The 72089-nt window shown below is 43.2% G+C and overlaps 1 protein-coding gene across 1 annotated transcript; it reads right to left on the reverse strand.

Moving 5' to 3' along the window:
- Window positions 1-28840: 28840 nt before the first annotated feature.
- On the reverse strand, window positions 28841-56107 carry PRDX1 (peroxiredoxin 1). The gene is made up of 6 exons (XM_044085916.1): window positions 56010-56107; window positions 48490-48613; window positions 47975-48128; window positions 43990-44112; window positions 30112-30242; window positions 28841-29054 (listed from the first exon to the last, which is right to left on the reverse strand). The coding sequence occupies exons 2-6, from the start codon at window positions 48593-48595 to the stop codon at window positions 28972-28974; spliced, it is 597 nt and encodes a 198-aa protein (XP_043941851.1). The 5' UTR covers window positions 48596-48613; window positions 56010-56107; the 3' UTR covers window positions 28841-28971.
- Window positions 56108-72089: the final 15982 nt, after the last annotated feature.

Below are 72089 nucleotides of genomic sequence, written 5' to 3' on the forward strand. Positions count from 1 at the left end.
CGCCGGAGCGAGGAAGCCACAGAAACTGTGGACTGAGACTTATCGGCTCCAGCCGAGCCGATAAAGGCAAAGGTTGAACAACCTGAGGTCTCGGCTCAGAAGCCGGAGCCGAAGACCTCGATGCCTTAGAGGGCTTCCCTGTTGAAACTGACAGGGAATCCTCTGGCTTCAACAAGCCTCTGAGAATCAACTTGTTTTTTATTTCCTGCAGGACCCTGGGGCTGAAGCCATGGCACACAGCACAGGAGTCCTGCAGGTGCAAAGGCCCCAGACAATAGACACAAGAAGTGTGAGCGTCTGTCAGAGACATTTTCTGACAGCACGCATCACACTTCTTGAATCCGGAGACCTTTGCTTCTTTTGACATTTTCCTAACTGACAGGTGTACACAAACACACACCCAAACACACAAGTTATACCCTGTCAGCAAAATAATAATAATAATTTTAGTAGAAATACTAAAAATTAAGTACAAAAACTTAATGTAAACTACACAAACACTCCCTAGGGAAGGGAAGGCCAAAGGCCCAAAGGAAGAACCAACGGTTCTTTTAGTAAAGAAACGGGAAAATAGGGTCGGGGATAAAGTTCTATGATCTACACTAGTTTTAGAAAGAATTTAAGTTAAAAAGGGGAAAAAAGAGTAACTTTTAGAAGAAAAAGCTAACACTCACCAGGAACCGGTAGAAGCAACCAACCTCGAAGCTGTAGCGGCAAACGAGATCTGAGGTAACTCTCGCCTAGCATTGTGGGATATAAGGGGAGCCTCGAGCCGGTGGAACCAACTCTCGAGCTTTTAGAGTGGCCGAGTCGGAGCCGAGGTCGGCTCCGAACCCATCCAGCAAGAATGAAGGCGAGATAGACAACTTAACATCAAAAATTTCAGGAGTCGGCCGACCGTGAACTGCTTGTGTTTCGGGCACGGCAAGAAAGACTGATGTAATGGCATTGGCTGCATGTTTTATACCCCTGATGACCTGACGTCAAGGAAGAAGCGACAGCACTCGATGCAGAAATCCAAATACTCTGGTACTCAGGCTGGCTGAGGGCTACCTGCAGGCAGATAACCCAAATGTGATGACTGCAACAGTGAAACACGAAGAACATCAGCCAATGCCAGCCTGCTCCTCATGAGAGAAGAGAGTCAGTCTGATCAACGTTAATGCTGGCATTCACTACAGCACAGATGCACAACACATTATATAGGCTAGGGGCATTTGGTTGGCTCTACCCAGCTGCATTTTCACACAGTTGCCTTTATTACCAATGTGAGAAAGCATGCATATCCTATAAGCAAAGCATAATTTATCTTCGCTTCCAAAGCCACACAAGTCAGACACTTAGGCCATAAATAAAAAGTCCTCTGAAGGCTGTCAGGATGATGGCCATGCTATGTTCCTCTCTTTTGAATGTGCATTTCCAAATTTTGTTTTACATGCAAACACTGTTTAGCAGGTTGATCTTTTATGCAGTTGCTTCTTCTCATCTCCATACAAACTGTCACATTTTAAGACTTTTTGCTTTAATGAAAACTCTCAAACAAAAAAAGAAATATATTTTCAGAACACTTCCATCCCTAATAACTTAAAACAAACACACGGAACTATGTCCATTTTTAACAAAGGAAGTTTAACCCTTTAAATAGGAACAACTGTCCCAAATTGAAAGCTGCACCCACAGGCATAACTGAAACTAAAAAGGTTACCCATGCATGTTGCAGTCTGTTTTCCCCACTCACACTAATTGCTGTCTGTTCTTTTATCTCTTTTCCCATTCCAGATGTGAAAAACAGCTTGCATGCTTTCAGAAAACAAACTTTTAGCCCTAAGAAAAAGTGTACTGGCTAACTTTAAAACTAAATTGTGCATTGCTCTATTAAATGCACTAAGCTGTCAAGACTGCTGGAGAGGCTACTATCTCTTATTCAGTTCCCATAATTTCAAACATCTGATATCAATCTTTAATTATCCTTGACGTGTGAGACTCTGATGGGCATTCATCTTGTGTCTACTGCTTGGGCCCAGTGGAATGCACTATTTGTCAAGCCTTTAGTCACTGGGCCCTCATAAAATGGAAGAACAAACTTATTTTGAAAGGAATGATTAAGACATCTTATAGTTTAGCACTAGGATAACTGCTCATGTGAGCCATAAGCCTAGCCAATTATCCCATCCAAGAATCAAACCCTGAACCTTGTGTTTGTGAAGCCAGCACCCGAGCCATTCTGTCAACCCATGTTATTGAAATTGTTAAGGTAGCATTAAGGTTAGGGTTAGTGAAGCCTTCCCCTGTACCACTTACTCATGTATGCTAATGCAAACCCTTCACTTATTTCCTGTCCCTAACTTGGCCTCCTCGATGGAAAAACGACTGGTCTGTCTTCCGAATGTCCTTAGTTTTATCCAAATAAAATCTGAACTGACTGTGCACATCTTTCACCTTTGTTTTGCTGGTCTGGAAAGAAGGTGGAAAGATTAATGGGCTGGTTGAGGGACAACTCCTTGACCTCTTTAGGCATGAAGGACATAGTTTCTCAGAAACCCAGTCTTCATGGAAAATACAGAAGGGTGGAGAAGTCATAAGGGCTTTACTCAGATACCCTCCTAGCAGAAGGGCCATTAGTAGTAAGGTTTTCCATGTATAAAATTTTAGAGAAGCTGAAACTTGCTGGCTCAAAAGGTAGCTGGGTAAGTTTTTTTCCTAAGCAAAGTTATGGTCCCGCAAAAAGGAAGAGGTCTATGTGGGCTCAAATGAAGGACACCCTTGAGAAACTTTGGCTTCAATTTTAGAGAAATGGAGGTTCCAGAGGGATACATGCAGAAATGACAGATGATATCTTGATATACGTTAGACGGACTCTCACAAATATTAGTAATCACACTTTGAATAAAATTCTGTTTGCATTTATGACATCCTACAGAAGACATTTTCTACAAAGGACTTTCTAGTAGTAAGTTATATTGACTCCTGAAGAACTTGCAGCACATCCTGAGAAAATTGGTGTCTGAAAGGCATCAGAATTCCTTCAACACTGTCAAGTTCAGACACAGGAGGGTGGGGAAGTAGTAAGGATATTCTATGTGAGCAGGTTAAGGCAACTTGTGATAACCCCTAGCCACATAATTGAGAAGGGGGAACTTAACAGAACTTGTGGGATTAGAGGTTAAATCAATGAAACTTCCCTTCAAGAAAAGGACAGCATCCATCCTCCAGAACTGGGGGCAAAGAGTCCTGGAGCAGCCTGAGCTGCTTGTGTATGAAGGCAAATTGAGTGAGGAATATCCATTTGTGGAGTATGTCTAGGAAGACCGCCCCTATTAAACATAGTTGCAAATGTCTTGCACAGATCTGCTTAAAGAATCTGATAAGACATGGTCCTTGGAGGAAATGAAAACTGCTTTTCAGGATAATTTGCTTTTACAGCCTAGCCCTATGCTAGAAGAGTCAGTCTACATAGCAAGCAAGATTCTACCCCCCCCCCCCAGCTTATTTACATACATACCTGTTGAACTTGTCTGAAGATCATGAGGGAGCCTAGATTCCATGACTGGAAGAAATCTGCAGGATGAGAATGAATGCCCTTATTTCATTCACAGTGATTTGTTCCTTTAAGGGTCCACTGACCCTAGACTCCTACGGAGCCTGTCCATGTACCCCAAGCTACATCTGATGCATGTATCTGGAATTCCTGAAATCCTGGCTCGAGTTGTACCAGACAGATACACCACTGCGAATTTCTTTTCTCGAAAACAAGTAGTGGGATCAGTGTCTCCAAAGGGTACCAGTGTTGAGACCAGAGATATTTTAGGTACCATTGGACCCTTCTCAATTTTCAAAAGGTACCATGGGGATAGATACAACCATGAACTCAAGAGCTCTGAGAATCTCCCATGCTGGATAACATGGCAAAGGAAATAGGACCCAAGTAAACAGACTGTACCTTCTCGTGGGAGAAAAACCAGCATAAGGTGTGCTTAGCCTGCAGTCTAGAAAGACCAGGTCCTAAATAGATATCAATGCAACCTTTAGATTTATTGCAAACCCAGACTTTTAGAAGGGAGATAGTGTAGCAGAGATGCTTTAACAGGTAGTCCTGAGAGGATGCTTATACTAGCAGGTTGTTGAGGTTTCGTAATATTAGAATTCCCAGGGTCCTGCAAGACATTAGCAGGGACAAAGCATTTTGTGAAAACTGGGGTTGTGGACAACACAAAGGGCAGAGCAAAAACTGAAAGTAATGAAGCAGAGGATCTGAAAAAATATACATAACAGATATGCAAAATAATTTTATTCTAGAATGGCAATGTTTACATGCTAGCCTACATTTCAAAAACAGCTGTAAACTAATGCTCTTCTTGGTCACTTCAAAATAAAATTTTTCACCTGGCAAGCTTTTAAGGCAGTCCAGTGAAATGGAATGGAGGAAATAACAGAACCAAAACAAATAAAACCTTAAACGTGAAATTAAGAAAAATTATAGCTGTGAGGGCACTGTGTAGTTATGCACAAATTCATTACTGAATAAATGTCTGTATCATTACTCTTGAATGAATTAGATAAATGGAAAAATGTGCCAATTTACTTTTTAACTATATCCCTTGGAACACCTTCAATGCAATTTACTATTCCAGCCATTAAGCCACCCTACCTACCAAAGACAGTGCATCATGTACTCCACTACCTTATACTGTTTAATGGTTAGTTTTGGAGCCCAAACTAAACCAGAGCTAGCTTAACTTTTAGTTATGTACTCACCATAACTTCAGATGTTTGGGATCCATCTCGCCTACATTCTGACTGATGGGCTCGGAGCCGATCCCTCGGCTCCGACTCGGCACGCTTATGCTATAGAGCGAGGCCTCTAATTGGCTGAGCTATCTTTATCCCAGGATGCACCACCACTAATCCCCCAGATCTTGTTTGTCCGCATTCATGCACACATGCACAGCTTGTTTATATAACATTGTTAGATGTTTCAAGATGAAACAGGATTCGGACCTTCTGATATCCTCTGATCTCCAAGGAAGGGGGAAGGAGGGTGGGTTATTAGGAATGTAGGCGAGATGGATCCCAAACATCTGAAGTTATGGTGAGTACATAACTAAAAGATGTTATGTGATCCTATCTCGCCTACATTCTGACTGATGGGACAGCGTCCCTAGCACCTAAATCCCGGGTGGCTCATTGGAAAACACTCCTGAGCACTGTGGAACCAAATGAAGCTCGCCCTCTAGATGCCACATCTAATTTGTAGTGAGAAATGAAGGTGTGCGGGGAAGACCATGTAGCCGCAGCACAAATGTCACCATAGCCCTTGTAGAATGAGCCTTGACAGAGGTGGTAAGCTCTTTGTTAGAATAAATATAAGCTTGAGTAATACAGTCCCTGATCCATTTGACAATAGTGACCTTTGTGACAGCGTTGCCCAATTTGTTTTCTGCAAAGGATACAAACAACTGATCTGTTTTCCTTGATTGTTTGGTCCTATCTAAATAAAAACGTAACTGCCTGTGGACATCTAGTGTGTGGAAAATAAACTCCGCTTTATTGGAGTATTTTGGGGAAAAAAACTGGGAGCTCTAACGACTGTTGCAAGCATAAAGTAGAACAGACTTTAGGAACAAAAGAAGGATTTGGTCTGAGGGATACCCTGTCTGTATGAAAAACCAAGTACGGGGGTTTCACTGAAAGCTTGAAGTTCTGAAACCCTTCTGGCTGAAGTAATCGCCACTAGAAAGGCTGTCTTCCATGATAGAAACTTTAGATCACAGGTAGCTGCCGGTTCAAAGGGAAAGAAGTCAAGGCACGTAATACTATATCGAGATCCCATGGAGGTGCAGGATGAGAAATCGGAGGTCTTAATAGAGCAGCACCTTTCAAGAAGGTCTTACACAACCTGTTGCTCATTAAAGGTGGGTCTATGGATTCATGAAAATTAGAAATCGCTGCCAATTGTACTTTGATGGTAGAAACTGAAGAGCCTTGATTGAAAAGAGAGGTCAGGAATTTGAGTACTTCTGCCACGGGAGTAGAAATGGGGTCCAGGCCCCGGAGTTGAGCCCAAATAGCAAACCTTTTCCATTTGCTAGAATACAGTTTCTTCGTAGCAGACTTGTGGGCTGAAGATAATATGTGCACCACATCTGGATCCAGTGCATGTCTCCTGACTATAGTCGGAAGAGGAGGAGCCAGACCGTCAATTTTAATGTGTGTAGGGACTGGTGTAGTAGTCCCGACTGATGAATCAGTAGGTCTGGGACCTGGTCCAGGAACCATGGACCCTCCAAAGCATGTTTCCGAAGATAGGGAAACCACACTTGACGAGGCCAGTAAGGAGCAATTAAGATCATCTTGCTCCCTAAGAGCGATGCCTTTTGAATCACCCTGGGGAGGAGAGGAACTGGAGGGAAGGCATAATGCAGGCCGGTGGGCCAAGGATGGACTAATGCGTCCATAGGGCTCTTCCCCGGAGCAGAGGAGTCGCGAAGAGGTCGCAACACGGAACTCCCCATTCGCTGAAAATCTGCCTTGTAACTGTCATATTCAGAGACCATTCGTGAGGAGAGAGGATGGTTCTGCTCAACCTGTCGGCTATGACATTGGACTTGCCCGGTATGTGAGTAGCCACTAGGAAGCGTTTGGTCGAGACTGCCCATTCCCAAACTCTCATCGCTTCTCTGCAAAGAGGATAGGGATCTGGTCCCTCCCTGTTTGTTCAGGTACCAGACAACTGACATGTTGTCTGAGTGAACAGCAATTACGCCCAGAGGGAGGTAATTGTGAAGGGCTTGAAGGGACAGGAGTACTGCCCTCATTTCTAGGATGTTGATGTGGAGAGGGGTCTCTTCCGGGTGCCATTTGCCTTGGACTGACCTGCCCAGGGAATGCCCCCCCCCCACCCCGTCTGGGAGGTGTCCGTGGTCAAAGTGGCCGCCTGAGGAGGAAGAACAAAGGGTCGTCCCTGATCCAAATTGGAGGACACTAGCCACCAGCGAAGGTCCCGTTTGCAAGATTATGTGATCCATATTAGGTGATTGAGAGGGAGTTCCTGAAAGGACCACTGAGTTGAAAGAAGCCACTGGAGGATTCGCATGTGTAACCTTGCCAAGGGAACTAGCAGAACTGTGGCAGACATCGATCCCAATAGCTGTAGGACCATTCTGGCTGGGGCTTTGGACCTGGGGAGTAAGGCTCGAACCTGATTTTGAATGGTCTGAATTCTGTCTGCAGGTAGATAGACCCGCATCTGGTTTGAATCTATCTCTACCCCTATGAATCTTATTCTTTGAGATGGCCGTAACACAGACTTTGGCCAATTGAAGGTGATTCCAAGGGAATTGCCCAGTGATATTGTGGCTTGCAGGCTCCGTAGAAGTAGATGCTTGGAGGTGGCAGTTAGGAGCCAGTCTAGGTACGGAAACACCTGGAATCCTAGACTTCTCAAGTGAGCAGTCACTACTGCCAAGCATTTGGTGAACACCCTGGGGGCTGTGGTGAGACCAAAGGGCAGCGCACGGAACTGAAAATGACTGCCTCCTAGGCTGAAGCGCAAGTGTCTCCTGGACGTTTGATGTATTTTGATATGGTAATATGCGTCCTTGAGGTCTATGGAGCACATCCAAACACCTTTCTCCAACAATGGGAGAATGGTTTGTAAAGTGACCATTCGGAACTTGGACTGCTTGACTGAACGGTTTAGGTTGCTTAGGTCCAAAATGGGCCTCAAGTCCCCGGTCTTTTTTGGCACCAAAAAGAATCCTGAGTAAGTCCCTAATCCGATCTGGTCTGCGGGGACCAGTTGGATGACTCCTTTTTGCAGCAGCTTTGAAATTTCTGAGGCTGCGGTATCCCGTTGACTGGGTGGCGGGTCCGGGATTTTTTTGGACTAGGGGGGGGGAGGCAACAGAATGGGATGGAGTAACCTCCGGCGATAATTCGAAGCACCCATCGGTCCTGAGTGATCCCTTCCCAGGCCTTCAGGTGCTTGAAATCGACCCCGACTGGCTCCGGAGCAGCACAGTCGGGCAATCCCTCAAGGACTATGAAAAGCTGAAGAGCCACGAAAGGACTCGCGGTCTACAGTGTTGCGAGGGCCTCTGCTGCCTCTGGGACGGCGTCTTCCTGATGAATTTCCCCCTCCTCTGCCTCTGGAGGGGGAACCTTCCTGCTGAGAGGGGTAAGACTTCTGAGATCTACGGAACCACATCTTCCCTCCTCTTTTAGCCTTGGGATAAGGCCGAAAGGGAGTGGAAAATCGTGCCCCTACGGCAGTCAGAGTCTTACCCTCCTGTTCACAGCGGGTAAGTGTGTCTTTACCTTGGGCCCAAACAGGAGGACCCATCAAAGGCGTCGGCAAATGAAGACTTGAAGGCCTCCTTGAAATGACACAGGCGGAGCCAGGCTTGTCTCCGAGAGCAATGCCTGTACTGCCGCTCTACTCGACCCTTCGCCGCATACAAAATGAGCCTCATGGACGAGTTCGAAATGGACGACATTGTAGCCAGCTGAGATCCAACCGTCTGGGCCAGCTCCTCAGGCAGGTTACCTAAGAGGGTATTGGATAGCTCCTTAATCAGATCCCTCTGAAATCTCGTAAAGTGCGTCAGGTAGTTCAAAGACCTCAGAGTAAAGGCCGCTGAACTAAGGGTGCGCTTACCGTACCGATCCATGCTCCTAGACTCCTTATTAGGAGGATGGACGGACGTAGAAGCCTCTGCTACATCTTGCTGGGTAGCAGATGCCACCACCATAGCATCCACAGCCACACCTTTCGTAAGGAACTCTCTATCTGGGGGCGCAGAGAGAAATTTGTTTGGACGAGCGGGCACCGGTTCCACAGTCTGGGTGTTCCCACACCCTTCGACAGATCAAGTCCAAGAGCTCGTCGAAGGGCGGAGACACCCAGGAGGCGGAGGGCTGAGCCCAGAAGGCCTTCAGGAACACCGACTCATCAGCAGAGGGAGGTTTGGACTGCCAGCCGCCTCGTTGTTTTAGGGCTTCCAGGATGTCTGCAAAGGAGACATCATCCGAGGACGACTTGGGGGACCCCTCTGCATCATCGAGATTGGTGTCAGATGTCAGACTCGTCAGGGGAGTCAACGTCCTTCCTCTTGCACGTTCTCTTCCTGGGAGGTTCTTCCGAAGAGGCTTCAGAAGGACCTCCAGGAGAGGGAGAAACCCCAGCGGGGGTAACCTGAGGCCCAGGGGCTCCGCTGTCTACGGACAGGGGGACTGCCAACGACCCAGTCTCCAAATGTAGGGAAGGAGCTGGGGAAACTGTGGAGGTAGCCAATGAAGATTTGGCTAGAGCACTCCTCATAGCCCTGAAGGCGGGACCACCAGAATCCTGGGAAGGTCCCCCCTCCGTGGCCACGACAGTGGACAGTACTCCCGCCGACGCACCAAGAGGGAGACTTGGGACCGAAAGCATCAATCCCGAAGCCTCCCCCCCCAGGGCCGAAGGAAGAAGTCCGTGCACTGAACTCCGACCCAAGAGCCGGAGTCGGAGCAAGGGTCGGGCCTGACCCTAACACCTCCACTGGTTCCACCAACACCTGCTCCAACGGTGCCGAAGCTGTTGGAGGAGGAAGTACAGTAGGGGAGTGGACCATCGGCTCCAAAACCAAATGGGCTGGAGCCGAAACCATCTTTTGGAACACCGGAGACTGGAAGAGTCGAAGGAGCACCCTGTTGATGTCCGAATCAGACATCTTGGATGATCGAGGATACCGATCGGGCCCGAACCGATTTCTCCATCGGCTCCGAAGGGCTCGGGGACCGGCTCCGAAAAGACTCAACAATTACCGGCTCCGAGGAAACCTTCAAGGAAATTTCCCTCGGTGCCGATAAGGACTTCGGCTCCGAGGGGGAAGTGTCTGAGCCGATGACCCTTATCGGCTCCAATATCAGTGGAGCCGATGAGGGTGACCCGCCTCGATGCCCCAGACCTCGGCTCCGAAACCAGAGGGGTCGAGGCTGGAGGCATCGAGGCAGACCGTTCCGACCTCGGCTCTGAAGTCCGTGGAGCCGATGGAGAAGTCTGCTTAGTTTTCTTAGCCGTCAGTTCCGACTGACTGGTCGGAGCCGGCGCTTTCCTCTTTTTAGAAGGAGACTGAGAGGAAGATAAAGCCTCCTCGAAGGAAGGCTTGATTAATCCTTTGAGGATTAATTTGTTTTTCCTCTCCTGGAGGACTCTGGAGGAAAACGCATGGCATACACTGCACGATTCCTGCAGATGTTTAGCGCCAAGACAATAGACGCACGAGGAGTGGTAGTCTGTTATGGACATTTTGAACCCACACCTCGTGCACTTTTTAAACCCAGAGGGTTTATGTTCTTTAGACATAATCCTACAAAAACAGACAACAACAGTAAAAAGTGTTTGACACACAGGAACAAAATATGTATGCCACCAACTCAGAAAAATATTTAAACTAAAGAACTTTTTTACACAAGAATGTGAGAAAGAGAAAGGGGAAACAAGGAGGGTCAAGACCCTCTAACTCAAACGGGTACTTGACCCACACACAACCACTAAAGTAGTAGTTAGCACAGGGGAAGGCCCCTCTAACTTAAACGGAACCTTCTCTGACAGGAAAATATACGAAAAACTCAAACTGTTAGAAACACACTCGTACACAAAAAATAGCCGTTAAAACAGCTTTTGGGTTTAAATGAAGCAAATACTGACAGGAAAAAAGCCTAATATAGTACTTAGCCCAGCCAATGTTGAGACTACGTCCAAGCTCCGTAAGCGGCAAACGAGATCTGGGGGATTAGTGGTGGTGCATCCTGGGATAAAGATAGCTCAGCCAATTAGAGGCCTCGCTCTATAGCATAAGCGTGCCGTGTTGGAGCCGAGGGATCGGCTCCGAGCCCATCAGTCAGAATGTAGGCGAGATAGGATCACAACATCAAATGCTCTTCAGGAAGGCTGGAGGAGACAAGAAAACAAAACTTTTGTAAAGCACAAAATAATGGAAAGGGTGAAGACTGGTGAGGAAGGGTAATAAATACCCTACACTATGGGTTATGATGCAATACAACAAAAACTGGCAAGCCTGTACTGGACAGTGCTAGCCATGTACAAAAAGCAAAGGCAATTTATGCACCAGATGAGGGGTGGGAGAAGCACGACCTGAAGCAAGATCCTAAAATTATAACAGTTCTGATGAGCAAACTCAAATGGCTGTACTATATTAAACTGCTTACTACGACAGGAATTATATGCAAGAGAAAGAGCAAAGCAGTGCATCTCCTACAATGGGGAGATTGTGTACAAGAAACTGTTGGAGAGCGAAAGCAAATAGTGCTCAGCCTCTGCAATGCACATCCTCTAATAAATGGAAATGTGTAGCCACCCAAAGAATTTTGGAAGTGTTACAATTGCAACAGTTTACCTGACCAAGTTTATTTTGCATTTTTCATGAGATAATGCAGTTAAACCAACCACATGGAAAGGATCCGTTTCATAACTAGCCAAACCCATTTGCTTTCTATAAAAGAAATAAGCTGATCAGACTGTCTTAATGACCAAGTTAATTCACAGAGTACTTAAGCTATTTGTACATATCTAGTGCTCAATTTTTTTTAAAATTGTCCTTTAGAAAATAACTGAACTAGTTTCAATGAGCACAAACCTGTGAGATAGAGGTAATTTTTCTGAAAAGCAACCATCTCCCTTCTGAAAAATGTATATACTCCTTTGCTGATCTGAATGCAACTAAAATAATGTGCTCTAAGAATGAGAACTAGTCTGTTGAATAGGTCCCACAAGGAAGTCAGAATTTTATACAATTAGCAAGCCTCAAGAAAAATACATCATGCCTTGGAGGTACAAAATGAAGGACCCAATTCAAAAACTCTTGCATAGTAACCGAGAAAAATAAGAACATAGGCATGCAGACAAATGCATGCAATGAAACAGTAGGCAAGGTCAAATATTGAAGCATAAGTACTGAACTGGAAACTAGAGCTATTACTTTGCTTTTCTACAAACAATCTTACCTATTTGAACAGGCATGATTATCTTGGCAACAGGTATTTCAGCTGCTTTATCAGTAACACCCAATATTAGAATAGTCTTAGATGCTTCCAAGGTTGTCAGGCTGACAGATGCAAGAAGCAGTGAAAGTTTCTGGCCAAACAGCAGTCATCTGTTAAAAAGGGGTGAACCAGAACTCATGGTACTTTTGACTCCATTACCTTTTAGAATAAGGCTGGACGTTTTCCCCTTCATTCTTTCTGGCTACCCTCATTGCCTCCCATGCATAATGGGGCCATCTGTCCCCAAACTCACTGTTCTGGCACAGGTGTAGAACTCAAGGGCATTCTAGGGGGTTAAAATCTTAGTGCTTCAATGATTTTTTTATTCATGCCCTACCCCTGGATATCCACCTCCCCTGCATTCACCTATTACAGCAAAGGCTACTCCCCTTTATGGAGCACTCCCCACAGAAAACACTGAAGAATGCCATCACCTCATGGGATGGCCACACCCACCCTTCCTGCCATTATCTCAAATGCATGAGCTGCTGGCCCAGGTCAGCTTATCCTATGCCATAGCAATGCCCCCCCCCCCTTTGTAAACATTAAAAGCAGGTTTTGGATAAAATGTGAATGTGGCCCAGACCCCAGCTGACAGTAAAGGTCTGGCTTATACATACCAGGTTATGGGGAAGCCTATAATAGAGTAAGAGGAGAAGCAAACCGATCCACTTCTGACTCCATCTTACTCTACATTTTATAGCCTCTTGGCTTATTCAAGCTTAGTTGGAGGGGATAGAAAAGGTACCCTAGTATTTACTGATGTGCCATTTCACTGTAGTATGGTTATTACAGACGTCACACCCAACAGACCCTAGAAATCTGTCAGGAAAGGGAGTAGATGTAACTGGAGAACAGAAATTCCCAGAGTCTGAAAATGAGATGAGCTGCAAGTATGTAAAATATGAACAGACTGCCTGAATTAAGTCACCTATACAGGTGTAAACATGAACACCCATACTTCTGTGGTGAATAAAAATTGCAGCAAGGGATTTGTTGAATAGTCTAAAACACAACAGAAAGGCCAAATACTAGAGGTAATGGGAATCCCTCCAAGTCAAGAAAGAGGACTTATGACATGCAGCCACAGTACATTGGGCAACAATAGATGGAGTAATGATTTCTAGCTGGAGCAAGATTAAGTAGCTACCCACTTCAATGTGCCCTTACCCTCCTGAAATCCACTACTGCACTCCCAGAAATCAAATTTAACATTTGGCATTAGAAGAGCCCCTTGGATAACTAGACATTCCAGGTCCAAGGAGAGAGAGAGGGGGGGGGGGGAGACAACTTGTAACCATGCAGAGTGGTCCAGTGGGACTCTCCACTTCCTGAGATGGACTCCATAATGGTTTCATCACAAGCTTCAATAAGGAGGATCACTGTTTTGACTTTATGGAAGAGCTTCAAAAAAAAAAAATCTACATTAGATATTGTGATCTCACAGCAGGACTAAGGAAACTGAGTTGGTGCACTCTGACTATTCTGTTCATCTCAACATGACTGCAATATACTGCATCTACAGCAAAGACGTCAGGGTGCCAAAGCCAGGTTGAGATGGGAGAGTTAAGTGGTGGAGGAGTAAAGTGGTGGATCTGAAGGTTAGGAGTTACTGCAAAAAACCTTATTAGCCAAGTTGAGTCTCCTACAGACCAGCTTGTACCAGAGCAGGCCCATCAAATGCATCCATCCCAGAGTGCATCAGATCACTTCCCTAGAAGTGCTTTTTAGCTTAAACATGAACCACTGTGGAGGTTCAAGGATCATAAGCTATTTGTACAGATAGATCTGCATGAGGCTCAGTAGGCATAGTTTCACCTAGTTATGAGTTTGTTAGTTCAGTGGCTAGATATACAAGCTGTTCTACCCAGCTACTCTTCAGTAGCACTCCCTGGGGGCTTGGTGCCATTTATCTCTGGAGATAAGGGGAACTTTCATATCCCTCCACCTTGTCAGCAATAACCTATGGGAAGGGAACCCCCACTAGGATCTCTCTACTAGTATTTCAGACAGATAAGCAGAAAGCAGCAAACCGTAGCACTGGTGGTACAAGCAAAGCAAGTTAACAATGATGGCAAGAGTAGGCATTTTATTTTACATGCCAGTTAAATGCAATCATTCTGAAAACTTATGCATATTTTGGGTGTTTAAAGGGTGACTAGATTTGTACAGGGATCACTAAACTATAAAACAGGAGATGTAGCCAAACTGAATTTTGGAAGCGTTCAACTCCTCTCCATAAAGCAGCTCATTGTTGAATCCTGCAAAAGGTTGCTATTCAGTGCATTTTCTTGTACAGGTTCATGCTCCCATATATTTTGCCAATTTATAGTCACCATCTCTAGCGCTTCTTAGAGGTAGTTATAGGGATGAGGATTAATGCTGCTTGGAAGGCCATTGCTCAACTATATTACACTGTTGTCTGCGGCACTGAGAGATTCTTAAATTATGGAATACAAGTAGTGTCACTGGTCAAACAGATGAAGGTATCTGCCTCTACTGCTACAGCCTGTTACTGCTTCTGCAAGAAGCATTTGGCAGATCAAAACTATGCAGAGATAATACAAGGCATATATTCAAGGGGATATTTTTTCTTCCTTACCTATGGGAAGACCAAGGAGTCCCAGCCTTATGCACGAAGACTCTTGCTTTTGTTCTTTTTGGATACATTAGCTGATTGAAGGGATTACGACATTTAACATTACCACTTAAATCAATTCATGTTGATCATGAGGGGGACAAATATGGAAAGTGCTGGTTATGGCACCAATATTACTCCCTGATCAATCATGCATCTTAGATTTCCAGAAAGTGAGGATCATGGAAAAGCTTTGCAAGATGTTCTTCATCTCACATTGCTGCAGTCCTTACACTTGGGTAGTCCGCTGTCCTCGGTCGGCCCGACTATCAAAGTATAAGGCTGACGTCGGTCAAGGCGCATTTGACTGACATCAGGATGTCAGGGTACAAATGCGCATGACCGACATCATATCCTCAGTCTTTTTTGCCGCATGGTCCGATGCAGAAGCAGCTTTGCAAGTGCCGGTTGGCGTTCTGAAATTTTTCGATTCTGGAGTTTCAGACCGACTCAAAGTTGGCTAAGTACCCCGTTGGGGAATATTTTAGTTTTTTCTTGCCTCAGTGGTTTACCGGATGTCAGAAAAAGTGAATAATTGTATTTCTTGTGGGAAACAGATACTGCATAGAGATTATCATACTTTGTGTATTCCTTGTTTAGGGCCTGAGCACGACGTTGTTGGGTGCCGCTCTTGTGCTAGATTCAATAAGCGCACTATAAAGAGACGGTTAGATTGTGCCAGGTTAGTCTTCGGGAAGCGGTGCAATTATAAAATGCCGTCGGATGCTCCGACGCCCGCTTCCTCGAAGAAGCGCAAGGACAAAGCAGTTAAGCCTAGGCTAGAAGAACCGTCCGTACCAGACGCCGGTTCTTTAGAGGTGTCGGTGGAGCCGGTGGTTCCACCGGAGGTTTCTTTGGGTTCCCAGGGAGAGACTTTGTTGTTGCAGGATGTGGCCTCAGGAGGCAGGTCAGGCTGAAGGGGCTTCTCAGGTTACTATACTACCCTCTCTTCCTAAGGTGGTTAGGCCTTCTTCTGTTTCTAAGGCTTCTCCCAGAGGCAGGCCAGGTTTAGCTTCAGCTGGTGTCACCCATAGTTCTTCTGGAACTGTGCCCAAGAAATATATGCTTAAAATGGCAGAAGATTTGATTACTTTGATTAGGGGTTCCTTGCCCCCTCCTGATAAGAGGCCTAGGGTGGAGCCTGAGTTAGGGAGTTTTGAGCAGGCTTCGGATGTTTCAGAGTCTTCGGCTGAAGACTTGCAGGAGTATTCTCCTTATTCTGATTCTGAGGGGGATGATTCTACTCCTTCTGCTTCTCCTCCTGAGGATTTTTCATTTTCAGAAACTCTTCATTCCATGAGGGAACATTTTAAGTGGGAAGGTCAGGACTTCTCTGATTCCAGGAAAAGGCTTAGGGAATTTGTTTTTACCCCAGCATAGGCCTTTGGCTATACCTCCTGTTTTGGATGTGGTGGAAGATGTTTTTTCAGAGGCTTCTCTTAATCCTGATTCTTTGCCTCCTGCTCCTGTTAAACCGGATAGGTATTACAGGGTGCCTGAAGCGCATAAGTATCTTTTAAGAGTCCTAGGGCGGACCCAGAAACTGTTAGTCAGGGGCCTAAAGGTGTTAAGGCTTCTGTTGTCAAGAATCCGGTTCCTTCTGATAAAGAGGCCAGGGCTTTGGATAGATGGGGAAAGAAAGTTTATACTTCCTCCACTCTAGCTATGAGGGCTTTGAATTGCCAGTTTCACATGTTGAAATACCAAAATTATCTCCTTTCACAATTGAAGTCTAAGGTTGATGTTCTGGCGGAAGGTATTGATTGTAAAGAGTTGCAAGATTTAGTGCATGTTTCTGAACAGGTGGGTAAGCATTCTTTGCAATGTGGTTTTGATGCTGTACAGGCCTCGTCTAGGGTGGCTGCCACTGGATCAATTATTCGCAGGCACGCCTGGCTGAGGGATCAGAATTTATCTGACCATGTTAAAAAGGATTTTAGATGCTCCCTTACAATCTGATGTGTTGTTTGGTTCTCCTGTTGAGTCAGTTTTAAAGAAGATGGAGGACAAGGCTAAGTCTATGCAGACTGTTAAAGATTTTTTGCAGGTTCAGCCTCCAAAGTTTAGTAGAAATTGGCCTGCTAAGGGGTGGACGTATCCTTCTTATGATTCCCAGTCTAGGGGAATAGCTAGACGTGGTAGAGGCAGAGCTCAGGGCTCTTACAGGCCTAGAACAGGGAGTTCTCCTGCACAGTCTTCGGGTGAGGGCAGGGGTCAGTCCTTTCATAAACAGGCCCAATGACCTACCTTTTCAGCTGCCAGAGCCTTCTCGTCTGGCAGCACCTTTGGGAGGAAGGTTGACACTTTTCAAAGAAAATTGGAGTTTAATTACCCAAGACAGATGGGTATTGGATATCATACACCACGGTTACAGGTTTTATTTCCATACCTTGCCTCCTTTCAAAGGCATGCCAGACGTTCCTCCTCCACAAAGAATAGAGGCTCACAAGCAAATTTCTCTGTTACTCCAAATAGGGGCCATTCAGCCGGTCCCTATGCCAGAGGTGGGCCTAGGATTTTATTCTCGCCTGTTCCTTGTACCAAAGAAAGGGAACACGTGGAGACCAATTTTGGACTTCTCTATCCTCAACACTTATCTGGACATTCCCAAGTTCAAAATGTTGATGTTACAGCAGCTTTTGCCTCTGCTGGGCAAAGATCATTGGATGGTAACTTTAGATCTCAAGGAGGCTTATCTTCATGTTCCTATCAGACTGAGTTGCAGGAAGTATCTGCGTTTGAGCTGGGAATTCTCATTATCAGTTCTCTGCATTGCCCTTTGGCTTATCTACTGCGCCCAGAGTGTTCACGAAAGTTCTGGCTCCAGTGATAGCTTTCCTCAGGTTGAAAGGAATACAGATTTATCCTTACTTGGACGATTGCCTGATTCTGGCTCAAGGAAAGGACGAACTTCTTCATCATCTACACTATGTGATAGCAGTGCTAAGATGCCTGGGGTATTCTGTGAACGAAATAAAGTCCAGTCTAGTACCCTCTCAGGACATGTGCTTTCTGGGTGTGAGACTGAATACAGCATCCCAGATGGCCTTTTTGACCCCGGACAAACAAAAGAATCTTTCCCTTTACTTTCATCAGTTGTCTCATCTGTCCAGGCCGACTGCAAGGACAGTCCTTCAAGCCTTGGGGTTCATGGCATCTTGTATTCTGGTGCTTCCCAATGCCAAACTGCATATGAGGAAGCTGCAATGGTATCTCAAAAATGTATGGACACAGCACTGCCAGGATTTGGACACTGTCATTCAAATACCTTGCATTCAAAAGGAATTTTTGTGGTGGGCTCAGGAATGTCACCTAAACAAGGGACTGACCCAGCCAGAGGAGAGTCAGATTCTAACGACAGATGCCTCAGACATAGCTTGGGGAGCTCATCTGAATGGAAAGTGGATACAAGACAAGTGGCCTGCCAGACTACAGCATCTACATATCAACTTGAAAGATGTTAGCAGTCCAGTTTGCATTAATAGCTTTCAAGGATTTACTTCTTCCAGGGCAGGTGTTGATTCTAACAGACAACACAACTGTCATGTGGTACATCAACAAGCAAGGCGGAACACACTCTTATCCCCTCTGCAGGCAAGCAATGATTTTGTGGGGGACTGCTCTCAGTTTACAGCTAAATCTTCAGGCAAGGTTTCTGCCAGGAGCACAGAACTCCTTAGCAGATGTGTTGAGCAGACAAATTATGGATCCCCACGAGTGGAAATTGGATCCTCATGTATTTCAGAAATTGACAGTGTCTTGGGGGGAACTGTTCGCTTCTCCACTAAACCACCAGCTGCCAAAGTTTTGCACAAAAAGGTTTCATCCCACAGCTTGGAAAGTGGATGCTCTTTCTTTCAATTGGAGCAATCTTCATGTGTATGCCTTTCCACCTCTGCCTCTCCTCCCAAAGGTACTACTAAAGGCCAGACAAGACAAGCCAAGGATGATTTGGATAGCTCCAGATTGGCCTCAACAGCATTGGTACCCATTACTGAGAAGCCTGGTACGGAAGCCTCCATGGCCTTTACCTTCGATTCCACACCTGTTGTCTCAGGAGGACAGTCATTTGCTCAATGTAAAGCTTCACTCTCTGCACCTAACAGCCTGGCATATTCTGTTTTGAACCGTGGTGGCCCTCCACTTCCACAGCAAGTTCTGAATGTTATTTTGGAAGCTAGAAGGCCTAGTACAAGGAAAGTGTACGCAGATAAATGGAAGAGATTTTTATTGGAGTGCAGCGAAAGATTTTGATGTTTGAGCCTAATTTAAGTGTGGCTCTTCAATATCTTACTGAGTTACTGGACAAAGGTTTGTCCTTCTCTTCCATTAAGGTTCATGCTGCAGCAATTTCAGCTCACTATGATCGTGACCCACCATTGTTTTCTCATCCTTTGTTCAAGCAATTTCTTAGAGGGGCAAAGAATATAAGACCCCCACGAAGAGCTCCTACGCCTGCTTGGGATCTCAATTTTGTGTTGGAGAAACTCACTCTACAACCTTTTGAGCCTGCAGCTACTGCTGAGTTAAAGTTTTTATCATGGAAGACTGCTTTTTTGTTGGCTATTACCTCTGCAAGAAGGGTTTGAGTTACAGGCCCTTATGGCAGTTGAGCCTCTTAATTTTCCATAAGGATAGGGTATCTTTACGTACTAATCCTTCCTTTATGCCTAAAGTGGTTTCTAGTGTGGCTTTAAACCAAACTATTCATTTGCCTACTTTTTATGCAAATCCCCAAAATAAAGGGGAAAAGATTTTGCACAATTTAGATGTACACAGGCAGTTGCGATATTATTTGGACAGAACTAAGGGGTTCAGGCAGTCTCAGCAGTTTTGTTTCTTTTGCTTTGAGTTCTCAGGGCAAGCCTGTGTCAAAACAAACTATTTCTAAGTGGATTGGGTTTTGCATTGCTTTGTTATTCCCATCATGGCAAGGAAATTCCAGCTGGGATTAGGCCTCATTCCACTAGGGCTACTGCCACTTCGACAGCTTTTTTGAGGGGGGTGGCAACTAAGGATATTTTGGAGGCAGCTACTTTGAGTTCAGTGCATACTTTCTCTAGGCATTATCACCTTCCACTTTACTCTAAATCCAGGGCTGGTTTTGCCACTGCTGTTTTGCAGGGCATTTTGGCAGCTCCCGCTTCCTTATAGTTTAGCCATCCTCCCTTACCTCTGCTTTGGGATTCTACCCAAGTGTAAGGACTGCAGCAATGTGAGATGAAGAACATAGTACAGTTTTGTACCTACCATAAATGTAGATGTTCGAAGATCCACATTGCTGCAGCCCAATTTACCCTCCCTCCTTCCCCTCTTGGAGGCGGTTGTGTGGGTTGGGTTGTTAATAGGGTGTATATTGTACATATTAGTGCCAGGATGGTTGGTTGTTGGTTTGCTGTCTTTTGGTTTTGACCTTTATTTCTAGGGTCTTCTGACATCTGGGGCAAGAAAAGACTGAGGATATGACGTCAGTCATGCGCATTTGTACCCTGACGTCCTGATGTCAGTCAAATGCGCCTTGACCGACGTCAGCCTTATACTTTGATAGTCGGGCCGACTGAGGACAGCGGACTACCCAAGTGTAAGGACTGCAGCAATGTGGATCTTCGAACATCTACATTTATGGTAGGTATAAAACTGTACTTTTAATTATACCAAATAGCAATTTTGTGCATTGGGAGGGGCACACTGACAATTCCATTGTATTCCTTTGACTGAAAATTACACTTGCATCATACTAGCTCAACATAAATCCAAGCTAAAGTGTCAAGAGCTTTTAAAGTTGGTCTCCAGGATAGCCCCCCCAACATATCAGAAACTAGGGAGAAGACAGAGTTGCTTATGGGCAGTGAGCTCCTAAACAAAAGGATTTTATTTTGTTAAAGTAGCTAGCTTTTCATCCCAAGAACTAAGGTTTTATTACCAAGCTGAAGGACCCAAGGTTGGATAGGGGGTTTTACATCCTGGGGAAATAAAGCTTTACTTTAGCAGGTAAAGCTTTTTCTTCCTGAGGTGGCATATAGGCAGAATTTGGATACAGATCAAGAGTCAGAGCTCAGTCTCTAATTAAATCCATGTCCCTAGGGAAAGCTCAGGGTAGCAACAGCTTGCCAGTGGAGATTTATACAGGTGGGGTGAAACTTTATTGGCTAATAAGCAATATACAGAAAAGTGACCCTCCATGGAAATGGGCTGTAGTGGTTCATATGCAAACATGGGAAGGATCCCAGTTTGCCAGCTTACCTCCCAGCCCAGTTTCAATTTTAAAATTAATGGCAAAGAGGCTTTATGTTCACTGGACTCCCACCTCTCGATCAGACAGGTTTTAGTTGGGGGGGGGTAGAACCAATTTTAATACCAGAATTTTCTCTAGTTGAGAATGCATCAATATCCCCATCAGACAGTTACGAGTTCCCCACAGGAAATATTCAGCCAACAGCCCAGCTTCTCTAGTTCCAGTGCAAGATTAAGAGTGAATGTAAACTTGTACCTCAATTTTAGGGAACTAGAACATACTCTGCCCATTACTTGGAACCTTTAGTTCAGTTAAGGGTGGCTTTTAAGCAAGTATCAATCCTCATGAAGATAGATTCCCAGTTTTTAGTTTACTTTGACCTCAGGGTTACCAATTTCAAGAATTTTGGAACCCCCTCCAATTAAAGCCAATCCCACCTAAACTAGCTGAACCTTGACCAAGATGGATGCTGGAGGTGTACACATTGTGGTACGCTTACCCCTATGCATAATGGGTACTTTAGATGCCTCTGAATGCTAGCCAAGAATATCCCTGTAAAAAATGTGTACATACATGAAGATTAAGTACCAAGTGCAGTTCAGGCTCTTGGTAGTTTGCCACTAATCTACACAGCCCAGGCTACATACATGAATCTGGCTTCTTAATCTTGATTTAAACTTTGATATTAGGGGTCATGGAGAAGCCCAGTGAGTTGGGATTATCTTAGTCTCCACTCTGAGGGATGTCTTGGATTTCCACTAATGACAAGTGTGGACTGATGGACCAGCAGTTTGGACAAACCTGATGCATCAAATGATATTTTATCATTGAAGAGCTACTTCACAAAAAGCTCTTCACCATGACCTTGAAATGGTAGTTTGCCAGTTGTGGCAGCCTGAATAAGTTTCAAGCTAAATCAGATACGTGGGATAGTCAATAGACTTGCTCGCCATAGATTCGCCAATCTTTGGAGGTCTGCTAATGAACAAACAGGAGTACAGAGGGCCTGCAGTGATCTGAACAGTATATAAATTCAGAAATTCTGAAATTGACAATTTAAAAAAATGACCATAGCCGACACTGAAAGATTGAAGTTACAGGCTCTCATAGGTGAGAAAGTGGATAAATACAGGAAAGAACACTCCTAGGACTACATGGTCATAAATGGTTCCCAAGGGAACCTGTTCCCATATTTTTGGATATTAAATGCTTCTCTACCAGCACCACTTGGCAAGATTTTCCCAGGGAAAGTGCGGTTTCACTTGAGTGTTGGGAGGCTTAAAGTAAAAATTTAACATACCTGACATTTGGCCTGAGAATAGGCCAATAGAAAAAGGACACTCAGGACATGTTAATATTGCCCCATTAGAAGCTAATTAAGCTTATTGAAGTGCACTATTAAATAAAAATGGAAAACTAATTCATCCTCTAAACGGTTCCACTTCAATGGAGAAACCTCACTTAAGCCTACTCTGGTACCTTTGAGAGGAAAGGTAAAGCAGGAAATGTTCCCCTTTGAATGGCTCTGTTGCTGTGTAGACATTTAATGTTTGTACTCACAGCATTGTCTTTTTGGAATAGTTTCCCCAGGGGAGTTAAATTTGTTGAACTTGCACTTGGAACATGCTGTTTGGTTAATAGTTGTACTGCAAAAAGAGCAATGCCTGCAAGAATAAGTTTGTATGCTTGAAATAGTGTTCAGTAACCTTCCTTTGTGCCAAAGATTTCATTGCTGTATTATAGTCAAGTAACATTAGTGGTAATTCATCTACTAGTGGCCAACAGGCCTATTATAAAGGCTGCACACACTAGCCATGGAGCACCCTCCCAAAAGTCAGTTACCAAGTGACTTAAAGCATCAGCCAGCAAAGGTTTCAAAGCTGAAGGGAAAGTGATTGGATGCATTTGCTCTTGTGGGTGCACAAAGTTGAGAAAAGTTGTGACTGGTCTTAAGCTGCATGAGTGTGCATCTAACCAAGTGGTCTCACTAGGGGGTTAAATTCCAGGGATAGTACTTTGCTTTCAAAAGCTATGACATGTGTAACTGACGTGTGCAATTATGTGCATGTAACAGTGTAATCACACTAACCTGGGATTTAGTTCTACTGGAACAAAAAAGGGACAAATGAAACCATAAAATGGAGATCCATTCAGCTGAAGGACAGTGAATATTTGCAAAAGCTTTATGTACAAATTACATGTCAGTGGAGAGAACTGCTGCCTAAAGTGAAAAAAGGGTTCCTATGCAGAGACCAGAAACACTAAACCACCTTACCAGCCATGGTAAACAAAATACTAGCATGGTGATGCATCCTTATCTATGGCAGCAAGCTGTAGTGTTAATAGGAGAGAAGAGGTCACCCACCCAGTTTAGACTGCCTACTAAACTGCAGAAAGTAGGCCAACAAGGAAATTCCAAAGTGACATTGGGAACTGGACCACACTTGATAAAGTACTCAGGCAGGTCAAGTGCTGCCAGCCCTGATCATATGTAAAGAGCAAGTTTAGGGAAGTTTCCAGGTTTGAATTTTGGCACTCTGAAGAGCAACATATGAAGGGCTGACCGGTACCAGGTGGTAGTGTAGTGCTAGCATTTGGAAATGAAATGCCAACACCAAGTTTGTTAAAGTGGGTGTGCCACAATTTGTCTTAAAAGTTCTTTTTGCTACAGAGATGAAAGGTTTCTAGATTGGGGTTAATGCACTGGGTGTGCAACTAGTTATCTAGGTTGCTGACAGTATCAGGTTTGAATGTTTTATTCCTAGTAAGCACCTAAATCAGATCAGCAGACTTAAACGAAAAACCTTACAAGATTATGGAAGGAGCTTCCCCTTACAATCAGCAGGTCATTGACCTCCTTCAACACAGGGAAGTTGAAGGGGTGAATGGGAGGGGAGTAGAATTAAAATTGAGCATGCTGACAATTTCATATTTCAGTTTTAGTTTGCTTAACAGCAGACCACTAATCAATTATGGCAAATGCCAGGTCCAGTCCTGGATATAGTGAAGTAAAAAGTTTCCATAATAAAAAGCTAAACACGTTTTCCAAAATTCTTTGGAGTTCAACCCCCCCACCCCCAAACATTGTTGCCAGTTTGTTTAAAGCAAAAATGGTCAGGACTTCAATTTCTAGAGCACTTGTGTGCATAAGTGGATGCCTCCTGAAGATTGTAATGCCTTCTGGAAGAGAATGCTTAAACACAAGACAGTACAGTTGTGTAATCTTACCATACCCTTGCTTTCACTACAGTATTCACTCCCTCTAGTCCCCCATACTCTTCCTTCCTGGATGTGCAGGTTCTCTACTTCTGTTCCTAGTGGAGCTATCAGTTCTGAGGATGGTACACCTGAAAGTCACCTTTATGCCCTACGCTATGGAAGATGTGTAGGCAAGGTTCTGTGTACCTTAAAGCAATGGTAGGCTTTGGTAAATTGGCCTGACAATTTGCTTCACAGCAGTGTTGGGGGCATTATAGTATGCAAGGACACCCTTTCCTCGTGAAATATCAAAAGGTGGAAAAGCCATAATGGCTCGACAACCAACTATAGCAGAAGAGCCAACAAAAAACCCTCTCTCCAAGAACAATGTTGCAAGGAACCTGAAACAGTAGGCTCAAGAAACAAAACAAAAAGATCCCAGGAGGAGGAACAGGCTTTCCTGGGAGGTCTAATATTCAGGACCTTTAAGAAATTGCTTAGACAAGCAGAAAGATAAGTGGGCTTTAACAGAATAGGCCAAACCAGCAGCATTGAGCAACTCGAGAACTACAGGAAAGCAGGTCCAGGTCAGACAAATAGAAAACTTCTACCATTTAGACAAGTAGGATTTCCCAAAAGGCTCCCTGGCCTCCTGCAGCACATCCCTAATGTGTGTATGACAGCTCATCCCATCCCCACTGGACCACGCTTGATAAAGTACTCAGGCAGGTAAAGTGCTGCCAGCCCTGATCATATACAAATCCAATCTCAACTGAAGGTTACATCCACCTGTACTGCTAATGCATTCAAAGTTGTTCAGACCCAAAACATGTAGCACTACAATACCAGTCCCCCAAAACTCTACATACAGCATATTAAAGCAAAGACTTCCAAGGTAAACAATGCCTGCTAACAAGGCTCACTTTGCAATATTCTCTACCTTCCAGAAATTCAAGACATTGCTTAAGCAATTTGTTGAATACTGGTGCTTTTACAGCAGATTAAAACTAGACAAGTTGAGCTGAGCCTTAAGGGCTTTGACAAGACTGGCAGGCTGTGCTTTCCTAAGCAGTACAGTAACTCCATTTCAATGGACTGATTTGACAGCTATACTAAATTTGTCAAAAGAATTTACCATATTGTTCAGGTTAGCTCACCACAGGCAAAAGCCCAGCATTTAGCTAGTCTTCCTGTACTTTGCTCCATACTCCACATTCAATGACATTGGCTCAATCACTATACAAGACAGGGCATTGATGCTTCCTTGCCCAGGAGGCTTGGGCAAAAGCCCTCAGGCTGCCATGTGGGCAAATTCTGGACACTGGATCTTTGTTAGAAGGGTTAATTTTGCCAACAGGTTTGACAAACTTAAGTTTAGTCAAAATCATTTTCAGCAGAGGCTTGGGGAGAAAGCTCCATGGTTAAAATTGGCAATAGACTAATTTACCGATAAGATTAGAGTCTACTATTACAGTACAAAAAAATTACACTAGCAGGAGCAGTAAGCATTTGTAAAGGTGTACTAGTGGATGTCAAATAATCTTCAGATTAGTGCTTGGCAATTAGAGTTCACTACAGGGTAGTGAACAGGCTGCAACACCAGCCTTACCCTCCACAAGGTCTTCTATTTAATGTGCAGATCTCAAAGGAATTCAGGCAAATAAATTTCATATACAGTAGAGCAAGGGCAGCCACTGCCAGAGCCAAGCTTAACATGCCAATTTAAAGAATATATTGATCCTTGAGCAATGAACCAGTGGATGGGCATTCCCATGATGTGGATAGCCAACTGTCCATTTTAACCCAAGACTGGGCCACTTGTGAAGCTAAATTGAGAGGGATCTGAAAAACCTATGAACAAAACGTCTTCCCCTTCAGTGTTAAACTTGAGAAACTGAATCATATCAAACTCTGTAGTAACTGACAAGTCAGTAAGACAGAGCTAGGGGAAAACCCAGATTGCCTCAAGACCCAGTCCTAGAAACCCCCTGTCCTGCAGTCCACAAAGTAAAGCACAGAGACAAGTGGACATGCTGAGAACAGTAAATGCAAAATTTGAACTTAGCCCTCAAATCATGGCCAAACACAAGGGGGAATCTTTTTGCATGAACTTGCTCCATACTAAAGTTAACTTACCTTGTGTTTGAAGGCCAGTTTCATGGCTAGTTGTCAAAAACAAGTAGTTACCAGACATCATTCTGTAAACTAGACTGAAAGTGAGGCAGCACAAACATGGCATCTCCAATGGAAGAACTAGTTGTACTAAAATTCAGCAAGCCAGAAAATGTGATCAGACCCACTTTCCTACAGTGGAGGGATTCCATACACTTTGCTGGCAATGCCACCACTGGAAAATGCCCCAGTTTGACCAGAACAAGCTTTTAGCCCCAAGCAGACCTCTTGGGCATCAAGAATACCCAGATTTAGCACTTACCATTGTTGGGCTTCTTACAGAAGACTAAGAAAGGTTTGTCCCGAGAAGATCCTTACCATGCTGTGTTATGGTAAAGAGCAAAGCTAAAACTCGCAAATACAAACACCGGCTTGAGAATATGCAATTCATTCCAGAGACTGGCCAGCAGCTTAAGTGACTGAAGCCACAGAACTGCAACATGGTCATGTTGTTGCTGGTCATAAGCTGCATACTGGTACTTTTTCATCCTAGCCAATAGTCAATGGTCTGCAAAACCTGAGAAGGGATGCTGGCAAGAAAGAGCCACCATCAGTTCTTCCAATTTGGAAAGAGGGAGACTGCTCCCAAAAATGGGGGTACCCAATAGGTGCACTAGATACTCATTCCCATGTCTGCACTGCTACCAAGTGTGCATTCCCATGTTTGCACTGCTACCAAGTGTGCATTGCACAATACAGAAATTCAGCATTGGGAAGCATGCTTTGAGTTAAAGGGAGGGCTTTACCAGGGGAGGAAAGGTGCTCACAAAACAAGAGCATGAAGAGGCCTAACTGCCCCTGCTACTGTGGGAGGAATGGGCTAAACTGAAGCACAGGTGAGGCTTTGTAAGCAGGTTCACCTCCAAAAAACTGCTCCTGAGTTGACAAGGCCAACAGCTTCCCTTCAGTGACAGATGCTTCCTTGCACAAAATAGCAGTCATTCTTGACAACCAAAACGTGCACATTTCCCTAATCAGAGGGGGAGGAGCAGTAAAGAAACCAAATACAACATTTAACTTCTACAAATACTTAGTAGTGTAGAAAGGAAAACATGGCCACACAAGTCAAAACCAGAAGAGAACCAAGCAGTGACCCCAAGTCAACCTAGGACCAAGTAAAAAATTAGTCCAATGCAAGTAATGTACAAATAGCCCCAAATTTAATAGCAAGGAAATGGGTCTGTCAGTTCAGCAAATGACAGTCCACAGCCCCAAATTTAATAGCAAGGAAATTGGTCTGTCAGTTCAGCAAACGACAGTCCACAAACATACAAAACAGATTCAGAGATTGCAGCTTCCCCCCCATTACAGTACGATGAAGTTGGTAAATACAATTAGCAGGAGTGTGGGGGCACAGCCTCCTGTGAGAATTCTATGAAAGGCATTTCCAATGAAATACATTTGATGAAGTTATGTAGACCAAGGAAACATTAGTACAGTCCAAGAACTGGCACAAATGCCCAAGTGGCATGACAGTACCGAAACTATAAAGCTCATTTAGGAAGAGGGTCAATACTCCAACTGGACAGCCAACTGCAAATCAGGCATCTACATGCAACTATGAAAAGCAGGTGTGAAAGCCCTTTGGTCTGCTAAATTAAGAGCAGAAACTGAAGAAAACTACACCAATTCAGTGTCGTGTTGTGGCTGAAAGCAGAAATCCTGGTTGGAACTAGGCACCCCACACAAGCATGCCAATCTGACTTGGATCAGAGGCACTAAGTGAAACTGACTAGTCTATACACGTGATCCAGATTGAACATGTCAAATCTCAGCATTCATCCAAGAAACAAGTGCCATACACTGGAGTTAAACACTGGCCCAGCAGGACTAGGCCAGACAAAATGGGTCTATAGAAGATGCGATTATAACCTAGGGCAGCCATTACAAACAGCACTGTCTCCAGTAGTGATGTTACTAAAATTATAAAACCTGAAATATGCCCTGTAACACTACACAAGCAGGGAGGCAAATTTCCTCTGCATCCAGGAAGGGCAGAGATTAAGATTTCTGGTACCTTGTTAATCCTGTGAAGAACTTAAGACAGCAGATATCTTAGTGAAGCTAAGCCTTTGCCAATTTACAAATTAAGTTTAAGCCCATGTTCAGCACACAGAAACATGCATGCACTGCAAGGGTCAGTTAGCAAAGACTGCACCAACAGTGGAGCCACAATAGCCAAAAATTCAGTTAGGCTGGTTTGAGGACTGGAGTTAACATACCTTAACTACTGCATCCACCAAGTGAGTGCAACCTTGAGCAAAACTTTGCTTGCTTGAATCAATATGAAGTATTACTCTACCAGTGGTGGCAGGCAGCAATACTGTACAGTGTATTATTCATGAGGCTACTATCAAACTGCAGACTCGAGAAATCAGTTTCTAAATTACTAAAATAGCAGTACCTTCCTTAAGTATAAGTCAACTCAGCCTGTCAGTGATTCATGGACAATCAGCTTTAAAGACTAACCTTACAGCATCCCTGGTACTATAAGAAAATGGCATTCCCAATGCTTACATTGTAATTAATGCATAAAAGAATGATCAGAGTAATAATAGTTTAAGTGCCAGTTTTACTCTAGATATAGCCAGAAGATTGCTCCAACCTCAAAAAGGCTTGGATCAGTGCACTACAGAAATATTCAAGTCCACTATTTCTTCACACAAATGTCCATAATGCCAAACTACTGCTTTGCAAAAAATTCTTTGCTGCTCTTGACATCTGGTTTGATTGTGTCACTTCCAGGTTTCCAGCCTGCTGGGCACACTGCAGGGGAAAAAAAAAAAAAGTTAAAAATTTTACTCAGCCAGCTAGCTGCTTTCTAGCTACATTTCAGTACACCAACAATTCTGCTAAAGCAGCTCCATATTAAAAGAATATTCAGGTAACTGCAGTAAAGACCAGTAAAAACCAATTATACAACCATTCTTTGACATTAAGAACTAGTTTAATCATATGTTGTGAAGCAGTTTAAGGGCAAATCCAACTAGTACATCCTGCATAAACTTCCTACAGCAACTAGTTTGGTCTACACATGGAGGAATATCTGCAGTAATAGCTTCCAAGAAGAGGCAAATCAGAGTTACTTCAGCAACAAAACTATGTACATCACTTAATTAGCCCTCCTAAACATTTTCTCTAGGTGCCATCTCATCCCATGCAAGACCCCCTTTTAGCATGCATCTAACTAGATATTTTATTTGTAACAGTTGAAGTACCACAGAAAGTTTCACACCAGGAGAATTCAGGGCATGAAACACCCTTTTCTAACAAAAGGAATATGTTGCACATGTGCAAGACAACTAGGAATTTAAACTTCACTTGTGACCAATGGAATGTGAGGGAAAGTCTCACAGGATCCCCTTCACTTCCCCCCACCACAAATCCTTGGTTACTTCCCCATTAATATACTCCAGTAGAGAGTATATTGGAAGTCAAGCCATGCACCCTAATCAGTTAGGGGCCCTAGTGGTCATTTGCCTAGCTACTTTGTAAACCTGAGGGCATGGAAAAGGCACAATGAATTTCCTCCTGCAATAGTGAAACTTGACTGCTTTACCATTTTGCAATTTAATTGCATGAAACTAACACTTGTCCAAATAGTAATTTGGGGAGAAGTCACAAATTTGTACTGTGGAAAATTGGCAAGTTCATAATTTTTTGGGGCAAGGGTGACTTGCAACAGTGTAAAGAAAGCTTCAGAATTAATTTGGCCTTCAATGGTACAAGGACTTGCATTAAGATATTAAAACAGCATTAAGATATTAAAACAGCATTTACAACACCAAGGTTGCTCACTTCATCTTTACCAAGCTTAACTCACCTTCTCCATGCTTATCTGTGAATTGGAAGGCTTGCACCAGTCTTAATGTTTCATCAACAGAGCGCCCAACAGGAAGATCATTAATGGTTATCTGACGAAGTATACCCTTGTCATCAATTACAAACAAACCTCTGCACAAGAGAAACAAGTTGTTAGTCTAGAGATGAGTGCAACAGTTTTAAAAAACTTTAATGAAAAAACTGCAGACAACCTATTCAAATACACTCCATGTCACTGTCGCCACATTAAGCAGCTCAAAATAGCAAGGGAGACTAAAGGATGACCCTGTGAGAGTACCACCAAGAGTACAGCAGTTGCTTGTACCATAGCTAGACTTTAGTTTTAGAACTTGAAGTCACTACTACTAATGCCCGTGTACTCTACAGAATCTAGCGTTACTCCTTCTGGGGCAAAGCCAACATGACGGATGCTTGGGGGCCAAGCCAGGATATTATTGGCAGTACTTTTGCTACTTTACAAAACTGTCCACAAAAGTAGTCTGTGGTAAGTTTAGAATGCATTTCAAGGGCAGATTGGATACCGCCTGCTAGTATGAAGACAGACTAAAGCACGCCTACCTTTCCGTTTCATCCCACATTCATGGAAGGTTAACTAAAGTTACCAAATACCATGCAAAAAACTGGACACTAGAAGCTGTGGGCCCATACCCCCAAACAGGAATTTCAAAATTAGTACCAAGAAAATTACACACCAATGAAAAGCCTGCATTGGCCCGAGGGACTACAGACCAGTAGTTTGCAACTATCCCAAGGATGCAACCACATCAGAAAAACCCACACTGGCAAGGAAAAACATGAGCAAGCCGACAGAAACTACCATGTGGCAGAACCATAACAGTACGCATCAGATGTTACCAACTTACAGGAATGTGGATATCTTGGCAAGGAGCTCTTACAATGACAACCCCCCCCCCTTTAAAAATCAGTAAGTGGCTAAAGGGAAGTCTTCTGGTACATGTACATGGGACAGGGAAGGTCCGCTTCAGCCAAGGAATATGAAGGGAAGGTGAACATACTACAATGATCTACTGGTGACGAGTAGAGATTGTAGAACAGCATTTTCAAGGCTGGACTGTGCAAACAGTTGTCCAGAGGGCAGTACTACTCAAAGGAGCACTGCACCCAGACAAAAACACATTTAAAACATCATGGCATGTTTCCTACACTGGATTTACAGTTTTAAGTGCAATTCCAGACTGACCACGTGGAGACTGGCATATTGACATGGTTTGGATAAATCAGGTTGCCATCCAGTATCCCAGAAATCAGTTTGGCTCAAAAATGTTGCATCATACAGGCCTCCCATTTGCCTAAAGCTCCTGTCATTTCATAGATGTTGCATGCATACAAAGTGCTGAGTAAAATAGAACAGTGCAAGTAACATTGCCTGCTGCTGGATGACTACTTAAACAGAAATAGTGCAAGTGCCACAGAACACACATGCTGTTTAGTTTAAATAGCACTAGTTTGAGAGACAATGAATTCCAGTCCATTTACTTCTCCCCCAACACTTAGCTTCCCAAGTCCTGAGGGTAATTTGACCTGGTAATTCCATTGATTGGCAGATCTCAGCAGGGTGCTTGACTCCTGTAATTTAATCTTTGCTCTAGCATTTCCTTTGTTAGAAGTGACTTTTTTGCTGCACTATAGCCATGGCCTTATTTGCCTGCAATCACATCCAGTAAGGTCTTGAACCAAGGAGCTAAATAAAACATTACTATTAACCAGTTTAGATCTTTATTAGTGTTAAGGTATCACTTAATGCTTCCACCTAGTTAAAAATGAGATTTAAAAATGAGATTTACATGTGCAAAGTGTGTTGGTATGCAGTGTTTGCCTTCATACTTTTATTCCACTGGTTGGTTTAAAAAAAATGTCCCTGGATTTGCCTTTGTACATACAAACCATATTGCTGTATTTTCCCCTTAGTGTCCAGAAGGACATAAAGGTTAAATTTACCTTGAATCAGATAATGGATGCCACTGCAAAGATTCACTGTTGAAATATTTGTGCATGGACAAAATCCCTTACTAAATCCATTTGCCAGCCTCCAGTTCAATTGGTGCTATGGCTTTAATATACTGGTGTTTGCTCATGCCTTCCAAATGTCTCCACCATTACATACCAGTTTTGCAGTTGCCAGACATGCCCACACCTTCAGCCATCAATATGCAGCTACTCCTGTTCACGAGTATGTGAATTCATTTTCAGACTTGGTGTGGAAGCTGCACTGATTCTAGGCGCTTGTTCAGGTTTCACATGGTGCTTGCTTAGAACTACTCATGTTAAGCCACTATGAATATGTTGCACTGCAACCTCTGATACCAGGGTAATGTTTTAATCTTTCTATTCCCGCACTGCACACTTACCAGTATCTGGTGCAAATACAACAAAAGTATGCAAGCAATACACCACCTAAACATTTGCTGTGCAGAATGTACAAGTATGCATACCAAATTTCTGTGTTTCCAAACATCGGTGTTACACTACTGCTGAATAAAATGAACAGCGCTGGGGGGGGGGGGGACGAGGGAGCCATGACATCACAGAATAGGTGCATCTTATCTGTTAGAATCAGATGATAGCCGTGATGTCACTACTGCCTGGCCTTGATGACATCAGTAATTGGGCGACTCCAGCAAGCTTTATTCAAACGTGAGAGAATCATTTTGTAAGTGAAACCATCACAGTATGAGAAGGTAGGCTTCTGTTACAGAAGGGGAATTATAAAAATTTAAATGCTTTGTTGTTACTTTAGACGACAAAGTAGGGAGGAAAAGGGCCATGAAGTTGAGGAATATGTTAGAGAAACCTGTTGTACTCTTTTAAAGATGCAAGTGGAAGAGGTTTCTGCTGCTAAAATGCTCTGCCAGTGGAGCTCTGTACCTTTTGTATTCAACTCCCAATGACTGTATGCTGGGCTTGGACAAATTTAAATGTTATGGTCATTGTTCTGTGGTGAATAAATGATTGCACTGTGGTGTGGACTACATCTGTGTTTTGCTGGCGATTTGTGGTTTCAAATTTAGTAATCCTTATGGCTTCAGAAAGTTTGTAAAGAAATTTAAACTATTCAGCACAAATTAGAATCTAAAAACCACCATATCTTGGACTGAATTTTATCACAGTAAACATGTAATTACCAAGTATACAATGGGATCAGACAAGCTACACATACAGAAAGTAACCTCTAACATCTCCAGAGGGATGTTAATTAGTGCAGTTGTATGGCCCATCATGCAAGCTTTTGGACACACAAGTTTCTTGTAATTACTACAAATATGCACAGACTATATTAGATGCCTGCAGTGAAAAGGATGCAAAGGGCTCCAATGAGTTAAGAGGCAACAGCTCTAATATAATAATCTTTGACCCAACCATGGAAATATTTTTCCACGAAGAGGAAATTGCAAGACAACTCTGCAAATGGGTTTTCCTGTTAAACATCTAGCAAGATGAACCCCATCCCCATTTTGAGGGCTAGGAAAAAGAAGATTTACTACGTCAGGCACACAAGTCAAAAATCAGACTCAAGTTCTTCAAAGGCTGGTTCAATGAGTGATATTCAAACAAAATCCTCAGTTTCCTGCCTAGTACCAGTACTCCAGTTTTCAGATTTTGTTGAATTCTGGGCTGGGCTAGGTGTTTCACAGACCTTTCCAAGATCTGTTCAATGAAGTGGAAGAGTGGTTTCAACTCAGAATCTGTAGTTTTAGTGATTTTGGAACATTTCTATCTGTCCCCTTAATCTTGGTTTAAAAAACAGTCTATGGTTGTGCATTGCATAGCCGCGTTTAACTACAGTTAAACTAGTGCCAGAAAGTCTGCTCTTCAGATTTTCTCTTGGAACTACAAACTTTCCTAGTTTTAGCACTCAGTGTTTGCTCAGCACCGTCCAAATCTTACTGCAAACTTCACTTGTGCCTATACAGCACAACTGGAAGCCAAGCTCTCTCCAGCCAAGACTGGACTAGACGGTCAGAAAACCACACTCCAGAGTCCATCAAAACCTGGTATCACCCAACCCACAGCAACACACCTACATTTGCAGAGGCTCAAAAATCTGCCCAGACCACCAAAGCTGAAATGCAAGCAACCACCCCAACACTACCCACCCCTAAAAAAAAAATTAAAAAAAAAGTGCACCTTAACCTCAGCCCACAAGGAAACACTGGTCACTGGCAACTCGTCAGGCGCACAGATGTCCCTCACCAGGCTAAAGGAGAATGTTACTGTCAACTGCCTGTCGCAGGCCAGGATCCACCATACAACACATGCACTCAGCTCACCATAAGTAAATATGACCAAGTCATTCGCCATGTTGGAGTGCATGACTGGAGATGTAGCTCCCTGAACTGCATGGAGCAGCTCTGACAATATAGCCCAGGCAGGTAATTGGCTAAGCTTCTAGTGTCATTCAAGGGGATACAGTATCTGTGCCTAGGAAGACATGATTGGCAGGCCATGATGCTTTGCCAGAGATAGCCTCTGCCAGTCACTGCTGGGATTCCAGATACTGACCAGGGCTCTTGCCACCCCTAGTGGCTTTTTGGGCAAAGCTCAAGAGCACCACCATAGTAGATACAAACAAGTGAAATCAAAGTAACCTAAAAATGCACTCTAGGCATTCAAGATGGAGAACAAACATCTGTGCAGTGACAAGAGAACTAGTTTAAGGCTCCAGAGAGCACCCCTGCATTACCAGGCTATAATTTTTACTACACCCTATGGCCACCTAACCTGAACCACTAAGGAGGCAGCATGCCCATATTCATAAAGGATATCCACACCTCCAGGCTAGGGGTTCAACATATAAATTCAGGTTGTAGCTTGTTACATCCCCACCATATCCCAAGACACTTCATGTTTTTGATATACTGGACATGAGGCTACAGCCAGATACCCTAATATTGGAAGATCTCAACTACCCCACTATCAACTGGGAAAACTACATGTATACCAACTCATCTGTCCAATGAGATCTAGAATTCATCAATTCAAATGCCCTGGATCAGCTTGTCTATACCTCTACTCAGGGCAGGGACATCCAGGACCTGGGTCATTGCCAATATGGGTAACATACTCCACACTAGAGGTAAACTCCTCACTGTTCAGGTCACAAGCTAATAATCACCCCAGACATGCATATCCCTCCCCCACCCACCCCCATTAAGGAAGCCACATTAAGAGTTTTTCCAAAGCAGACTTAGCATGAAGTGGCCAAGTCACCCACACAGATGGAAGAGACTGCTGAATTGTACACAAGCACTGTATAAGCACGAGTGCATGGACTGTGCACTCAGAACCAGGATGCTATCCTCAAGACAAATTGGCAGTTGCCTGCCATAAACTCAGACCATGGTTGCAGAACTCCCTGGTCAGCCTTAGCAAGAAGCAGAGCTCCCTCAAAATCCTCCAAAGCTAGTTATGAAAATAAAGTCGCCACAGATACAAAGCCTCAATGACAACTCAGCTCCGCTGGAACTACAGCACAATGGCACACTTACCAAACCAACTTCTGCCAAACTTTACCCCTCCACCTCCCCACAGGGCCCATCTCCATACTGGAAGATTGCCATGCCAAGCCCCTGTAAATCAGACACCACTAAAAGACCACACTCCCAAAGCCAAACACAGCATCCATGGGACCTCAACATCCCAGGCTGTGTTCTGCACAAACTAGAGACTGAACTAGCACCCCCACTCGAAGTACCATGTTCAACCATAGCCGCACTTAAAACTTGCTATGGAATGGTGTACAGCAACTGTTATCCCACTCCACAAAGGGGGTGCCACCACTGACACCAGGAACTACTGCTCCATTAGCCTGACTAGCCTTGTCTGCAAGGCCATGGAACACATCCTGGAGTTTCATAAACAAGGAAATGTAACCTCCAAACTATGAACCTCACTCAGTTTGGGTTTGTAAACAGGTAGATCATGCCTCCTAAATCTGATGGACTTAAAAGCAGTCACTTTAGTTGTAGATTAGGGTAAGGTGCACAGCCCATCTTGACCTTGCCAAGGCTTTCAACACCATCCCCCCAACTCATACTATACTCACTGGACTAGGCATAAATTCATATGTCACAAGATGGCAACTGGCTCACTGGCAGAACCCACAGTGAAAGTAGCAGACTCCAGACTCCAAATCATACTCAAAGCAGTGACAATACAGGGTTTGGCCCCAAGTACTCTCCTGTTCTGTATCTACCTCTGACGTAGAGGCCAATACAGCCAATTGCTGGCTAATGAAATTTGCAGACTGTAAACTAGGAACCATAATAGGATTTGCCCAAGGATGTGGACATTCTACAAAGAGGCCTTACCAAGACTGATGCTTGGTGTCAGTCATGACCTAAAGCTTAATGCCAAGAAGTGCATAGTCATCCCCCTTAACATACCCATGCAGTAGCCTACTTTTCAGCTTTCCCACTTAGGGGTCGCCACAGTGGAACTCTGTCTGCTAATGATTGGCAGTTGATTTCTACGTGCAGAGTTGCCAGCCCTAATGCACAACCTTCAACGAAGGTATGCCCATTCATGCATATCTCCACACAGAAGACACTCTAGCTGAGAGTCGAACTGGTCAGCATCTTACTGTGAGGCAACACCACTGCAGCACCACCACTGTGGATACAAGCAGTAGCCTACTACACTGGAAATGTGACCTTGGGACACCAGTGGACAGTAGTCCACCAATTATGTCCATGGTAGCCAGGAATCCTGTGGCACACCCCCATCAAAAGGGTTTGTCTCCAGGAGTGAGAAAAAAGGTTGTTCCCTTTATCCCTCAGACCCAAACCCCATTTTGGCATGTACCTCACAGGACATCTGCAACTAAAGGCCACAAAAATACCTCACTAGGAGGATTAATGGCCACAAACAGATGCAATACACAGACCCAGCTCTACCCAGTTGCTTATCACCTACTCAGAGGCGACCTCTGCCCAACATACAAAGCAATGTCTAACCATAGATTCATGTCCCACAGACTTCCCCTGCTCTGGAACAGACTTCCCCATTTGTCAGCTCATTAGCACTCCCAAGAGAAATCTGACAACTGGATGGAAAACAATTCACCCCGGGGAAAACTGCTGTAGCACAGGAAAATTTTCTTGGGTGGTGAAAGCCAGGGAACCTCATTTGGCTAGGCTTATATTAGGCCCTATGAACTAAGTTCAGGCCCGAAGGAGCAGCAGTTGAATCCACAAGACAACCACCACAGGCCACAGCAACTGGTCGCTTGGAAGTCAAACAGCAGTCTCCACCAACAGGTGGAGCGCTTTCATCCAGACACTTAGGACATCCTCAGAACAAACTCCATGCCCTCCCCACTTTCCACCTAAATTGATCACACCAATATTGCTTCTAAAAAATTGTAAACATTAAAGTGCTGCACAACTAGGGCACCTACACCTACCCTAAAATGTATTTCAATTTTAACAAAGCAGAAATACTCCTTTATACCTGGGAAGTTTGCATCCAGATGCAATTGCCACCAATTCCCAAATTTCTACATGCAAGTCTAAAACCATACCTTGCACATCTTTGACCAATTGTTGCAAAACAAACTGAAGGCATGTCCCTGACAGAAGTGTCTAAAGCATAGATTGCCCCCCCCCCCCCATTTCAGATATCCAATAAATGCTCACCCCCTAAAAACTTCTACTGGTCTTTCCTACATAAAAGGAAAAGCAGTGTTCATATTTAGCCATATAGACCACGATTATTCCCATAAAATTCCACCCTAGTCCCATTAAAGCACAACCTTCTTCCAATTTACATAATGCACATCTTCCACATTTAAAATTGCCTACCGTCCTATTGGTACAATGGGATCTCAGACTAATCTTGAAAACATCCTTCCTAAAGATGCATCTCAGGGCCCTTCCCAATTTGTATTAAACATCCCAGTCCAACCGCAACAGCCATTTTTTGATTAAATGTGGTATAAAACTCCCTTCACGATTTCATAAAGGTCCTGCCCCTATGCCTTTTTCCACTCCTGTCCATTACCTTGTCTGTAAAAGCCTTAAATTTCTTTTCCGTATCTCTTCAACTAATGCAAGGTTCAGGATAACAAATTATATAATCAGTTTCACTTAAACTCCAACTCATTACTAGCCATCCTGGCTGGCCTTACCAATTGTCCTTGTACTAGACGGAAAGGGTGACAGCTATGAAAATCCAAATTTTGAAAAGGTAGCTTTTCTATGTATCCCTGATACCAAACATTCCTTTAGTCAATCCTTAAGATCACATCTAAAGATCTCAGAACTATATTCATGAGCCAATTGGAAAGATTCCAGTCTGGTTAATATACAAAACTCAACTTGTTCTCTGGTCCTTCCCAAGCCATACAGGAATCTTGTTTATTGCTTAATATGGGCCATAATTTTACTGGAAATATGTAGTCCTGTTCCCAGTAGGAACTTGCATAGTTGGCATATATGGGGGCACATGCAGCCCCCATAGCCACACCAGTCAGCCATTTAGACTGGTCCCTCAAAATGAAAATGCAAAAAATTGTTCAATACAGCCTTCATTTACATAACTCATCTGATCTTTGTCAAATAATGGTTTTGTTTAACTGTTCAAACCATCCTAACCCTACTTTATGGGGTATCACGGAAAATTACACATCCACAGTAACCAAAATTGTCAGTGATAGCTGCATTACTTATTTTTCTAAAAAATGACATGAATCCTTAGTAAGAAAACTACCCCCAGTCCATTTGCTAATGGAAACAAGTCTTGGTATGCTTTCCATCCACTACAGTCCCATCCAGTCTATTTGCAGCATTCCAAAATGTATTGGAATGCCATGGGATATTCATTTTTCCAAGTACCTATATTCATTTTAGTTAATGTCCCTAAGTTATTTTTGTCCATAATCCCTGCCCCATTGCACCTTGTCAGGTTTCATTATAACTGTTTTTTTATCAAAGGCAATTTCAGCCAACACCCCTCTCCATGGACAAATTCATGTTTAGCCTTAAACCCTGCCAATACAAAATTTCACATACCCTCTCAGCTACCACATTGAGAATTTTTAAACCTTGCCCATGCGTTTCCCATAGCTCCACTTTTATAAACCACATTTTTAAATTAGTCTTCCGTGTGAACAACTTTAAGTCAAAGTATCAGACAAAAGCCAGATTTAAAAAAAAAAAAAAAATGATATGCACAACTCCAATGACCTTGGAGCAATTTTATACCTTCAGTGTACTAATGTCAGGATTGTTCTCACCACCCTTGCTTTCCATGTCAAATAAAATATAAAATTTGATGTGCATTTACACAAGTGTTATCACCATGTACAATAAGAACATATTGCTGAATTTAGCAAAGAAAGGAATGTCCATGCCATTCAGTTAACCACTCAAGTTCTCCATTTACACCCCCCCCCCCCAACCATCAGTATGCTCACTGGAATGTCCATAATTAAGCTTTTCACAGGCTCTGCTTTGAAATGAGCTTACTTCACCCAGGGAAGCCCATTAAAATCTCCTCCCAGTAATTCTGCTGAAACTGATAATGGTCCTTTGGCCTTGCTCCCTGCTCTACAAATCTGTCAGTTCCTGCTGGATGTATGCCTTGTCCCTTCTCTGACCTCCTGGGGCCACCATCTAAAATGGGATTCAGTTTCCTGCTTGGATCTACTGGGGCCACCATCTAAAAAGGGGAATCTTGTTTCCTGCTGCCAACTGCTCAGTGGCAATGCCACTTTGGTTTCCTGATATTGTTACCATCAGATGAGCAGAGAAAAGGCTACACCTTGCCTTTAAACTGTCAAATTAAAAAGGGGCAGTGGACTGTTCAGAGTAGGTCTTTGATTTTTGTTCCAGCTCACTGGCCAACTGCTCAATTGTATGACCACTAGTTTCATAAGCTCCACTCCTGCATAATCAAATAATTTGTGCATCTCGTTCAGCATTTCTGACTCCCCTCTGCACCATTGGGACTGACCCAATTCATCTAGTCATTTTCCAGCTGCAGTTTCTTAAAGCAGTTTCTCAAAGGTCAAGACAGAGTTGGTCATTTTCAATATGAAAGTTGAAATAACCAACTGCTCTGCTCACCATTGCTGTAGAACTCCCCAACATTTACAGAAACTGCATAGACTGAACCCAATCCACCAAACTAAATGGTACAAGTTTGTGTGGGTTGGGTAAGTGGGTAGACCAAGCTTCCAAAAATGCTGCTAATCCCCAATTTGTAGCTTTAATTTGAGCCATGTGCTCCCAACTGCTGGCTGATCATGGAATCCAGACTTTTCACAGGTTACGTCAATGACCACACACCAAGAGTCCAACAGTATCCACAAAAACCACTGGCCAGTGACAATTCCAAGCATTTTATAATCTATAGTCTCCACCAATAGGTGGAGTGCTTTAATCCAAAGGGCTCCTATTACATGATCAAATAGTCAAATGAGTCTTGACCGAACATAAAACTAAGGCAAAATTAAGCATGCCTGGCAGTTTCCATTACTTTGCCATTTTTGGCACTGTAGTGCAATCTCAGTTGGTATATTTAACTAAGGGTGTGGGGGAACAGCCCAACTTTGTAATTTTTTTTTTGGAAGTGATTTCCCTTGGGGGAAGTCACTGTTCTGAGGTGGACATTGTAAGCTGGGGTCAATTAAGATGTAATAGACCCCATCCAAACACAGGACTTCCTCAGACCATAAGGACACTGAAACCCAACCTTCTCCTACCAAAGACCAATACACTCTAGATGCAATTATACAGCCAAACTAGAGGCCAAGCTCAGCGCCAAAGAATGACTCAGACAGGCAAGAGACCTCCAAGCCACCTCCACACCCCCCCAAAAGCACAACACACTTCACAAAACCAGTGCCACAGACCCCTTAAGGCAAAACATACTAGTAATCTGTGTGCGCCGATGTCCTACTCCACTAGGCTGAATAAGGTTAGCTGCCTGTCAGGTGCCAGGACCTGCCACACCACTCAGGGCACTCCAAACACGTACAAATACAGCTGTCATTGTCCATGTGTGAATGACATGAGCTGTACCCCCTGGACTACATGAGATATGGTAGCCCAGGCCAATATGACCCCCCCTCCCAGTAGCATCCTGCCCTCACCAAGAATACCACAGTATATATAAAAAAACAACTGGCTAAGTTTCTTGTCAAAGGGGATCCAGTGTCTGTGCCTGGGATGACACGCTTGACAAGCCACTCTGCTTTGCTAGAGACTGCTTGCACACCCCCATAGGGGCTTTAGGCAAAGCTCAAAAAAGACAAACCTACTGCTGTAAATAGCATAAGTAACAAAAACTGAGTAATGCTACACAGTGCCAGAAGTCTAAACCTCAAAATGCCCCCACTAGGCACTCCTCAGTATGGAGAAAGTTATGTGCAGTAACAGAAACTGTTTTAAGGCTCCATTGAGCACCCCAGCACTACCAGGCTACAACTTGTAACACATTTCAGCCACAGAACTCTGACTGAAACAATGGCGGGGGTGTATCCATGTTCATAAAGGATACCCACATCTCCAGGTTAATGGCACAGCAGGATGCTTCAGAAATCCAACAGGCAAACTGCAATTCAAGTTGCAGCTTGCTACAGACCACTCACCATGTCCCAGAACCCCCCCATTCTGCATTTCTGGAAACTGGGAAAAAAACATTAGCTGGGAGTAATACTCCTTGTGTCACCTGGTGGATAGAGAACAGGCCCACAGAAGTCCCAGAAAGTCAGAACTGGGAGTCAGCCTCTACATCTACAAAGAGGCCAGTCACAAGTAGCCCCCCCATCAAGGATCAGTCCTTGGGCTGCTGGCCAATGTCAGTAGTATCTGAATTTGCAGACTTGCAAATTAGGAGCCTTCATGGAATCTTACAAATGTTATCCAGGAGGGTCTAAATCTGTTGTCAGAGCCACGGACTAAAATTAAATACCAAGAAATGCATTTGTATCACTGACAACACACCCTGTAGAGTAGACCCAGTCAGGGACTTGGAGACAGTAATCTAGTCTTTGACCATGTCTACTGTGGTGAGGAAGTAATATGTTGCACAATTTATAAACCAAGGTATGGCATACAAGTCTAAGGAAGTAATCTGTCCACTGTATTAGGCATTCAGACCCACAGTACAATGTCCCCTTTATGTAACCAAGCATAACAATTGGAATGTCCAGATTCCTCAAAGAATACATCCTATGTATACCACCTCAAGGCCCTATCCCTGTATTCAGTCTGCTATAGGCTACAGATAGGAGGGGAGATCTATGCCAGGCAGAGGGCATTGTCAGACCCCCAAGCTGTAAAGTCACCTACAGAGAATTTTCTGAAGTAAAGAATCTTCCAGACTGCAATACTTAACTGCACACCAGCATATTGGAAGAAAGCTGTTGTGGTTGTATTACTCAAATCAGCTTCCATGTAGACCAATTTCAAATGTGTTGCCAAAATTGGCAAGGATGTGTAGTTTTGGGGAGGCAAACAATGGCCAAATTATCTAAACAAAAGCAGAATATTGCTGGTGGATCTTTATGCAGACAGGATTAGACAGAGTACACACTGAAACTTTAGTATTAGGGCAATGAGGATTGGTGACAAAATTGGGAGGGTTCCATTGAATTTGAATACAGAAGCCAGGTCTCTGCAGTCCCATGCCATGACTAGAGTCTGTCAACCAAACCTTTTAGCTACTTTAGGCTTAGTCCATTTTCCAGTCTTATTTTAGGACTAGCTACATTTTAAAATCAGTACATCTGAGGAACAAAAATGAAAACTTTAACCAAAGCTTGAAATGCTTTTCACTGAGCAGTTTTAGGATTCTTCCCAGAGTGCTCATTTTTCAGGTTCAGTTTTTCTTGAGATGAGCCTGTAAGGACATTTTAGCTCAGCTGACTAGGCATTATGGGCAAACCAAAGAACTTCAGAAAATGAAGAGGGGAATGAATTTAAAAACTGAAGGTACAAGGGAATAGGTGTGCCAGTTACCATGGCAGCAAATGGTGGAAGAGGCACAATTACCCTGAAAGGGATACAAACAGGTGGGAGAGATCTGAAGTTAAGCAAGAATCAAAGACAACTGGCATATTCAGACAGGCCCAGGCATCCCAAGTCTGAAGTAAAACTTCCAACAAGAGACCCATCATCAGCAGACTACCCCATGGCTTTGTGTTGTGGCTACTTTTGTTTGGCATCCATTCCTCAGAATGAAAATGGAATGTCAAAAGTCTAGCTCACCAACTTTGTGGATGACTACATTAGGAGCCATCAAATTCCCCTCACAGCAACATACTACAAGAGGGCCTAAAGCAAGTGACTGGTGCCAAAGTAATGAACACAATGCAAGTTGGAAAGTTGTCCACCCAAGCCAATTACACCAATTTGACCAAATAGAGGATCTGGTAACAGTTTTCAACCAATATAGCCAAGATGCAAGAAAATCCATTTGGTAACCCAATTCAAACATTCTTGGACCTGGAGATCTTATAGTTTTAACGATAAGCCCCTAGACTTGAATAAAAGGCCTCCTTTGCCACGTATATAACCCAATCACTTGAAATATCTCCTAGCTCAACCTCTTGGCACAACACATCTGGACAGAGCCCAAAATAATGGTAGGGGGCCTAAACACAGGGACAGACTTGCTGTTCCCTCACCCTATTCAGAAGGGATCATTGGCTATAAAACTGTAAATTTCCTGGGCAAAAGTAGACAGCAATCCCAACTCACTCCCCACAATCCTTGGCCAACTCCCATGCAGGTGGGCAAGAAATGTTGAATGGCTAGACTTTAACATCTGGGATAGCTAGCTTAAGAAACGTTGCACATACCAAGAGTCACAAAAGCCCTCAAAATAGTCTTACCTGTAAGAAATTCCATCATCTTCTTTAAGGACACCATAATCTTTAGCAATTGTGCGCTTTACATCTGCCACCAAAGGAATATTTATCTCACCCAGTCCTCCTTGTTTCCTAGGAGATTTGGTCCTAGAAAGAAAAGATATGACAAATCATACAAAACAAACCAAGCCAAGAGTTGAGCTCAATTTATTACACACTACAGGTAATATTCTGGACATGAGTTAACTGGCCCCCCACAGCACATCATGCACATACCAGTTATCTGGTATTGCTTGGACCAGATGTAGATGCTAAACAAAATTCTGGTGCACATCTGTCTACTTCAACTTTTGCCAGGGGGGGGGGTTACTCACTTCATACCAAAGGAAACCCCCCATTTGGACAAGGCCTTCTCTAAAAAGATAGAACAGAACAGCCATCAAACATGGGTTGACCAGGCCAGTAGCAGAGCTTACCCCTCTATGCCTTTGGAGCAGCAACGGATTGTACACAAGGATCACTTTTGTATACAGGATAGCCGACTTAAGCATACAGCCAGCACAAATTTAATGGTGTAATTTAGAAATTGTGCCAGCACTGCTATCTACATGTACAGCTATGTCAATCTTATCCAATTCGCTTTGCAGATACAAGACTATTCTCCAACCAGTAAAGTATACAAAATTCTATTTGTTATGGATATCTGCAAGGCATCTTCTATTAAAGAAACTAGACTCACTAATTAGAAACCCTGCAATTGTGAAAGAATTTATGCTCCATCCTTCACCCAAGTACTCTGTTCAACAAGAGCTTTTATTACACTATTTAGAAAGCAGTTTCATAGTATTCCAAAAGCAGGCTCTGTGCACACTATTTGACAAAGTTCCCCACAAGACCTACCTTAGTACTGTATCCCCCCCAAACAGGCTAAGGTAGGACATGCAGTTTATACCCTCACTGCATAAGCCTTAAACTGAGGGGTACCCTTTAATAGAGTAGAATCCCACCACTTGGAACACCTTGCATCATATCATGAAGTCTTTGTTGACGAAGTCCTGCGCAGGTTGGTCTGGCAAGGCTGTGCAGCTCAAAGATTCTGCTGCACCTTATTGCAGGATGTCCTGGGAGACCCCCCACATTCTCTCAAGAACCCCAAGGAAGTTAAGACCCACCAAGTATTACACAACTTGGTCCACTGTCTTGCCAAGATTAAACACTTGCACTGCCAGTTGAAACCAATTAACTTTGGCATATTACAGGACAGACTGAACTGGACACAGACTGGACTGCAGTAACTGTTTAAAATGGCAGAATTGCTTTTAGTCAGTTGCATCTCAGAAAAATAAGTCCCATCAGCACTACTATACTGAAGATATGGGGCACTTGGCAGGAAGTCTCCATACCAGACGCATGGAAAATAAAAGCAGATAAAGCAAGCACACATGGACAGGTGGTCATAATGCAGACTGCCATCAACCATACATTTACTAGATTCTCTTGTCAAAAGGCCACAGTAGGGGGGAGGAGTAATTTTGGGGAGGCCAGACTAAATGCACAAACTGATCTGGCCTGTGAGGCCAGGGTGCAAGTGTGAAGCAAACTTACCAGATTACACATGGGCACACACTAGACTATGAAGGCAGTCTAGATAAAAAGGGCAGACACCTGATGTCATGACAGTTAACTGATAGTCTGTTAGGAATTTGCTTTTAGCCACTGCTTGGCCTACAGAGCATGCTCTGGACTTGCTGCACATCTGCAAAATGTTATCAGCATTATGGCTTCAAACATTATGCCAATCTACAGACCCTAGCCTCATATGCAACATGAATGGGATATGCATATTTAAAGAAGATTTCCCATACAAATGGGACAAAGTTAATTCAACTGACTCCAGCTGCAGCTGTCACCCCAGCAGCCATTAGGAACTGGTGCCTCATTTACCTTACAGTAGAGTACCTGGCATCTATACCCCCCCCCAACTACAGGATCAGGTCAGAACTGCATGGCAAGCCCTAGCAGCAGCTGCTGACATTGGGCTATTTAAAGCATCCCCCCCCACCCCCGACACCAACTCTGGTGGATAGTAGCTTGCCTTGGAGACGTGTGTAAATGCTCCCATATGCACTGAAGGCAAAAATTGCCTTTAAGAACCGCTTTCTACTACAGCTGGCCTGAACACCTTTCCTTATATAGGCTGGGGCACCCCATCAAGTAACTGCCAACACAAGAAACTGCTCAGGTCCTCCAGCACCCAAGTGGTCATTTAGACTGCAGAACTAGTGTGAATAAACTGAGGGAATCAGTCTGAAACTGAGCCATGCCTCCTAAATTCTGAAAAGTTTTGGTACCCTAGTGTTTAGACTTTGGCACAGATGGTCAAGCATTTAGACAGTCTCTATTAGAGACAGGAAACCTTACCCCTGGTATACCACCAATTCCCCATCCACAGGTCCAGGTTACACCTGAAGGCAAGAACTCTGCTTCACTTGCAAGTGAGGCCTCTTCTAGAGTGTCAAAGTAAGGCTTCAGTCCCTAGAGTCAAGGACCCTAGAGTCAAGGATTAGGTCCCTAGATCAGGATGCCATTTACTTTGCAGATGAGCAGCAAGTCCATCATTGCACAGGCCAACACACTGCCTCAGTCTGTAGAAGAATGTACAAGGATAAGGCAGTTGAAGGACACTTAGCCAAGCATGTTACCTTAGTCCAATGGGTAACAAGGGCCAAGATTAAGGTAGCCAAAGAAAGTGAAGTCCAGCACTTCATGTGTGCACATACTGAGAATGTTCTACTTGGATTAATTCTTGGGGGCACTGCAAAACCACCTTCCGACATGCTACTGCACGTTTAAGTACTTTGGAAAAGCCACCACTATATACAATTTTAAAAGCACCCCCCCAACTGTCCCAGATCCCGAGAATCCCCTCCTACACATTACCATTAAGGCCCCTCCACAAGATATCCCTGCAAGTACCAGGTGAAGAGCAATAACCAGTTTCCAACCCTGCCCCAGAATTTCTGGGTCAGTGGCACATATAACTGACAAACTGCTCATGTAGGGAGGATGGACCTAAAATTGTCCAGCTCAATGTAGAGACTAGTATAAAATTAAACAGGCAGCAAGCATCCATCATAACCCCTTCTCTACAACCCAGGGTGGTAGTCTTTTTGGCCAAAAGAAAATGCTTTCATTGTCTTGAACAAAACTGTGCCAAATTTCATTGGACCACAGAAGTCAAACAAGCCAGTTTGCACATGCCATCTAGTCTTCCTGCTTTCAGTACTCAGCCAGCCACCCATCTTATGAGCATAGGCACTCATTCAAGTCAAATACTCAGGTGAAATTAAATGTACAATAATGACAGCCACATTGATTACTGGGGTGGGAATTCAATTTAGCATTTTAGGCCAGAGACCTAATCACATCCCATTACTAGAATATTCAAGTCATAAAGAGTTAAAACTGAAGCATGAAACTATGCTCAACTATAAGTTTCATCTCCAGAAAGTGTCCTGTCAACAAGTTGAGTAAAGAACTTACAAAGAAGCTAAAGCTTTTACACTTTCCAAGTTTTACTTGCAATGTCTATCTGCAAAGGTTTATAAAATGCACAAGTGAAACCAAGCCAATATAAATTTTAATATGTACCTCAAACAGCTATGCCAGTCCAGTGCCAAGAAATACCAGTGTCCAAAATTCATGACAGCATGACAAGACATTAATAAAAAAATCTAGCAGCTGTCATTGCCTGATCAGGGTGGCTTCTGGTCGCATGCACTTGTGCCTGATACTTAGTGCATGGTTAACCACCTCCACCTTACCCGAGAGCGCAAAGTGCAAACTGCACATGTTTCACAGGCAAGACCAATTCCCACACTAAGCATAGAGTATGCAAGCACAACATTAAACATACCTCTGCAAGGAGGTAAAGTACTGGGGAGAATGAAAGCAAGGCACCACATTTGCCAAAAGTACACATGCAATTACTCCAAGTTAAGGGACTTACCATGCTAAGTGGCAGAACTGTGAATCGACAGATGCCCCAATCACTTCACATTTTATCTTTCTGAACTCTTCTGCACGATCACTGAAAGCAACTATCTCAGTTGGGCAGACGAATGTGAAATCCAGAGGATAGAAAAATAACACAACATACTTCCCTAAAAAAGAAAACACTAGCATGAAAGGGGTTCAAAACCAACTTTTAGTACACAAATTTAGAATTTCCCCGAGTGGCACATTAACAGCAAATGTCAGGAAAACGCACTAGTTGCATGCAATAACTGAGGTTAGCACCAGCTAAACTCATTATCAATTCTTGAGCAGAGTCAAAACAAGGTAGACAATCTTACTAATGGGGCCCTTAAGGGTAGGGAGCAGTGGCCTTAAAACCAGACCCCATCCAACTGTGCCTGGTGCAATTAAACTGTTAGTACTACTGGGGTAGTACACAGCAAGTGGGAGAAACACTGCCTTGAAACTAACATCTGTACGCAAACATTCACACCAGTCCCCACTTACCCCTGTAATCAGAGAGCTTGAGTTCCTTGAACTGTCCATCTGGCATCAGAGCTGTGACCTGGAAGTCTGGAGCAGGTTTTCCTATATGAGCTTTCCCTGAAGACATGATGTACTCCTGTAAAAGCTGAATAAACTGAACAATGAGAAAACATGCTAGTCTGGTACAATTTTAAAAGCAGATTGTGATGTTTAACAGTGAAGCCAAAGAAATAGGAAAACTACAATTGTCACCATCTGTTGCTTACAGTTAGTAATGCATGCTTTCAGCAAAGTGGCTGCTGTCACCTACTGCCAGGCTTAATACACAAAGCAGGTGCACACCCCCCCAGTTTCTCCATTACTTCAGCTGTATGCACACAATACTCCTTGCCTGTACATAAAAACCATGGGTAGGAACAAAGGTAACTAGATGGTGTGCTTAAAGTTATGCACATAAGCTTTCCTTTACCCCATCCATAAAAAAATAAATAAAAACCACCTAGATATTTCCCTTCACACCACCTGTACCGTACCAAGAGTCTCCCAACCCTACAATCCTCTGAATAACTTAATGTCCAAATAGTTAGTCCCTACAGTTGTCTGCCTGTTGAAGCAGACCTTAGCCTCCAGCAGACCTAATGCTTCAACTATAACCCAGCATGGGGGGAGCAGTATCATAGGTTCATACTAGGCTATCTGCCCTAGGACATTTATAAGCCTAGCCAGAGTGTTTGGCTTTTGCCACCCATTTTAAATTAGTTTTGCTATGCCCTTTCGAGGTTAGTATACTGTGCCTTTAACAGAGGCACAGAAGTGATACCCAGGGTAAATCTCCCATCCACTCAAGATTCCTCTTGAGGAAATGAGGGACTCTGCCCAACCTGGACTGGGATTTTATTCCAGAGTGAAGGGAGCCTCTGGGTTATGAACCTGTCCCTCCAGCATGTCCTATTTCAGTGCTGAGGTTAAAGTCTCTCAAGTGCGTAGCTTGATGGGACTTGGATTTCCTGCGGTGCAGCATGTCCATTAATTCCAGGTTGGACATGGCTTTCTATGTCAGGCACAGATAGTCTTTAACCGGGCAGCATATGGCATCTGTTTGAGCCCTCTGACCCTCTTTGTGAGGTACTTTTGGGGTCTTTCCAGTTGCTGCAGGTGTCTGGTAAGGTACATCCCAAAAGGGGCATTGTACTCAATTATGGGCCTGATGAGGGATGAGTAAAGAGGCATGATGACCTCCCCTGATCTAGATGCGAATCCCTTCATGATTAGGTGGGCTATATAAAAATGTCTAACCACTTTGCCATCAACTTGGGTCCCCAGGTCCCTAATCACTTGCGTACTTTATGGATTACCACCTATGTGGTAATTTGGGGGCACTTTAGTGTGCTTGAGGCCATGGCTCTGGCACCAGTTGTCCGTTTCTACAAGGCCCTTTTGGAGGATGCTTGTCGGCTGGAGAATAGATTATGGTGCCCAGTTTGCAGTCATCTGCAAACTTGGTCAGCCACAGTCCTTCCATGTTGGCCTGTACCTCCGAGAAATATATACTGAACGAGAGGTCCCAGGACTAAGCCTTGTGGGACGCCACTTGTAACTGGTTTGGAGTCTGACATGGCTCCAGCAATTCTAACCATGTGGGTTCTGTCCTTGAGCCAGTTTGCAACCCATCTAGTGACACAAGGGTTTATATTTAAGCTGGTGAGTTTATCTACAATGCCCAAGTGGGGTATTGCATCGAAGGCTTTCATGAGGTCCAGGTAGGCTGTGTGGACCACCTTCCCCTCGTCAATGGCCTTTTGTGACAAGATTCAAACAAATCAACCAGGTTTAAGAGGCAGGATTTGCCCTTAAAGCAGAACTGGGTAGGATTCAGTGTCTGTAGGTCCCCAATATCTTTTAGGAGATCCATTTATCCTTTCCATAGCTTTGCAGATCAAGCTAGTCAGGCTTATGGGGCGAGGCACCACCTTTGTGGAGAGGAACCACTGTTGCTGTATGCCACTCTTTAGGTACATATCCTGTAGTAAGGCTGAGATTGAATAGTAGTTTTATGTTTGGGTTTAGCTCTTCTTGGAGTTCATGTAGGATGCAGCCCAGGACACCATCTGGTCCCACTGATGCTGTGTCTTTTGCTTTGGAGGGGGTGGCTCTTACCCGAGCATCTGAGATGTCGGGGGGGCAGCACTCCGCTGGGATAGATGCTTGCCCTTTTGGTGGGGAGGGTTGCACTGAACCCGTCAGCTAGGATGTTGGCAATGTCTGTGGGTTCAGTGTATTTGCAATTTTGGACTAATTCTGAGCATCTGGGAATTTCCACCCAGGTTCCTAACATAACTAAAGAAAGTCTTGTGATTATCCTTGTGTCCTGTGCAATTTTTCCTCTCAAAGCTGGCCTTAAATGATTTTATGAGTGCCTGTAGTTTTGCTAATACTGATCAGAGATGCCTTCCTTTTTGGGATTTTGCTCCATCATGTAGTAGCTTCTTCCTTCTATTGTATAGTTTATGGCTGGTGTCCACCAGACAGGATGTCTGCCTTTGGAGGATTGGGTCATAGTTTTAGGGATTGCATGATCCATGCATTTCTGAAGGTGTTCATAGAACACGTTTATAAAGGATTCTGCGGCCTGGGCCATATTTTCCACAGGCCCAGGGGCTTTGAAGGATTCCACCTCTGTTTTGAGGAGTGTGAAATTTGCTTGAGAAGTTTTTCACTGTGGTTTTCTGGGCAGGGGGTGGGGTCGGGATGCAAATATCCAGTGAGATTACATTATGGTCTGATCTTACCAGTGAGGGATACACTTCTGGTCTGGAGCATAGAGTCCCCATGTTGGTGATGATCAGGTCCAGTATGTTTGTTTTTGCCTCTTGTGAGAGTGGTAACAAGTTGTTCCATAGCATCAGAGTTTGAAAATTCTAGGAACCTTTGGGCTAGGGTGTTGGGAGCTAGAGTAATGCTCCCAGTCTATGTTTGGGTAGCTGAAGTCGCCCAATATAATGGTGTTTGGAGAAACCTTCATATTTTTCCATTGTTCTCAGGAAGGCCGAGTGGGGTTCCTGGGTTTGGGAGGGTGGTCTGTAGCAAGCTATAAACTGGAAGGCAGTTTTATGCAGTTGCACATGGATAGTCTGATGCTTTGTGCTGTGCCACCAACCTGGAGGTGTGGGTATCTGACTAATACTGATACTCCCCCTCCTTTTGTGGTTCGGTCCAAGTTTTGGGGCTGAAAAGCATGGTATGAGGTATAACCTGGTAGTGCTGGGGTGCTCTCAGGAGCCTTGAACCAGGTTTCTGTTACTGCCCAGATATCTATGTTCTCCATGCCAAGGAGAGTTTTGCATGCATACATCTTGAGGTTTTAGACTTCTGGCAGAGTAGCATTACTCAGTTTCTTATCCCTTGCAATACCTATGGAGGAGAGTTTGTCTTTTATGCCTTGCCTAAAAAGGCACTATGGGGGTGGCAAGAGCCTTTGCCAATATCCAAAAGCCCAGGGGTGACAGGTGCAAGCCATCCCTAGCAAAGCATCGTGGCTTGTCAAGCATGTCATCCCAGGCAGACAGGAATTGGATTCCCTTTGAATGACATCAATACTTGAGCCAATTGTTGAAATTGATAATCTTGTCTTCATATTGTGGCATCATTCTTGGTGAGAGTAAGATGCTACTCAAGGTCAGGGTCATACTGGCCTGGGCTACATCCTCAGAGCTCCTCTCTTCATGTAGAGAAAGGAGATACATCTCAGGTCATTCACACCAGCATGGACAATGACAGAGTCATATGTACTTGCCTTTGAGTGACCCTGAGTGCTTGTGTTATGTGGCAGATCCTAGCACCAGACAGGCAGCTCACTGACCTTGTTCAGCCTGGTGAGCGGGACGTCAGTGTGCTTGATAGGGTCACCTATTACAAGTGTATCAGGTGTGTTTAGCCTCAAGGGCTGTGACTGTTCACACTGGCTTTGTGAGCTATGTGTTGCACGTGTTTTGTTTTGGGGTAGCAGTCGCTTGGATGTCTGCTTTGGAGGTCTCTGCTGCTTAGGCAGATTTTTATTTAGAGCCTTTGAGTATGCTTTTTTACGTTTGTGTTTGGTTTGCTGTCATGGTAGAGCTAGGAGACTGGAATTGTAGTTTCCTTCTCCTCCTGACTGGTTACGCCAATACTGAGTCGAGAGAACTTAGCTGCCAGTTTGGCGATATGGTTGCCTCATGTGTTGGAATTTGCTGGTAGGAGGAAAGGGTTGTCTGTGTACATGAGGCAGTTGTAACACTGCCTCAAGATTCCCAGATTCACCAGCTGGACCGGAGAGGAGATTGACAACTGACCTTTGGATATGCTAGAACAGTATTGGGAATCCCTTTATAATTAAAAAAAAAAGGGGGCAATGCTATCACTAGGGATCCACAGAAGCGCTGAAAAGCCAAGTTTTAGGTGGAATTAGCGTTTCAGGGAAACAAGCATCTTTGATGCTACAATTCATCCATTTGTCCATCTTTGATGCTACAATTTGTGCACATGTGAAGCTTTAGGTTGCCTGTGGCTAATCTGCTTGCACATGCACTAGAAATCATAGCCAGCCTTAGGCATAAACCAACTAGGCAGCCACCTAGGGCACCACTATAGCAGGGGCACTTTCCCACTATTTGGTGTGGATAGATCAGGATGGGGGCACTGTTGGGGGGTGCTGGAGACTTTTGCCTAGGGCACCAGTTGACTTGGCCTGTCCTGCTAGACACCATAAGCACCAAATGCCAAGTCTCAGGTGTGTACCAATTACTATTTACACAGCCCATCTTCAAACATTAGACTTTCTAAAGGGTAGTCACCATTACCCACATTCCATGCATCTCATCTCTGCCCAATCCAAGTTAAGTTATCATTTCTAGCAAAGACACCCGTTACACAGTACTGTATTAGAACATGCACAGCATTTGTTGTGCAACATCTCAACTATTAGTCTGGTGACCATTTCATGGTCACCTCAAAACATCACAATTCCACTGTAGGAAACTAACCACTGGGCTACCATGGTGAGCTTTGCCGTTCTCTACTGTAGTGCGATATTGGAGCTGGTATTTTAGTTAAGGGGGCGCAAAGCCCCACGTCAGTGGGTTTAGTTTGCTTCTGTTCATGTGTAGTACACTGAGGGGTCCAGTGGTTAGTAGCCTGCAGTGAAGTTAAAGTTCTGGCAATCTGGGAGTTCGCATTTTGAAGTTTCACCGATTTGAAAGTAGACATTCTAGTAGGTTGAGGTTTTAAAAAGTACACCATTTACGACATACCACCTTAGATGAACTGTGCACAGGGTCTTGCATTTCAGATACAAGTGGGGTCCTTTGCAGAGATAAAACTGCAGAGGGTTGCAGCTACAACCAAACATTCTCATCAATACCAAGAAGCAAGACTCCTGCATGAAGCACAATTGTAACTGTCAATATAAAATACCCACTTTAAACCTACAGAATAGAAACCAACCCATTTTACTCCTTGCTCTATTAAGTCCCTGCCTGAACACACACTGCAACAGTACCAACCTAAAACATGTTATACTGTGTCACTAATTGAGAGAACGCGATTAATTGCGAACGCTTAGTCGTACGTCAATACGCAAAACACCAAAAGCACAGAACTGCGATTTGTCCTAGGAAAAAAAGTTCACTGGACAGTTTTCAGGACTTTGCCATTACCTCCACTGTGGTGCAATCTAGTTGGTACACTTAAGTAAGGGATGTGGGGCAAATTCCTACCACTGTTTTGACCCCCCCCCCCCGGAGGGGTCTGATCCGCGTGTTCGACATTTTGGGGGTTGAGTCAACATATGGTTCGCCTAAATAATATAGCTCCGTTACACCGGACTGCTGTAACAAGTACATCTTTGTGGCCGAAAGTTCATATGCAAAGCAGTATGGCTAGTCAAGACTTGATTACATACACCGCTGAAAGGGCAAGCGTTAACTGCACCTCGCATATTGGAAGTACAAACCCATATCAAATTTTTAATCTTACCAGGCAGTAATCCATGCCAAACAAGTTAAGTCTCCATCAGAGAACAAGTAGATGCCCAACCTACAAGTACCGGCTATCAACAAGCTAAATAAACCCAAAGCTATACATTAGCAGAAGGCAACCAAGGACGTACACACAATGTAATCACGTTTTTCCAGCACATAAGAGTCTTAAACAGCGTATCACCGCCTCCATCTTCGTTGGAGACCCCCCAGCTTCTGGATCCTGCAGTTGTGCATTTATGCAAGGAATAACCACAGCCAAAAAATACTGCTAAATTCAGACTTAGAGAAAAAGCTTCATTGCAGGACAGAAGGTCAGAAATCATTCCTCAAGGAATCAAGTCTCTACCATATTCAAAGTCCAATGGTCTACAATCATAGGCCCCGCTTCGCAGATGCGCACTTATTTGGATGTGCACCCAGCATACCTTACCCTCCGTGAAGTTAAGCTGGCAGCTAGAAACAATGGAGACAAAGACCCCAAAATAAGAGACTTAGAACACTGCACCTATAAACTTAGCAAGTTGCCAAAAACATTATGTATTGCATATTGCCACCCGGCGGTGTAAACCTTGGCTCTAGACGAGTGGAAGTAATACCCTGGATCCCACGTGCAACAGTAAGAAAAGCCTGTGTCTGGAATGTCTGAAACTCCAGTATCATTTAGGGACTTCAATCCAAGGAAGTGAAAGAAAACCGCTTTTGAGGAACAAGCCAAAAATTAGGGGGGGGACACGGCACCCGGTGTCCCGAAATACAGTTCGTTCACCACATGAGACTGACATAATATATCTACCGCCAACAAGGACACGAAGAGACAGTTAACGATTTATCGGTTAGAAAAAAAAAACCTCCAACGGGGGCCGCGCACCATAATCAAGTTGCCATTTCACCAGACTACTAAGTTAAAAACAAAAGCCACCATTATTATAACTAGAAATAGTTATTTATTTCTCCGATTGCTTCTTTTTACCTATGCCAGACTCTTATTGCGATCAATACGTAGTAGCTGCCTGGCATTTGAACTTAAATCCTTTTGTCATGCGATACTATACTACAGTAGGTTGACACCTTCCATTGCTATTAACACAGCAAAATTAAGCTACCGATACATAGTATTTGTCACTCACTAGCCAGGAACCAAAGTTAAAGTTCACCACCACAAGCAAGGACGGCGATAATAACTGCAACCATAAACAGATATCTGAATGAATGAAGAATCAAACAGCACAAAAGTTATCATTTACGAAATGCAGCTACTCCGGACGATGGAAGCTACATTTGCATGCAACCACATACAAAAGACAAGTACAAACGCCCATAATGTTCAACACGGTTTTAGGGAGCTAAACACTCCCGAGATAATTCATCAAAATCTACAATCCATCCCGCCCACATAAAAATAAATAAACGTACTCCCCAAAAAAACACGCCTATGCATATTCCGTGAGAGACGTTAAAAACTGCTTAACGCTCTATAAGTGTTAGACAAAGAAATTACTATTGCGCACCTCCAAGGTTACTACTTACTTTAACCAGCAAATAACCCACACAAACTTCAGATCACTGACACTACTGGCGCTGCAATAAATTTTATACTAATACAGATATCGCGAGACAATAACAACCCCCCATAGAGCCTGCTATTAGTCTCGCGTTTCGCACCCTCGAGTTCAATGATACCTATTTGTACGTATGACTCAGCAGATTTTTCTGATGCACTATAGCAGATCTCTTAATTTTCCATCTCTAAAGATGATATACACTGTCCCTCTTAATGTGGAAGAGATACTAACCGCTTATTAGCGAGTTGAATTAGAAAGGTCATACTATGCTGGTTTTACTTATAAAAATATAATTTAATGAATTAATATGATTAATTTCTGTTTACCATGGATATCTGTTAAAAACTGAGTGAGTGACAGACCCTTCCAATGTGGAACTTCGGGGAACATGATCTTTATAAGACCCCAAATGATGTACGTTCCTCTTAATGAGATATATTTTAGTATGTACTGTCCATTTACGTCCTTTTTTACATGCGAAACGAGTAGTTCTTATTTTGCCTGAGCTCTGCATTTAGTCTACAATAAATTGGGTGGTCTAGGTGTTTCTGTTGGTTCTGCTGCCCTTAACACTGTTCCAGGATGAGGAAACAATCCGGAAATAATCTAGGACGCTTTTAAAATATTAATACTTTTGAGATACAAGTTAGCGTGCATTTTCTGAAGTAAGAGGGTTGCACCTCTAATTATCGTCATTGTATAATCCATCACATTTTCTCCCCAAATCACCAGTTTTAGGAGGGGGTGATTGAGGGACAGACAGAGCTAAATTTTATGCCAGAAACAGGGACATTCATAGGTTCACAGGAGATCACTAGGCTAAGGGCTCACAGGTTCATACTAGGCTATCTGCCCTAGGGCATTTATAAGCCTAGCCAGAGTTGTGTGGCTTTCACCACCCCTTAGGTTGAAGAATACTATACCCATTAGTTTGCCGTGCCTCTGTCCAGCAGTGATACAGAGATGATCCCCGGGGTAAACCTACGATCTCCCATCCACTGGTCAAGATTCCTCTTGAACAAAGCCAGCGAGGTGCTCTGTCTCACATGGACCGGGATTCTGTTCCACAGCATAGGGAGTCTCTGGGTGATGAATCTGTCCCTCCAGCACGTCCTATTTATATCCGTGTTGAGGTTTAAGTCTCTTGCTCTGGTGGATTTGGATTTTTTGAGTTGGAGCATGTCCATTAATTCCGGGTTGGACATGGCCTTGTATGTCAGGCACAGGTCACCTCTGAGCAGACGGTATGAGACTGAATAGAGCTGGAGTTTCTTCAGTCGGGCAGCATATGGCATATTTTTGAGCACCTTTATCCTTTTGGTGAGGAACTTTTGGGGTCTTTCCAATTGCTGCAGGTGTCGGGTAAGATGCATTCCAAATGGGGCATTGTACTCAATCATTGGTCTGATAAGTGAAGAGTACAGGGGAACAATAACCTCCCTTGATCTGGATGTGAATCCCTTCATAATCAGGTGGGCAATGTAGAAGGTCCTCCTAACCACTTTGGCAATGTGAGTGTCAAAAGAAAGGTTACTGTCAACTTGGGTCCCCAGGTCCCTGATAACCTCTTCTGTGCTTAATGGATTACCACCTATGTGGTAACTTGGGGTTACCTTGTTTTTACCAAAGGGTATGACTATACATTTTTTGGCGTTTAGCTTAAGGCCATGGCTCTGGCACCAGTTATCCGTTTCTATGAGACCTCTCTGAAGGATATCTGTGTCTGATGGATTTTCAACTATGGCGCCCAGTTTGCAGTCATCTGCAAACTTTGTCAGCCACAATCCTCCTATGTTTGCCTGCACTTCTGAAAAGTAGATGCCGAACAAGAGGGGGCCCAGGACTGAGCCCTGTGGGACACTGCTTGTGACCAGCTTGGAGTCTGACATGGCACCATAGGTTCATAGGTTTATACTAGGCTATCTGCCCTAAGGCATTTATAAGCCTAGCCCAAAGTTTTGCTTATGTTAAAAATACTGTGCCCATTAGTTTGTTTTGCCTCTGTCCAGCAGTGACACAGAGATGATTCCCGGTAAACCTACAATCTCCCATCCACGGTCAAGATTTCTCTTGAACAGAGCCAGCGAGGTGCTCTGCCTCACATGGACCGGGATTTTATTCCACAGCATAGGAGTCTCTGGGTGACAAATCTATCCCTCCAGCATGTCCTATTTATATCCATGCTAAGGTTTACTCAAGTGGATCTGGTAGATTTGGATTTTTTGAGGTGGAGCATGTCCATTAATTCCAGGTTGGACATGGCCTTGTATGTCAGGCACAGGTCACCTCTGTGCAGGCGGTATGCGACTGAATAGAGCTGGAGTTTCTTCAGTCTGGCAGCATATGACAGATTTTGGAGTCCCTTTATCCTTTTGGTGAGGAACTTTTGGGGTCTCTCCAATTGCTGCAGGTGTCGGGTGAGATGCATCCCGAATGGGGCATTGTACTCGATCATTGGTCTGATAAGTGAAGAGTACAGGGGAACAATGACCTCACATGATCTGGATGTGAATCCCTTCATGATCAGGTGGGCAATGTAGAAGGTCTTTCTAACCACTTTAGCAATGTGAGTGTCAGGCCACTGTCAACCTGGGTCCCTGATAACCTCTTCTGTGCTTAGTGGATTGCCACCTATATGGTAGCTTGGGGTTACCTTGTTTTTCCGAAGGGTATGACTATACATTTTTGGCATTTAACTTCAGGCCATGGCTCTGGCACCAGCTATCAGTTTCCGTGAGACCCCTCTGAAGGATATCTGTGTCCGATGTACTTTCCACTATGGCGCCCAGTTTGCAGTCGTCTGCAAACTTTGTCAGCCATAGTCCTCCTATGTTTGCCTGTACTTCTGAGAAGTAGATGCCGAACAACAGGGGGCCAAGGACTGAGCCCTGTGGGACACCACTTGTGACCGGCTTGGAGTCTGACATGGTGCCAGCAACTCTAACCCTGTGGGGTCTGTCCTTTAGCCAGTTTGCAGCCCATCTTGTGACATATGGGTTGACATGGGTTTACATATGGGCACGTATCCTGTGGTAAGGCTAAGATTAAACAGCTGCCTTATGTGCGGGTTTAGTTCCTCATTGCGTTCGTGTAGCACACAGCCGGGGACACCATCCGGTCCCATTGATGCTGTGTTTTTAGCTTTAGAGAGAGCAGCTTTCACCTGCGCATTTGAGATGTCTGGGAGGCTACACTCCGCTGAGATAGTTATCTCTCCTTTTGGGGGGAAGAGGGGGGTGAAGTTTGCACTGAACCTGTCTGCCAGTATGTTGGCAATGTCTGTGGGTTCAGTGATTTTTGTATCATTTTGGACTAATTCTGAGCATATCTGGGAGTTTCCACCCAGGTTTCTAACATAGCTGAAGAAGCACCAGCAACTCTGTCCTTGAGCCAGTTTGCAACCCATCTTGTGACATATGGGTTTACATTTAAGCTGGTGAGCTTTTCTATGATACCCGAGTGGGGTATTGTGTCGGCTTTACAAGGTCAAGGTAGGCTGTGTGAACTGCCTTACCCTCAACAATGGCCTTGGTGACTGTTTCAAAAAAGTCGGCCAAGTTCAAGAGGCATGATCTGCCCTTGACAAAGCCAAATTGGGTAGGATCCAATGTCTGTAGGTCCCCTATGTCTTTATTTATGAGTTCCATTATGATCCTCTCCATAGCTTTGCAGACCAGGCTTGTTAAGCTTATACCAGGGTCCGTAGAAGCACCGCCTTTGTGGAGTGGGACCACAATTGCCGTACGCCACTCTTTGGGTACGTATCCTGTGGTAAGGCTAAGATTAAACAGCAGCCTTATGTGTGGGTTTAGTTCCTCATTGAGTTCGTGTAGCACACAGCCGGGGACACCATCCGGTCCCATTGATGCTGTGTTTTTAGCTTTAGAGAGAGCAGCTCTCACCTGGGCATTTGAGATGATTGGGAGGCTACACTCTGCTGGGATAGATATTTCTCCTTTTGGGGGAGGGAGGAGAAATTTTCACTGAACCTGTCTGCCAGTATGTTTGCAATGTCTGTGGGTTCAGTGATTTTTGTATCATTTTGGACTAATTCTGAGCATATCTGGGAGTTTCCACCCAGATTTCTAACATAGCTAAAAAGGCCTTATGATTGTCTTTTGAGTCCTTGGCGATTTTTCTCTCAAAGTTGGCCTTGGATGATTTTATGAGTGATCGTATTTTTTACTAGTATTGATCAACGATGTCTTCCCTTTTAGGGATTTTGCTCTATCTTGTAGTAGCTTTCTCCTCTTGTTGTAAAGTTTGTTTATGGCTGGGGTCCACCAGATTGCCTTTGGTGGAAAGGGTCTTGATTTTATTTGGGATTGCTTGATCCATGCAATCCTGGAGGTGCTCGTAGAAAGCATTTGTAAGGGATTCAGCAGCGTGGGTTGTGGTTTCCAATGGCTCAGGGGCCTTGAAGAATACCACACCAGTCTTAAGAAGTGTGAAGTTGGCTTTTGAGAAGTTCTTCACTGTGGTCTTTTTTGTTGGGGGTGGGGGAGGGATGTGGATCTCCAGTGAGATTAGTTTATGGTCTGATCTCACCAATGAGGGATATACTTCCGGTGTGGAGCATTTTGTCCCCATGTTTGTGATGATCAGGTCTAGTATATTTTCACCTCTTGTGGGAATGGTGACAAGTTGTTCCATAGCATTTGAGGTTATGAACTCCAGGAACCTTTGGGCTAGATTATTGGGGCTTGAGTAATGTTCCCAGTCTATGTTTGGGTAGTTGAAGTCACCCAATATGATGGTGTTTGGAGAGACATTTATACTCTCCAGTGTCTTCAGGAAGGCTGTGTGGGGTTCCTGAGTTTGAGAGGGTGGCCTGTAACATGCTACAAACTGTAGAGCAGTTTTGCCTATGGTTAATTGCACCTGAATGGTCTCTGATGCTTCGTGAGTTGCCACCAGCCTGGAGGTGTGGGTATCCTTGATGAATATGGATACACCCCCTCCTTTTGTGTCCGGGTTTTGGGGCCGGAACGCATGATATGAGGTAAAACCTGATAGTGCCGGGGTGCTCCCAGGAGCCTTGAACCAGGTTTCAGTCATAGCACAGACATCGATGTTCTCCATACTGAGGAGGGCTTTGCATCTTGAGATTTAGACTTCTGGCATTGAGCAGCATTACCCATAGTTTTTTTCCATTATTGTTTTCTAGGGCAGTGGGTTTAGAATTTGAACCTTGTCTAAAAAAGGCACTATGGGGGTGGCAAGAGCCTTTGCCAATATCCGGAAACCCAGGGGTGACATCTGCAAGCCGTCCCTTAAGCAGCGTGGCTTGTCAAGCATGTCATTCCAGGCAGACAGACATTGGATCCCCTTAGAATGACACCAGAAATTAAGCCAATTATTAAAACTGATCATTTTGTCTCTGTATTGTGGCATCATTCTTGGTGAAGGTAGGATACTGCTCAGGGTCAGGGTCATACCAGCCTGGGCTACATAATCTGAGAGCTCCTTTATGTCTCTTTTCATGTAGTCCAGGGAGGTACGTCTCAGGTCATTCACACTGGCATGGACAATGACTGAGTCATACTTGTACTTGCTGTGGAGTGACCTGAGTGCTTGTGTTATGTGGCAGATTCTAGCACCTGGCAGGCAGCTTACTGTGACCCTCTCCTTGTTCAGTCTGGTGAGTGGGACGTCAGTGTGTCTGACTATGGAGTCACCTATGACAAGTGTGTCTGGCATTGTGTTTGGCCTTAAGGGCTGTGACTGATTTGCACACTGACTTTGTGATCTATGTGTTGCTTGTGTTATGTCATGAGGTGGCAGTTGTTTGGGTGAATGCTTTGGAGGCCTCTGCTGTTTTGGTAGATTTTTGATCAGTGCCTCCGAGTATGTCTTTGTGTGTTTATGTGTTTGATTTGTAGTTGTGATAGTTCTATGTGAGACTGGGTAGAGCACTTACAAGCCTAGCCAGTTTTAGCCATATTTTACCCAATTTTCTATCTGTAGGGGAAAGATAATAAAGGTCAAGCAAGGGGGGGGTTGGCTATTTTTTACAGACTGCCTCTATCTATAAGGGACATGGGCACCACCACAGGAGTGAATTTGTGATTTCCCAGCCATTGGTCCAGATTGTACTTGAAGATGGTCAGGGGAAGGGCTTTACTTCACGTGAATAGGAAGCCTAATCCAGAGGAGGGGCAGTCTCTGGGATACATTTCTGTCCCTCCAGCATGATCTATTCATGTCAGAGATCAGCTTTAGATCTTTGGAGAGGGTAATCCTCATGCAAATATGCAACATTCACATCAGGTTAGGATCAGATATTGTCGGCTTTGCATGAAAACATTATCCCACTGCGATTTTCGCGCAGGAATGGGCGTGCCTTCATGATTGACAGGGCAAGCCCTGTGACATTGCACGAAAAACACGGCTGAGTGACAAACCCTGCAGATTATCCACTGACATGGTGAATATTCATTGTTGCACACAAGATAAACATGAAGTAATTTACAATGGCACACTTTGCAAATGTAATTCCTAATCTACAGTTGGTATGAAACACGGCTTTGTATTGGGACATTATCCCACCAAGGTTTCCGCGGAGGAAAAGAATGTGTGGAGGATGAAAAACACTATTTTCAAGTAACTGCAACAGTGAATTACTTCAAGAAATGCCAAAACCTGAACCATAACCCCTGCATCCCCCGTCTTTCTTTACTATAATTTTGCGCAGTAATTGCTTTAGCAGGGGGGGGGGAGCCCCCCTGCACCCCACACCTTTCTGTGGAAAATATTTCTGGAGATAAAGCAACAAGCAATAATCTGAGCAGTGGAACAATAATACATTAAATAAATGCAATAAGAAAGACCTCCCAGGAAAGATCGCCACCCACACTCTGCACCTTTACAGAACTGTAATTTTAAGTCTGTGTAATAGTGTAATAGTTTGTATACATGCAGCATATTATGTGTTCACATCCCTCACCCTTTAAAGAATTACAATTTTAAGTGTAATACTGTACTGCTTTTTATAAATGCAGCATTTTCTGTGTTTCTTTAAATAGGTAATAGAATACATCAAAGCTTTTGATCACTAGAAATTGGACTGCTGTCGTGTCACAATCCTGGTACCAAGAAATAAGGGTGAAAAGGGTTTTATTGAAATAATTGCAATGCTTTGTATATTCAGTTTGCAGATGATGGTCTTCCAATGTTTATTCCAAGCACTTTAAACATTATGCTCAGAGTTGTGGGTGGGGTTTTGGGCAGTCCTTGCTACTGCGCATCTGGTGGGCTAATGTTCTAATACAAAACCAGATTGTCTTGTAGGTCAGGTACAGATCACCACTCAGTAAATCAATAGGAAATTGAATACACAGTGACAGGACTTTTAATCGTTTCGCACATGACATGTTGGTTATACCCTGTATATTTTAGTGAGAAACTTCTGAGGATGCTCCAACTGTTCAGGTGCCTGCTGAAGTACATGACAAAGGGTGCATTGCACTTGATTATTGATGTGATGAGGGCCGAGTATAGGGGTACTATGACATCCTTAGATTTGGACCTGCTGTTGACGAAGCCAAACTGGGTTGGGTCTAGAGTCTGGATATTTCCTATATCATTGTTAATGAGGTCCATGATTATCCTTTCCATAGCCTTGCATATGAGGCTGGTCAGACTTCTGGATCTGCAGTTTCCTGGGTCAGTTGATGGTCTCCCCTTGTGCAGAGGGATGACTGCTGTAGTTCACCACTCTACTGGGACAAAGCTTGTCTGGAGACTGTGGTTAAATAGAGATCCACGTGAGTTACCTAGGTCATGTTTCAAGATACTTAATAGGCAGCCTGGGATTCCATTAGGGCCCACTAATGCCATGTATTTTGCTTTAGAGAGTACAGTGATGACCTGTTCCTTTGTGATAACAGCAAAGGAATGGTAGGGGGTATTTCATGGGAAGTGACCAGAGGTGGTGACGCGGTGAAATTTGAGCTGAACTGACCAGCCAACAGGTTTATTTCTTCTGGTTGAGTTGCCTGTAATGGACATAGGCAACCTGTAAATGGTTCGTCTCCCAGGCCCCTGCTTGTAAATGTTTCATCTCCCAAGCCCCTGCTTACACTTATCAATGGTATCTGAACTTGTCAGAGATTTGGGATGGATGGCTAGACTTAAAATGGCCCTTGTGATCATTAGCCTAGTAAACACCTATGAATCTATGAGTATAGGTAGTGTCATCTGCAGCAAACTCAGCACATTGTTGAGTGTTTCCATTAAGATTTTGGACAGAACTGAAAAATGCTTTTTTATTATCCTTTCCTTGGGTGGCTATTTTAGTTTTGTATTTAGCTTTTGAAGACTTAACTAGTTCCCTGATTTTCATATTGAGATTAATGAGGGATTTTTTCTCAGTTGTGCACCCTTCCACTTACTTCTAGATAGGAATTTCTTCCCTCTGTTGTATAGCCTATTTATGTCACGGGGACTTGTTTTTATGGCTAGACCTCAGTTTAGTTTGGTCAGGTACTGCTGTTTCTATGGAATTGTTTAAGTGGTTGTACAGGGCATTCATGTATACTTCTGCATAGGCATGTGTATTTTTGGGATTAGGGGAGCTTTAAAATTACCCATGCTATCACTTAATAGAAAGTAATTTGCCTTAAAAAAATTCTTTAGGGCTTTAGGGTTTAATGGAGGTTCTACCATTACATTTATTTCAACCGAGACCGATTTATGAGCCATTCTTACCAATAAGGATATTACGCTGGGGGGTGCAAAGCTCCCCCTTGTTTGTGAGTACTATGTTAAGGATATTTGAGCCCCTAGTGGGAGTGCAGACCTGCTGTTCTAGAGCATTTGCACTGAAAAAGTACAGGAATCTCTGAGCCTGTATGTTAGTGGTAATATATGTTTCTCAGTTTGTGGAGGGGTAGTTAAACTCACCCAGGAGTAGTGCGTTGGACTGAATGGAAAGTGATTCTAGTAACTTAAGGTATGCAGGGTAGTTTTCATGGTTCATGGCTGGGGACCTGTACCTAGCGATGATATGGTGGGGGATTTTGCCTGTGATCAGCTGGACATGGAGTAGCTCAAGTGAGTCACCATGCTTGACCATTCTAGAGGTGTGATTGCTTTTTTGTGTAAATGGAAACACCTCCACCTTTCATTTTTTTCCTTTTCAGAGGATGGTTTGAATGTGTGATAGGCATTGTAGCCTTTCACTGCTGGGGTGCTTTCCACAGGCTTGAATCACATCTCTGTAACTGCACAGATGTCAGCATTCTCTAGGGTGAGAAGGGCTTCCAGGGAGTGCAGTTTCTTGTTAAGACTCTTAACATTTATCAGTAGTACCTTCAGCTTGGCATTAGAAGAATTTATGTTGGTAGGTCTGTTGGTTTGGCACTTCCTAAAAAGGGCACTATGGGGGTGGCTAATGCCTTGACCACTATTTGAAAGCCTAGCAGCAACAGGTGCAGACCATCTCTGGCAAAGCAGCATGGTCTGACAATTATATTGTCCCAGGCTGACAAATACGGATCCCCTTGGAATGACACCAGTAGCTAAGCCAATTATTGAAGTCAATCATTTTCTGTTTGTATTGCAGTATCATTCTTGGTGAGGGTAGAATGCTGTTCAGTGTGAAGCTCATACCAGCCTGCAACATGTATTCAGAGAGATCCATTATTTCTCTCTTCATATAGTCCAGAAAGGTACGTCTGAGGTCATTCACACCCACATAGATTATGACGGAGTCATGCTGGTACTTGTGGTTGAGTGACGTGAGTGCTTGTGTGATCTGATAAATCCTGGCCCTGACAGACAATTGAGTGCAACCCTTTCTTTATCTATCCTGGTGAGGGGATTGTCCGTGTGTCTCATGATAGAGTCTCCTATGACTAAAATATTCAAATGTGTGATGTTTTGCCTTAGAGACTTGCAGAGACACTGTGTTGGTAATTTTATGTGCAGTGGTTGGTGTTAACTTAGTTTTGTTTGCATGTGGTTTCTCAGGGCAGCATACAGGAACCTCTTAGGTTTTGATAAGTTATTTGTGAGTACCTCAAGCATATGTGGGTTTGTGTGTTGAGGCTTTATTTAGTGAGGGAAGTGCTGTGTATGTAGTGACAACCTGGTTGTCATTTGATTTGTTAATATGTGAGAATTAACATGTGTGTGAGTGTCTTAATTTTCATAGTATAACTACATATTTCACATACTGTGTTTGTTTGCTTCAGGATTAAGTGGTTTTCAGTATACACAAGACAATTGCTATATTGCCTCAGGATGTCCATGTCCATCAGGCTGGCCACAGAGATAGCAGGAAAGTGCCTATTCATGGTTTCAGATTTTTTTATGATGGGCTTAAGCAGGGAGGAGAGTGTGGATATTTAACTCGACTGGGACGACAGCACATGGACAAAGAATGGGTGTTATACTCAGTGCGAAGTGCAGCTATACAGCAATGCAGTGCTGCTCTGAGTGCTACTCAGATATTCCTAGAGCAGCAGGGGGACTGGGGAAGGTTGCAAAGATAGCTACACTAGAAAATTTTAATTTGATAGCATGTGCATCTATACCGGGCACTGCAAACCACCACTGCATGGAGATCAGCCTAGCACAAACACTGGGCTTAGATAGACTCAGAAAAATGAGTTTTACAACAGCAAGGTCTACATACCAATCAGGAAAATACATAATAAGCTTTCAGCCAGCAGCCCCAATTTAGATAGGTTTGCTGCAGTACACTTCTGCCACAAGGGTACAGTCAGAAAATCATGCTAATGTAAAAATGCTGGTTTTAGAGCTCAAGTGCAGGAAAACCATACAATCTAGCTACTACTGTCCTGTAAAATTAGCAGACACAATGTAATTAGTACTACAGCAGCAGTGGAAGCAGTTAAGCTGAAAAACTGGGATAGTTGAGAGCCCTATCTTCAAATAAGCATAGCTGCAGTAACACCTCAACTATTATTTCTCTCTACTATGATGTGAATGCAGGAGGGATACTGGGCAGAAGGTATCTCTGCAGAAATGCTTTAATAGCATCACAAGATTCTGAGAGGGAGCACATATTTGATATCTACTAAGTCAAAGTGTTTTATAATGGGTCTGAAAAGCATTTCATTTTCCACTGTGTATCCATTTACTAAACCACTGTATATTAATAGCACAGCTCTCAACCTCTTACCTCCAGAATCAATGGACAAAAAGAGAAATACTCAGGGGTACTTTTTAAGATTTTGGTTCTATAAACTTGAAAAGTTGATAAATAAGAATATGTGAATTGGCCTGTATTTTCTGAAGTAAAATAAGTCTACAGTTCTAATAGTTTTTGTTATTTATTAAGAGTAAACTATCACGTATTCTCCCAGCCACCGGTTTTAAGATGGACAAACCAATATTTCAGCTAAAATCAGGGCCACTTGAGAAGTAAGATATGTATTGCCCCATAGAAGTAGATATTGCCAGTTATACAAAACTCCTAACCAGTGTAGGCTGTGCAAGAGAAAAAAAGTTAAGTTCTTTGCTGTTTTGCACATGTTTTGCACAGTGAGAAAGTGGGAAGTGAACACATTTAAAAGGGATTTATATGTTTTTAGGTCTATATATCACCAGCCATATGATTTATGATTGTTAGGAATGCCACTTGAAGAGTTCACTAAAGCCTTAAAAGAAAAAAAAATATCTGTTCTTTGCCAACCCACTTGCTTTCTAAAGACTGGTCTGTGTGCCCTCTCACCTTCTGAATAAAGCCAAAAATAATGGGGTTTCAAAGGCCCAAAATCAGTGACAGATTTTAAAACTTAGAAAGTTGCTAGAATAACAGGCTTGGCATTATCATACATTTCTGAATGACATAAATTACTCCAGTTTGATACACAGTCAAAATAAACAGACCCGTGAAAGTGGCCACACAAAAGTAAGTTTTATATTAATAGCATTAAAACTGATGTTATTTTGTTCTCCACTTCAAAAAATATATCATCCCTTCCCACATTAACTTTACAGGATACTAAATGTGGAACAAAAACACTGAGTTGTAACTCTTAATCCTTTGCTAAGCTTTAATACTTACACAGACAATATCACCAACAAAGTACTTTCCCATCTAAAATTATATTACTGTTATCTCACACATCCCCTCTCTCTCTCTCCAGTAGCTCATACAGCCTTAAGTAAAAACATCCTAATTCCTAAGACTGAGTACGTCTTGCCATTGATTACCCTTCATTCTTCACATAACACCCACAAAATTCAAGTTGCTGAAAATAAGATATTCAGATTTGCTCTCCTAACTAACTAGGATTGCCACCACTGTACATTACTAGAGAAAGTACAATGGCTTTCTGCTATATTCAGATCCACATATATAATGGGTACCCTCCTATTTAAAATTCTGAAAAGAATTGGTAGATCAGACCACTTACCTGGTTTTCAAATGGTAAAATAAAACAAATATATTTTACCATAATCAAATATCTGTCATTGTTTAGTGGCTCCAATTCTCAGATTTGTCAGGAAACTATGATTTTATGAGAAACTGACCAAGAATATGAGATGAATTTTTTTTTCATTAACACATTTTAATGGGAGTCAAAATGTCTGCTGATGAGGGTAGCTGTACATTCTGTTCTAACTGAAACTGACAGAAATTCATTGCTTACTACTTTTACATGGAGAGAAGCTGTCTGCAGGTGCAAGCAATTAATCTTGAGAGTTCTGAGCATTCTTTGCGAAAGAAAATGCAAAAGTTAAAGGTACAGTGGCAAGCAGTTCAATAATTCAATGCAAAATAAAGTTTGAAATTATGGGAAGTGATTAAGAGATAGCAGCCTCAATACCTTAATGTATTTAATAGAACAATATATAATGTAGTTTCATTTAAATATAGTGTAATTTTTCTTAGTGCTAAAAGCTAATGTTTTCTGAAGGCATACAAGCTCTTTTTCACATATGAGTGGAATAGAGATAGGAAAAAAACAGACAGCAATCAGGGCAAGTGGTAATATAGGCTGTAGCATGCACTTTAGTTTGCATAAGTTAAATTTTAGGTTAGGCCATGCTTGTGGGTGCAGCTGTTGATCTGGGGCACTTGTTCCTGTCTGGGGGGTTAAACTTCATTTCTCAAAACTGTACATAGTTTTGTGTGTTTTCCTAAATTAATAGGGAATGGGGGTATTTTGAAAACGTATTTTTTTTGTTTGAGTATTTTCATTCAAACAAAAAGTCTTGAAAAATGTGACAGAAGTCCAAATGGAGATGAGAAGAAACAGCTGTATAAAAGATCAACCTGCCAAACACCAGTGTGTGTATGTAACACAAAAATTGGAAATACACATACAAAAAACGTATAGTAGGTGAGAACAACAGCTTTTTATTATACTGGCTTTGATATCCATATTATCTTGGAATGTAAATAGCCTTAGAGGTATAGGCAAAAAGCAAAGAGTATTGAATTATATGAAGAAGCGCAGAATACAAATGCTGCACAGATGCATTTTGAAAGCAATAAGAATGTGAACTTGACAAAGAAATGATTTCAGGATGGATATTCAGTACAATATTAGGGACAAAGGAAAATAAGAATAATTATACTGACTGCTACAGGGTCTCCAATAGTGTTAAAAGAGATAAAAAGACAGTATTAGTATATTTGAGGTAGCATGGGGCTATTGGCAATGGAGGAGGATTACACTGGCATGCATTTCTATTCCACCAAAAACTGCTATTTTGGAGCGTACGGACATTTTCGGAGAATACTTTGCTTTTATCAGGGAATATTATTTATTGGCTGGGACTAGAACTTGATTTGCAATACGAAAGGTGCATCGGGGGACCTTGAGGGAAAATATAACAACACAGGGTAAATTTCTGAAGACATTTAAGATGATATCTGGTATGGAAGATGTGAACTCAGTTGTAGGAATTCTGACAGAATTTGCATATTATTCCCCAAGGTACAATAACTGGGCTAGACTACACAGAAATTATATTTCACAGGAACATGTGCATTTAATTTAAAACTTCAACACACATCCAATAACTATTTCACATCATTCACTGACAAAAAACAAGATAAAAATGCATTGTAATGAAGTAAAAATGAGATACTGGCAAGGAAATGTATAACTAGAAAGTGGAAATCTTCACAAGAACCTACTCTGGAAGAATTCTTGAGACTGATGTTACTTCTTCTTTCAGCTTTTCCCGGTTATGGGGTCGCCACAGTGGATCATCTCTCCGCTCATGATTGGCAGTGGAGTTTTATGGTGTCGAGTTGCCAGCCCGGCGCCCAACCTTCCACAGAAGGTACACACACACACACATTCACACCTAGGGCCAATTTGGAGTGTCCAATCCACCTACTGCATGTCTTTGGGATGTGGGAGGAAACCGGAGTACCCGGAGGAAACCCGCTCGACCACAGGGATGACATGCAGACTCTGCACAGAAAGCACTCCAGCCGAGAATCGAACCGGAAAACCTCTTGCTGTGAGGCAGCAACACTAACCGCTGCTATCACCCTTGAGATTGATATTACTAATTTCATATATTTTATTAATTTTTTCCCCTCCTTTGTTCAGGTCAATTATACATAGTGTATATAAAGGTTTGTAATATTTGTTTATTGATGATTGTATTGTTAAACATTATATTATTTGGAAAATAAAAAAAAAATATTTGAAAAAAAAGAAGGTATAGCTAGTGAGTAGTATAAAATGAAAATGGTGTTTAAAAACAGGGTAGAAATAAAAGAGTAAAATATATGATTAGAAAGTAATAGGAATTACTTAGAGAGGCTGAAAAAGGTTAAGGTATTGCAGAATAAGGTGAATCTCACAGAACAAGAAGTGGCACTAATGCAGAGTGCAAAAGAGACAACAAGAGAGTAGCTGGATACTATGCATGAGTTTAGAAAGGTTGCTAATAAGGAACTATTTTTTGATAGAAAGGGCTGTTGCCAAAGATAAGGAGCCTATAACATGAAAATAACCAGAAATCTTGTAGAGGCATTAGAGATGCTTCGAAAATGTTAAAAAAGGTATAAAGCAGAGCAATGTGGAAATAAAGAGTGCAAATGGAAATATTTATGAAAGACTTAATTATGCCAAGGTTACAAGTAGATGAGGCTCAACAACTAAGAGTTAAGACAGGAGGAGATGAGATAAAAAAGGTAATGATTAATCAATCTTCAGGAAAGTCTCTAGGAATATATGGTATTCCTGTGGAAGTTTGGAAGTTAGGAGGAAAGAAAGTGATAAAGATCTGGAAGATTTTATTTAACAGCATTTTAAAAGGAGGGGAAGCACCAACATCTTGGAAGGAAGTTGTGGTGTCTATATTAACAAAAGATGGTAAATATCCATCAGACCCAGCTTCATATAGACCCATTTCAATTTTAATCCATGATTATACAGTATTTATGTCTATAATAGCTAAAAGAATGGCTATGGTGTTGCCAAAATTGACAAATATGGATCAATGTGTTTCTCTGGAGGGAAGGCAAGCATTTGACAGCATTAACAGAGCAATTATGATCCAGAGAGAAACAAAGTGTAAGAACATGATGCTGTTGTTAGTGGGTCTTGATGCACAAAAAGCACTCAATAGAGTAAACTGGGATTACATGAGTAGGGCAATGAAAGTATTTGTATTTCCTGATACGATAATAAAGTTAATTAGCAAGATATATTATGTAGCAGAGGCAAGAATTAAAGTGGGTGGGTTTCTCCCTGATAAGTTGGGTTAAAACAGAGAAACCAGGCAGGGGCGTCATCTTTCCCCTTTGTTATTTGCTTTATGTTTAGACACACTGGCAAAGAAAATAGGGGACTGAAAAATGCAAGCACATAATTGGTATGGTGATCAAGAAAAGCTGGCTTTATTTGCAGATAATATTTTGTACCTGATAAATTCAGAAGTGGACATCTCTGTGTTGTGGAACATTTTGACACAGTTTCAAGTCTTTCTGGGATATAAACTTAATGAAGATAAAACAAAGGCTATTGCTTTAAATTATATACCCACACAAATTGGTTCAGCAATACCCATAGTTATGGGGACATGGTAAGATGAAGTATTT

Source organism: Protopterus annectens, chromosome 10.part0 (assembly GCF_019279795.1).
Source record: "Protopterus annectens isolate FY-2018-M chromosome 10.part0, PAN1.0, whole genome shotgun sequence".
NCBI lineage: Eukaryota > Metazoa > Chordata > Ceratodontiformes > Protopteridae > Protopterus > Protopterus annectens.

Coding starts and splice junctions, on each gene's coding strand:
- PRDX1 (XM_044085916.1), bottom strand. CDS start 48,595: ATGTCTTCAGGGAAAGCTCATATAGGAAAACCTGCTCCAGACTTCCAG. Junction 44,113..47,974: donor CAGTTCTGCCACTTAGCATG/GTAAGTCCCTTA, acceptor TTTTCTTTCTAG/GACCAAATCTCCTAGGAAAC. Junction 30,243..43,989: donor GATGATGGAATTTCTTACAG/GTAAGACTATTT, acceptor TCTCTTGTGCAG/AGGTTTGTTTGTAATTGATG.